At 48.0% G+C, this 72,089-nt stretch overlaps 1 protein-coding gene across 1 annotated transcript; it reads right to left on the bottom strand.

Annotated features, from left to right (window-relative positions):
• Positions 1–24,825: 24,825 nt before the first annotated feature.
• On the bottom strand, positions 24,826–61,527 carry LOC141207887 (securin-like). The gene is made up of 6 exons (XM_073664452.1): positions 61,513–61,527; positions 37,716–37,899; positions 28,875–29,044; positions 28,313–28,388; positions 26,156–26,314; positions 24,826–24,899 (listed from the first exon to the last, which is right to left on the bottom strand). The coding sequence occupies exons 1-6, from the start codon at positions 61,525–61,527 to the stop codon at positions 24,826–24,828; spliced, it is 678 nt and encodes a 225-aa protein (XP_073520553.1).
• Between the last annotated feature and the right edge of the window lie 10,562 nt (positions 61,528–72,089).

Here is a 72,089-nt window from a genome sequence, read left to right as displayed (position 1 = left end):
GGAAAACGGGACTGGATCCGATGACCTATTGTCCGGTGGGCAGATGGGCTTCAATCCGACAACCAGTTATCCCGTGGACAGATGGGCCCCGATCCGATGACCTGTTTTCCTGTGGGAAAACGGGACTGGATCCGATGACCTGTTGTCCCGTGGACAGATGGGCCCCGATTCGATGCCCTGTTTTCCGATGGGAAAACGGGTCTGGATCCGATGGCCTATTGTCCGGTGAGTAGACGGGCCCCGATCCGATGACCTGTTGTCCGGTGGGTAGATGGGCCCCGATCTGATGACCTGTTGTCCGGTGGGAAGACGGGCCCGGATCGATGACCTGCTGTCCGGTGGACAGATGGGCCCCGATCTGATGACCTGTTTTCCGGTGGGAAAACGGGACTGGATCCAATGACCTGTTGTCCGGTGGGCAGATGGGTCCCGATCCGAAGACCTGTTGTCCGGTGGGCAGACGGGCCCGGATCCGATGACCTGTTGTCCGGTGGAGAGATGGGCCCCGATCCGATTACCTGTTTTTAGGTGGGAAAACGGGACTGGATCCGATGACCTGTTGTCCAGTGTTCATATGCACCCCGATCCGGTGACCTATTGTCAGGTGGGCAAACGGGCCCGGATCCGATGACCTATTGTCCCATGGACAGATGGGCCCCGATCCGATGACCTGTTTTCCGATGGGAAAACGGGTCTGGATCCGATGGCCTATTGTCTGGCGGGTAGACGGGCCCCGATCCGATGACCTGTTGTCCGGTGGGCAGATGGGTCCCGATTCGATGACCTGTTGTCCGGTGGGAAAACGGGACTGGATCCGATGACCTGTTGTACAGTGGGCATATGCTCCCCGATCCGATGACCTATTGTCAGGTGGGCAAACGGGCCCGGATCCGATGACCTGTTGTCACGTGGACAGATGGGCCTCGATCCGATGACCTGTTTTCCGGTGAGTAAACGGGACTGGATCCGATGGCCTATTGTCCGGTGGGCAGACGGGCCCCGATCCGATAACCTGTTGTCCGGTGGACAGATGGGCCCCAATCCAATGACCTGTTGTCCGGTGGTCAGAAGGGCCCGGTTCTGATGACCTGTTGTCCGGTGGACAGATGGGCCCTGATCCGATGACCTGTTTTCAGGTAGGAAAACGGGGCTGGATCCGAAGACCTGTTGTCCAGTGGGCATATGAGCCGCCATCCGATGACCTATTGTCAGGTGGGCAAACGGGCCCGGATCCGATGACCTGTTGTCCGGTGGACAGATGAGCCCCGATCCGATGACCTGTTTTCAGATGGGAAAACGGGACTGGATCCGATGACCAATTTTGTTCGGTGGGCAGACGGGCCCCGATCCGATGACCTGTTGTCCGGTGAGCAGATGGGCCCTGATCCAATGACCTGTTGTCCGGTGGGCAGACGGGTCCTGATCCGATAACCTGTTGTCCGGTGGACAGATGGGCCCCGATCCGATGACCTGTTTTCCATTGGGAAAACGGGACTGGATCCGATGAACTGTTGTCCAGTGGGATATGCGCCCCGATCCGATGACCTAATGTCAAGTGAGCAAACGGGCCCGGATCCGATGACCTGTTGTCCCGGGGACAGATGGGCCCCAATCCGATTACCTGTTTTCCGATGGGAAAAAGGGACTGGATCCGATGGCCTATTGTCTTGCGGGCAGACGGGCCCCGATCTGATGACCTGTTGTCCGGTGGGCAGATGGTTCCCGATCCGATGACCTAATGTCAAGTGAGCAAACGGGCCCGGATCCGATGACCTGTTGTCCGGTGGACAGATGGGCCCCTATCCGATGACCTGTTTTCCGGTGGGAAAACGGGACTGGATCCGATGGCCTATTGTCCGGTGGGCAGACGGGCCCCGATCCGATGACCTGTTGTCCGATGGGCAGATGGGCCCCGATCCGATGACCTGTTGTCCGGTGGGCAGACGGGCCCGGTTTCGATGACCTGTTGTCCGGTGGACAGATGGGCCCCGATCCGATGAGCTGTTTTCTGGTGGGAAAACGGGACTGGATCAGATGACCTGTTGTCCAGTGGGCGTATGAGCCCCGATCCGATGACCTATTGTTAGTTGGGCTACCGGGCCTGGATTCGATGACCTGTTGTCCGGTGGACATATGGGCTCCGATCCGATGACTTGTTGTCCGGTTGGAAAACGGGACTGGATCCGATGACCTATTGTCCGGTGGGCAGCTGGGCTTCAATCCGACAACCTGTTGTCCGGTGGACAGATGGGCCCCGATCCGATGACCTGTTTTCCGGTGGGAAAACGGGACTGGATCCGATGACCTGTTGTACGGTGGGCAGACGGGCCCGGTTCCGATGACCTGTTGTCCGGTGGACAGATGGGCCCCGATCCGATGACCTGTTTTCAGGTGGGAAAACGGGACTGGAGCCGATGACCTGTTGTCCAGTGGGCATAAGAGCCCCGATCCGATGACCTATTGTCAGGTGGGCAAACGGGCCCGGATCCGATGACCTGTTGTCCGGTGGACATATGGGCCCCGATCCGATGACCTGTTTTCCGGTGGGAAAACGGGACTGGATCCGATGGCCTATTGTCCGGTGGGCAGACGGGCCCCGATCCGATGACCTGTTGTCCAGTGTGTAGATGGGTCCCGATCCGATGACCTGTTGTCCAGTGGGCAGACGGGCCCGGATCCGACGACCTGTTGTCCGGTGGACAGATCGGCCCCGATCCGATGACCTGTTTTCAGATGGGAAAACGTGACTTGATCCGATGACCTATTGTCCGGTGGGCAGACGGGCCCATATCCGATGACCTGTTGTCCGGTGAGCAGATGGGCCCTGATCCAATGACCTGTTGTCCGGTGGGCAGAGGGGCCCGGATCCGATAACCTGTAGTCCGGTGGATAGATGGGCCCCGATCCGATGACCTGTTGTCCGGTTGGAAAACGGGACTGGATCCGATGACCTGTGGTCCAGTGGGCATATGCGCCCCGATCCGATGACCTATTGTCAGGTGGGCAAACGGGCCCGGATCCGATGACCTGTTGTCCCGTGGACAGATGGGTTCCAATTCGATGACCTGTTTTCCCATGGGAAAACGGGACTGGATCCGATGGCCTATTGTCCGGTGGGCAGACGGGCCCCGATCCGATGACCTGTTGTCCGGTGGGCAGACGGGTCCCGATCCGATGACCTGTTGTCCGGTGGGCAGAAGGGCCCGGATCCGATGACCTGTTGTCCGGTGGGCAGATGGGCCCCAATCCGATGACCTGTTTTCCCGTGGGCAGATGGGTCCCAATCCGACAACCTGTTGTCCAGTGGACAGATAGGCCCCGATCCGACGACCTGTTGTCCGGTGGGCAGATGGGTCCCGATCCGACAACCTGTTGTCCGGTGGACAGACGGGCACCGATCCGACAACCTGTTGTCCGGTGGACAGACGGACACCGATCCGATGACCTGTTGTCCGGTGGGCAGATGGGCCCCGATCCGACAACCTGTTGTCCGGTGGACAGATGGGCCCCGATCCGATGACCTGTTTTCCGGTGGGAGAAAGGGACTGGATCCGATGACCTGTTGTTCAGTGGGCATATGCGCCCCGATCCGTTGACCTATTGTCAGGCGGGCAAACGGGCCCAGATCCGATGAACTGTTGTCCCGTGGATAGGTGAGCCCCGATCCGATGACCTGTTTTCCGCTGGGTAAACGGGACTGGATCCGGTGGCCAATTGTCCGGTGGGCAGACGGGCCCCGATCCGATGACCTGTTGTCCGGTGGGCAGATGGGCCCGGATCCGATGACCTGTTGTCCGGTGGACAGATGGGCCCCGATCCGATGAACTGTTTTCCGGTGGGAAAACGGGACTGGATCCGATGACCTGTTGTCCAGTGGGCATATGCACCCCGATGCGATGACCTATTGTCCGGTGGGCAAACGGGCCCGGATCCGATGACCTGTTGTCCGGTGGACAGATGGGCCCCGATCCGATGAACTGTTTTCCGGTGGGAAAACGGGACTGGATCCGATGGCCTATTGTCCGGTGGGCAGACGGGCCCCGATCCGATGCCCTGTTGTCCAGTGGGCAGACGGGACCGGATCCGATGACCTGTTGTCCGGTGGACAGATGGGCCCCGATCCGATGACCTGTTTTCAGGTGGGAAAACGGGACTGGATCCGATGACCTATTGTCCGGTGGGCAGACGGGCCCCGATCCGATGACCTGTTGTCCGGTGAGCAGACGGGCCCTGATCCGATGACCTGTTGTCCGGTGGGCAGACGTGCCCGGATCCGATAACCTGTTGTCTGGTGGACAGATGGGCCCCGATCTGATGACCTGTTGTCCGGTTGGAAAACGGGACTGGATCCGATGACCTATTGTCCGGTGGGCGGATGGGCTTCAATCCGACAACCTGTTGTCCGGTGGACAGATGGGCTCCGATCCGATAACCTGTTTTCCGCTGGGAAAACGGGACTGGATCCGATGACCTATTGTCCGGTGGACAGATGGGCCCCAATCCGATGAACTGTTTTCCGGTGGGAAAACGGGACTGGATTTGATGGCCTATTGTCCGGTGGACAGACGGGCCCCGATCCGATGACCTGTTGTCCGGTGGGCAGATGGGCCCTGATCCGATGACCTGTTGTCCAGTGGGCAGATGGGCCCAGATCCGATGACCTGTTTTCCTATGGGAAAACGGGACTGGATCCGATGGCCTATTGTCCGGTGAGCAGACGGGCCCCGGTCCGATGACCTGTTGTCCGGTGGGCAGACGGGCCCGGATCCGATGACCTGTTGTCCGGTGGACAGATGGGCCCCGATCTGATGACCGGTTTTCCAGTGGGAAAACGGGACTGGATCCGATGACCTGTTGTCCAGTGGGCATATGCACCCCGATCTGATGACCTATTGTCAGGTGGGCAAACGGGCCTAGATCCGATGACCTGTTGTCCGGTGGACAGATGGGCCCCAATCCGATGAACTGTTTTCCGGTGGGAAAACGGGACTGGATTTGATGGCCTATTGTCCGGTGGACAGACGGGCCCCGATCCGATGACCTGTTGTCCGGTGGGCAGATGGGCCCTGATCCGATGACCTGTTGTCCAGTGGGCAGACGGGCGCGGATCTGATGACCTGTTGTCCAGTTGACAGATGGGCCCCGATCCGATGACCTGTTGTCCGGTTGGAAAACGGGACTGGATCCGATGACCTATTGTCCGGTGGGCAGATGGGCTTCACTCCGACAACCTGTTGTCCGGTGGACAGATGGGCCCCGATCCGATGACCTGTTTTCCGGTGGGAAAAAGGGACTGGATCCGATGACCTGTTGTCCAGTGGGCATATGCGCCCCGATCCGATGACCTATTGTCAGGTGGGCAAACGGGCCCGGATCCGATGACCTATTGTCCCGTGGACAGAAGGGCCCCGATCCGATGACCTGTTTTCCTATGGGAAAACGGGACTGCATCCGATGGCCTATTGTCCGGTGGGCAGAAGGGTCCCGGTCCGATGACCTGTTGTCCGGTGGGCAGATGGGCCCCGATCCGATGACCTGTTGTCCGATGGGCAGACGGGCCCCGATCCGATGACCTGTTGTCCGGTGGGCAGATTGGCCCCGATCCGATGACCTGTTGTCCGGTGGGCAGACGGGCCCGGTTCCGATGACCTGTTGTCCGGTGGACAGTTGGGCCCCGATCCAATGACCTGTTTTTCAAGTGGGAAAACGGGACTGGATCCGATGACCTATTGTCCAGTGGACAGATAGGCCCCGATCCGATGACCTGTTGTCCGGTGGGCAGATGGGTCCCGATCAGGCAACCTGTTGTCCGGTGGACAGTTGGGCACCGATCCGATGACCTGTTGTCCGGTGGGCAGATGGGCCCCGATCCGACTACCTGTTGTCCGGTGGACAGATGGGCCCCGATCCGATGACCTGTTTTCCGGTGGGTAAACGGGACTGGAACCGATGGCCTATTGTCCGGTGGGCAGACGGGTCCCGATCCGATGACCTGTTGTCCGGTGAGCAGATGGGCCCTGATCCAATGACCTGTTGTCCGGTGGGCAGACGGGCCCGGATCCGATAACCTGTAGTCCGGTGGACAGATGGGCCCCGATAAGATGACCTGTTGTCCGGTTGGAAAACGGGACTGGATCCGATGACCTATTGTCCGGTGGGCAGATGGGCTTCAATCCGACAACCTGTTGTCCGGTGGACAGATGGGCCCCGATCCGATGACCTCTTTTCCGGTGGGAAAACGGGACAGGATCCGATGACCTGTGGTCCAGTGGGCATATGCGCCCCGATCCAATGACCTATTGTCAGGTGGGCAAACGGGCCCGGATCCGATGACCTGTTGTCCCGTGGACAGATGGGCTCCAATTCTATGATCTGTTTTCCCATGGGAAAACGGGACTGGATCCGATGGCCTATTGTCCGGTGGGCAGACGGGCCCCGATCCGATGACCTGTTGTCCGGTGGGCAGATGGGTCCCGATCCGATGACCTGTTGTCCAGTGGGCAGAAGGGCCCGGATCCGATGACCTGTTGTCCGGTGGGCAGATGGGCCCCAATCCGATGACCTGTTTTCCGGTGGGCAGATGGGTCCCAATCCAACAACCTGTTGTCCAGTGGACAGATCGGATCGGGGCCTATGACCTGTTGTCCGGTGGGCAGATGGGTCCCGATCCGACAACCTGTTGTCCGGTGGACAGACGGGCACCGATCCGATGACCTGTTGTCCGGTGGGCAGATGGGCCCCGATCCGACAACCTGTTGTCCAGTGGACAGATGGGCCCCGATCCGATGACCTGTTTTCCGGTAGGAAAACGGGACTGGATCCGATGACCTGTTGTCCAGTGGGCATATGCGCCCCGATCCGATGACCTATTGTCAGGTGGTCAAACGGATCCGATGACCTGTTGTCCCGTGGACAGATGGGCCCCAATCCGATGACCTGTTTTCTGATGGGAAAACGGGACTGGATCCGATGGCCTATTGTCCGGTGGGCAGACGGGCCCGGATTCGATGACCTGTTGTCCGGTGGACAGATGGGCCCCGATATGATGACCTGTTTTCCGGATGGAAAACGGGACTGGATCCGATGACCTGTTGACCAGTGGGCATATGCGCCCCGATCCGATGACCTATTGTCAGGTGGGCAAACGGGCCCGGATCCGATGACCTGTCAGTTTTTAATGGTATAAAAATTTAAGACGCAGAAGTAGCATTTAAACAATTCTCTATATAAAAATGTTAAATTATTGAACCCATAATATAAGCGCCACAAGAAGCATTTACCCCTTTAATGATCGTATTTTAGTTGCCATACCTCCTCCTAAACAATGAGTTAAAAAACAATCAAAATCTTTTGTGTTCTCCAAATTGTTGTCAATAAAAACATAAGTTTAACTCACACAAAATAATTCATCATATAGCTTTATCAATAAGAAAATATTTGGCCACAGAAAATGACGGGGAAACAATATTTTCAATCAACTACACGTTAATGGTGTGTCACAACAATGTCACTGTTTCAATCGTTCTAATAAAGACTTTTTTTTATACTGGATTTGGATCTTCACTTCAATTCGTTCACCTTGCTTCTACATCTGCCAGAGACTGGATCCTGTGCTTCGTTATATGGAACCCGCTGGGAATCCTTCAAGGGTGAGCTGAATATTACTCTTTGACCTATGTGGGGTCCATTATACTGTTTGGAGGGCTAGTGCGGACTATTATACAGTGTGGGGCCATTATACTGTATGTAGGCCCATTACACTGCATAGAGGGCTGTGTGGGGGGCACAGTTGGGGGATCACACTGTGTTGTGGTCACATTACTTTTCCTTGGTAGTTGAGGGGGGGGGCACAGTTTGATGACCCTACTGTACATGTGGAGGCTAAGGTGGAGGAATTCACCATGGGGGTATCATACTGTATTTGGGGGGCACTTCTGTTGGCATCATACTTTATGGTGGCAATGAGAGAGGAATTGAGGACTTCAGCAGGAGGAAAATTACTATGTAAAGGCTAGAAAATTGAGATATGCTCTTCTGTGACCCCGACATATATCATTTTTTTTTCTTTGAAGGGGGAGGCCCCAACTATAACTTCTGCTATGGGGCATCATGATTTCTACGTACTCCCCTGCCTCACGGCATCAATATATACGTGGACAGCACTGCTACAGCAATACACAGAATTAACAAAATGAAGGTGAGTGGCCCCCTAACCTATTAGCCCCCTGTGCAGCTGCACTGGTTGCACCAATGATATCCACTTAGTCTAGTAAAAACTGTCACCCCTTATCAAAGCTGAGCAACAAAAAACTCTCCTAGTTACCCATAGCAATCAGAGATTAAAAGGGTATTCCCATCTCCAAGATCCTATCCCAATATGTAGTAGGTGTAGTAATAATAATAATATTAGCAAATGCCTCCAATTAGAAATGTAGAATAGTTTTTCTGATTCACTATGTCTCTTTCCTCGTGTGCAGGCATTGCAGGACCTTAGGTATCCATGGTTACGACCACTAGCAACTAGCTAATTAACTATCGCTATATCATTGGTCGTAACCATGGATAGCTAAAGTCCTGCAATGCCTGCACATGAGGGAAGAGACATAGCGAATCAGAAAAACTATTCTACATTTCTAATCGGATGTATTTGCTAATATTATTACACCTACTCCATATTGGGAGAGGATTTTGGAGATGGGAATACCCCTTTAATAAAGCTGAGCTCTGACTGGTTGCTATGGGTAACGAGAATAGTTGTAATGCTGCTACATAATCTACATAATTTCTCACCTTTCTCATCAGTCAGGTGGATGTGACTGGGTCCTGGGTCTCCTCCTCCGCTTCCATCCTGTCAGTCTTGTCATGGCTCAGTGAAGCCTAAGAAGCGGGTTATTCTGTTCTTCTTGGCTTCTCCTGTCCCTATTCTCCAATTGATTCTTCTTGCCTTCCTTGTCGTTTGTGAGCTCCCGTGTGTCTCCTCTCACCTGCAGTGAGCGAGTGCAAAGCACCTGAGCTGCGCTCCTGTTTATGTAGCCACCTGCCATTGTGATGTCATCACTATGTCATGAAGATTCCACAAGCTGGCATCTATTGTGATGTCATTGCTATGTCATAGATTCCACATTCTGGCACCTGCCATTGTGATGTCATCGCTATGTCGCCATGCTTCCACATGCTGGTATGTGCCTCTGTGATATCACAGCTTTGGCCAATATGGCTGTAGTCCTGGGACAGCATAAGTCACATGACTGGTACAAGTTGTATGGTCCAGGACATTGCAGTCCAATTGAAGAAATCATAGCTTGATTACAATCCGGTTTTCCACACAATTTACCTCACACATATTATTTACACCAGTGCATTATTAATGGCCGTACAGAACTAGGCCTCAAAAAGGCTGGGTTTATTGAGGTCCTGACAAGGATTTATTACTGGGTTTGATATGGAGGTTGGATGTGGAACTAGGAATGTGATAGGCTGGTGGTGGAGTTATAGTGAGATTTATATAATAGGAGGGCAGCCATCTTTGGCGTGACAGTCAGCACTGGCTTCACTTTCCTCTCCTACGGACATACAGTTGAAACCAGATGTTTACATACATTATATAAAAAGACACATACGCATGTTTTTCTCAAACAGGTATAAAGCAATGCAATGGTAGTGCATTGCAATGCATTATACCAGTGATCAGACTGCTAAAAGTTAAAGTCCCATAGAGGAACTAAGAAAAAAAAAAGAATAAAAAAATATTAAAAATATTTTATTTAAAAATCACAAAATAATGAAAAAGGAATAAAAAAAATTATACCCATAAATACATATTTTTATGTAAAAACAAAAATAAACAAAAAAGTTAACATATTGCCGCGTCTGGAACAACCTCATCTATTCTGTCACAATAGTTAACAATTTCTGTTTTTGTTCATTCTACCTCCCAAAAATTGGAAAAGAAAGCAATCAAAAAATGTCATGTGTCCGAAAATGGTACCAATGAAAACGCCAACTCATCCCGCAAAAAATAAGCCCTCACATGACTGTTGGCAGAAATGTAGAAAAATTATAGTTCTCAAAAAAAAAAAGCATCTTTTAGTGTGTGACAGCTGCCAAACATGAAGCGATTGCTGTAATCACTGCCATCGCACCGACCCAGAGAGTAAAGTTGTCTAATCACTTATACCACACGAGGAACGGCGTAAAAAATAAATAAAACAAATTCTTCACCTGCTGTTGATTTGTTCATTTAGCCTCCCAAAAATCGCAGAAATGCTCGGCGCACATTTATTCTGCACTGAGCACTTACAATGGGGTTTACGTGTAAATCTCTGAAATACACGATTCAGACAGAACCCCTGGGGGGAAGATTCCCTATAATGAGGCAGATGGTGGCACTGTGGACTCTGTCTGGCCTATGATCCGGCGGTGTCCGTCTTTTTAGGCGTGCATAAAAGTGCGGTTGACAACAGTTTTGTGCACTTCTGAAAGGAAGAACAACACTGAACAGAGACCAGATGGAGTCCAGAATATCTCTGCTGCCTCATTATAGTGAATGGATCACTCGGGGTTTCATCTGAATCGTCATTTGGAGATTTAGATGGATACCCTGATGGTCCATTTTCTCCTATTATGCCTTTTGAAAATTGAAAACTTGAGGCCAAAGTAACATTTTAGAGGAAAAAATGGTAATTTTCCATTGACTCAGCCCAAAGTTATACAATTCTGAGGCTCGAGGGTTAAAAATGCACACGAGACCACTAGATGAATTCCTCAAGAGGTATAGTTTCCAAAATGGGGTTTCTGCTGTTTTGGCATGTCAGTGGCTTTTAAATGTGACATGGCATCCGCAATCTGTTCCAGCCAAAATTGGCGCTCCTTCCCTTCCAAGCTCTGCCATGCACGCAAACAGTATTTTTCCACCACACATGGGGTACTCAGGAAAAATTGCACAACAAATTGTATGGTCCATTTTCTCTTGTTAATCTTGTGAAAATGAAAAATTTGGGGCAAAAGGAACATGTTTGTTGGAAAAATGTAATTTTTCATTTACACGGATCATTATAAAATTCTGTGAAGTACCTGGAAGTACCTGTGGGTTCAAGCTGCTCACCACACCTCTAGATAAATTCTTTGAGGGGTGTAGTTTCCAAAATAGGGTCACTTGTGGGGGGGTTTCGACTGTTTAGACACATCAGGGGCTCTGCACTCGCGACATGGTGTGAATTATCTATTCCAGCCAATTTTGCACTACAAAAGTCAAATGGCGCGCCTTCTTTTCCGAGCACTGCAATGCACCCAAACAGTAGTTGTCCACCACATATGGGTTGTCGGCGTACTCATGAGAAATTACAGAAAAAATGAACGGTTTATTTTCTCCTATTACCCTTGTAAAAATGTAAAATTTGGGGATAAATGAACATTTTTTGTGGGAAAAATTAAAATGTTCATTTTTTACTTCCACGTTTCTTCAATTCCTCTGAAGCATCTGAAGGGTTAATAAACTTCTTGAATGTGGTTTTGAGCGCTTTGAGTGATGCATTTTTTAAAAAGATGTCACTTTTGGGCATTTTCTGTGTTAGAGGCCCTTTAAGGTCACATCAAACCTGATGTGGTCCCTAAAAAAAAGTTTTGTAAATTTTGTTGGAAAAACTAGAAATTGCTGATAAACTTTTAACCCTTCTAACTTCTTAAAAAAAAAAAATAAAACATGATGCAGATGTAAAGTAGATACATGGGAAATGTTATTTAGAAATTATTTTGTACAGCATGACCAACTGCTTTAAGGATATAAAAATTGAAAGTGTGAAAATTGCAAAATTTTCTAAATTTTCGTCAAAATTCCGATATTTTCACTAATAAATGCAAAAAAAACTTTGGACCTAAATTTATGACTAACATAAATTATAATGTGTCACGGAGAAACAATCTCAGAATAACTGGGATTGGTTGAAGAGTTCCAGAATTATTAAAACATAAAGTGACACTGGTCAGCAAGGTGAAAACAGGCTCAGGGGTGAATGAATTTGGTGCAACTGTATGTCACGGTCGTTATTTCCCATACATATCAATAAGTTGGCGAAGCTGGGCTGGGCTGGACTGGCACAATAACATCAAAAGTGCACAAAAATCTTATGACAGTTCAAGTATTTTTACTCTAGAAACTGTTTGAAGAATAGACCTAATAGTGCCTCAAAATAACGCTTATAGTGCCCACAGCCATATTGTTTCATTGCAGCCACATTGCCTTAAGTCATAATGCCCCATTATACCAGCCATCGATCCTATGATGTCCAATAAAAGGAAACATTTTACAAGATAATAATGCACATTTTTCTTGTTCCAGTGCTGCTCCATTCTACTCTAACAGTATTCTTCCCATTAACCCCCCACCCCCAGTACATTAAGGGCCCCATTCATTAAGCCTGGCGTTGTGTTCACAAGTCTTAATGATGGGTGAGCAGGAGTAAATGCACCTAATTCGTTAAGAGATGCATGCCACATAATGATGGAACATCTTATTGGTGTGCGGGGCTGGAGGACATTTCTGGTGTAAGGTTATGCCACAAAAGTGAATTTTTAAAGAATCTGTCGCGTGGGCTTCCACATGCCCCATCCCGCCCTTCCCCTGCTCACTTTGGCATATCTGGCCAGAATTAGCAAGGAAATTCCAAGTGTTGCAACATTTTGGAATAACTTCTAAACCAGGCTTAAGTCCTGATGAATCAGATACTAAGTGCTGATATTACAGGGGCCACCAAAGGAAACTAGGCACAGGCCTCAGGTGGCTCGTCACCACTTAGTATGCCAAGATGTGCTCTGGTGCAGTGCCATGAAGGCACGGTGACTACAGAATTTCCTAGGATTCTCTCATCAACTGGCAATGGCTCCAGCCCCTTAAACCATTACTACCTGCAGGCAGCGGTACAAAGACCTGGATTTCTCCACAATGCCACCTATTATTAAACTACATGTTAATATCTAGATCTTAGAGGAACAGAATATGACTGTAGACTCATTGATTTCCATTAATCATCCCCTTCATGTTATTTCAAAAGGAACCTCTGGTCAGCCGCTTGTTGCTGCAGCTTCCGTAGACTCCACAGCCTGCCCTGGGGACATCCTGAGAGCAGATCAGCTGCCCAAAAGCCACCAGACCCCTCAGGCTGGTTTCTGTGAAACGATCCCAGAAATATATTACAGCACATTAATTATTCTTATTTATTATAGCGCCATTTATTCCATGATGTGAAAGGGGTATACATGGCAAAAACAATTACAGATTATTCAGATTAATCTGCTGAACGCCAGTTTGACTCAAGTTTATCTCAAATAAACTGACTTTTACATTATAATCCTCTGTATCTGCGAAGTATACATTACACACACAGTGGTGATACCATGGGTGGTGCAAGCCAAAAAGGCACATTAAAGACCATCTTCACTTAGAGCCTGTTACACTGAATAAGTAACACGTTATCCAGGTTTTCTGACACTAGGAATAGGGTTTGCTACATTGTTATAATAGTCGGTACACCACCGTAGATTAGATACAACACTTACATTATGTTAGATGGTTAAGAGATGACGTTACCATACCTCCCAACTTTTGAATAACCGAAAGAGGGACACCTCATGTGGCACGCCACGGTAATTTTTGGCCCCTGGCCACACCCCAATCCACAGCCATTTACCATTATCTTTATCCCCCGGCAGGAAGAGTTGTCAGAGGGGCTCTGGCAGTGAGGGACTCAGCAGACGCTTGAGACTGCAGGGCGAAGACCCAAATCTGGGACTGGCTGCTGTGTCCGGGATGGTTGGGACTAGAGATGAGCGGATCAATTCACGGGTCTCTGGTCCAGCGTCCAGATGAGTGGTACTGGACGGCTGGACAGGAGGCCGCGAGTCTCTTATCTTCCGGTGTCCCCGGCGGCTTTTGATCACCCGGGGCAGCGCAACGTCATCTGTGCGTCCTGCTCCTCTCTAGTTGGGACCTGTGAATTATTTTTTGTTCCTTCATTCACAGTCGGAGCCGCCAGAACTTTCTCATCTTTATGTAGCTTCACTACATGACATATGACTTTTTTTGTTTCTGTAAGGGCGAGTTCACACGTTGCAGAAATACTGTGTTTTTTGTTTTCAGCAGATGTCCGCACCAAACTACGCAATAACAATCTTCTCCCCCTTATTTGATGCATTTTTGGTGCAGGTGTGAAGCCGCTTTTTTTAATGTGCTTTTAATAGTATAGAAAAACTGATTCTGCACTTAATATAGTATCTGCCTTTTTTTTTAGGCTTCACATTGTAACATACCTGGCGGCGTTCTTGCATGGTGGTCCATCTCCCACTGTGCAAGAGCGCGCACTTGATCTCCAGTCCAGAATGTCTCTCTGGCTTCCCTCCATGCTGTCTGTTTGTGTCTGTTTCTGCTGCTTAAGGGCGGCGCTCGATCACTTCCTGCTTTTTTGTACCTGCTGTGGGTCACACCCCTTGTGCGTCCTCAGCCTATTGCTGTCTGTCACCTGGTATATAGCTCAGCTGCTCCCATCTATCCCTGCCTGAGCATAGTGTTTCATTCAGTGTGTGCCTTCACTCTGAAGGTGCCAGGTCCCGTTCTTTGTCTTCTGCCTTGCGGTATCAGTTCCCGTGTCTGAACTGAGTCCTGTCTATGTCTCCTGCCTTGCGGTATCAGTTCCCGTGTCTGAACTGAGTCCTGTCTATGTCTCCTGCCTTGCGGTATCAGTTCCTGTGTCTGAACTGAGTCCTTTCTGTGTTCTCTTGTCTGCCTATCCTGGAGGCTGTATTTCCAGGCCTGTCTGAACTCGCTCCTAGCCTGTTCCTCCCGCCTTCTAGGGGCCGATTACCTAGATCTGTTCCTGTATCTTGTCTGTCCTGTCTGAACACGCTCCTTGCCTGTTCGTCCCGCCTCTCTGGGGGCCATATTCCCAGACCCGCTCCTGTATCCCGCTGCAGTGTCAGTCTCCTCCGAACACTCAGTTCCAGTCTGAACTCTTTCCTATCCTTTACCTGTTTTGCCTCTATGTCCGTTCCCTTCCTTTTTCTGCAGAGTCTGAACTCGTACCTAACTCTTGCTTGTTGTCTCTGTACTCCCGTTTGTGAGTTTGTGGTCCACTCGCTACTTCACTGCAAGTATCCTGTGGGTATCTGGCTTTGCCTTTCTCTTCCTGTCTGTTCCGTGTGAACAGTCCTGTCCCCCCTGCTCTGCCTTGCTCACCGCTCCGGCGGTTCTAGCCTGCTCTGACTCCTTTGCTCACCGCTCCGGCGGTTCTAGCCTGCTCTGACTCCTTTGCTCACCGCTCCGGCGGTTCTAGCCTGCTCTGACTCCTTTGCTCACCGCTCCGGCGGTTCTAGCCTGCTCTGACTCCTTTGCTCACCGCTCCGGCGGTTCTAGCCTGCTCTGACTCCTTTGCTCGCTGCTCCGGCAGCCTTGCTCCGCTCTTATCCTTTTGCTTGCTGCTCCGGCAGTCTTGCTCCACTCTTGCTCACCGCTCCAGGCGGCCTCGTCCTGCTTTACTCTTGCTCACTGCTCCGGCAGTCTCGCTCAGCTCTGACCCTTTGTTCACCGCTCCTGGCGGCCTTGTCCTGCTCTACTCTTGCTCACCGCTCCAGGCGGCCTTGTCCTGCCCTGTTCTCGCTCACCTCTCTGGGCGGCCTCACTCTGCTGTGTTTGTCCGCCACATCTGTGGTTCTGTTCCTGAGTCCCAGTGTACTGGGTCCTATCCCGCCCGTGTCCCTACCTGCTAGTGCCTCCCTGTCTGTACTCTAGCTGTGCTTGCCTGTACCCCTCTGCCTGTATTGTTCCTGAGTCCCAGTGTGTACTGGGTCCTATCCCGCCTGTGTTCCTACCTGCTAGTGCCTCCCTGTCTGCACTCTAGCTGTGCTTGCCTGTACCCCCCTGCCTGCATACCCGCCTGCCTGCATACCAGTCGTGCCTGCCTATACCCACCAGTCTGTGTGCCAGCCTACCAGTCTGTTCCTGTATTCCCCTGTGTGGGTCAACAGCCGTGTCCGGGGTCTGTCCTGGAGTAGCACCTGGTCCCTCTGCTCGGTTCCTCCTTGGTGCACTGGCGTCGTATGCCGTCGTGCGACCCTGGTCGGATCGGGTGAATACCTAGTTACGCCCCTCCAGGCATTCACTCTCCGCCACGGTCCAGTGGAATCACTACAATCACACGCACACGCCGCCCAGCCCGGGCGTGTGCATTACACACATAGAAGCATCTAGAGAAAAAAAAGCACCAAAACCGCAGCAGCGTCCTTGGGCGCACAGTGAGCGCCTTTTTTGGTAAAGTAGTTTTTATTAAGGATTTTTTACATAAATGGGGTAAAGAAAAAGGAGGGGATACATATTATAAATACACAGTTATACAGAAGCAAACAAGAACAAAATAAAAGCAAAATTTAAAGGGATGAAAGATATAGGCAAAATAAAGGGTTAAGGATGAGAAGGGGGAAGGAAAAATATAGTTTATTAAAGAAAATAAAGGAAAAAGAAAAAATTAAAGGGATAGAGGGAAAATGGAAAAGATTGGTATGGACAAGATAAGCAAGAGAAAGGAGTTACGATATACATATAAGATACCTTATATATAAAACATTTAAAAAGGTAGGAGGGGAAGAAAAGGTATGGGAAAAGCAAAGAAAGAAAAGGGAAAGGAAGAACACTTGCAAAAACAGGTGAAGAGACAGGAATATAGATAAATACTAACTTATAAATAACATAAAATATTATTTGTTGAATTCTAATAGCAGGCGCACGTCTCATGAAATCACATCCACTTTGCTTGAACAGTTAAACATAGCAGAATTATTGTGCAACCTGGTGGTGGGATGTACGTTACCCCAACGCGCGTTTTGCGTCGGCTTCCTCAGGGGGTACCTACATCCCGCCACCAGGTTGTATATGATTACACACTATGTATGTATTTTGTTTCCCCTGAGAATTACTTGTCATCTTTACTGGATTTATGAAATCATTCCTTTTGTCCCTCTTGATACTATAGCCGTTTCATCAGGTTATATATGTTTACATTTAGGTGATAGGTCTAATCGTATATCTGATGGTCTATATATAAAAATTACCTTTTTCTAACTTGAAGCATAGTTCATACCGTCTGATACTGATTGGCCTGCCTTTTATACCTCTGTATTTTCTCTATTTGTTGGAGCGGTTTATGCCCTGATTACTGAGTGAGGAGTGCATGAATTTGGGGCTGTTCTACCATTGGATCGCTGTCCTATAATTATTGTTTGCTGCTTGTGGGAACCTGTATACCTGTGGTGGTGTGGCACTCTGTCACTTCTCCTTTATATCAATTTTATATTGCTAATGTTTCAATAAAGAATCTGATTTTATTTGGATTAATCCTTAGACGCATCTCTCTGCTCCCCTTTCTTTCTTTCGGGTAGATCTATTCGGAAGGGCGTATTATAGTGGACGGCATCATTTGTGTTGGGATACTTACTGATCACACAGGATGACGCACTGCTGAAAATGACTTTTGTGCTGCTCAGATCATTTCGCCCCATTGAGCGTTTTGCTCCTTGCTTGGCAGCCTGTTTGCAGGATTAGTCTGCAAGATTGTGTGTGAAAAGCTTAAAAGGGTTCTCCAAGAAATGTAATAAAACATTTACAAACTATTCCTATTTCTGAATACCTTCATTTAGCAGAGGTTTGCTTTATCTACTGCACACTCAGGATTTTAAACATGGCAACTGCCAGGACACGAAGTAGGACTGACCCAGTAAAACGGTCAGGCTGACTGAACGGGGGCATGTGCGATCATAATGCCGCTGCTCTGCCCTTGGTCTTGTGCCTGACAGCCTTTCCTACTCAGAGCGCGTGTCCTCAGATCTAGGACAGGTTGTAATTGATGGTAGCCGCCATCTTGAAATCCTGAGTGCAGTAGACAAAGTAAAAAGGTATTTAGAAAAGTGTTTACTATGTAACCCCTTCATGACCTTGTGATTTTCTGCTTTTGTTTTTCCCTCCCCTTATTACAAGAGCCATAACCCTTTAATTTTTCTGTCCCCATAGTCATATGAGGGCTTTTTTTTACCCCATGTTCACTATATGGTAAAACTGACCTTGTTATATTATTCTCCAGGTCAGTATGAGTACACAGATACCAAACATGTATAGGGTTTGTTAGTTTTTCCCTCAGATTACTTGTTTTTATATTTAGATAAATAGGACATTTCTGAACGCTGATACCAAATGTGCACTTTTTCAAATGGTTTTTAATGGAGCAAAAGGAAGAGGGTTTAAACGTAGGTTTTAAAAGTATGAAAAATAGAACACATCAACTTAATAGTCTCCTTAGGGGACTTGAAGCTGGGATCGTCTGATCGCCTGTGCCATGTATAGCAGAAGTCACGATCTGCTATATACTGTACGCCGGCTACGGGCTGGTGTTCACAGGAGGATTGTAATGACTGGCATGGAGGGGGGGGGCGGGTTTGCAGACCCTCAGTTGTCATAACAAACCATCAGCACCCCATAATCACGTGACAGGGAGACCAATGATGCAATTTCTGCCAGCACGTGTTAAATCCTGCCATCAGTGATTGACAGACATTTAACCAGTTAATAGCTGCAAGTGGATAAACTGCTCCACTCATGGCTGTTAAGGCACATGATGACTGATTAGATCAGCCATCATGTGCAAGGAAAGGTGTGGACTCAGTGTGCAAGTCCACATTAACACCTTTACCCCCAAGGTTGTTTGCACATTAATGACCAGGCCACTTTAAGGTAATACCTCTAGAACGCTTCAACGGATCCCACTGATTGAAATTGTTTTTTCGTGACATCTCGTACTTCATGATACTGGTAAAATTTGATATGACTGGCTTTCTTTGTGAAAAAAAGAGAAAAAAAATCAGAAATTTGGCGAAAATTTTGCAATTTTCAAACTTTGAATTTTCATGCCCTTAAATCAGAGAGATATGTCACACAAAAGTAGTTAATAAATAACATTTCTCACATGTCTACTTTACATCAAAAATATTTTGGTTCCGAAATTGTGCTGGTTAGGAAGTTATAAGGGTTAAAAGGTGACCAGCGATTTCTCATTTTTCCAACAAAACTTACAAAACCATTTTTTTTTTTTTCGAGACCACATCACATTTGAAGTGACTTTAAGAGGCCTTTATGACAGAAAATGCCCAAAAGTGACACCATTCTAAAAAATGCACCCCTCAAGGTGCTTAACACCACATTCAAGAAGTTTATTAACCCTTCAGGTGCTTCATAGGAATTTTTGGAATATGGAACAATTAACATTTAACTTTTTTTCACAAAAATTGTACACATTTTTAATTTTTTTTTTTTTTCGCAAGGATAACAGGAAAAAAAATAGACCCCAAAATTTGTTGTGCAATTTCTCCTGAGCACGCCGATACCCCATATGTGGGGGAAAACCACTGCTTGGGCACAGAAGGGAAGGAGCGCTATTTGACTTTTTGAATGTAAAATTTGGTTGAATAATTAGTGGACGCTGTGTCGCATTTAGGTGCATCAGAGGCTTCCCAAACAGTGGAAACCGCCCACCAGTGACACCATTTTGGAAACTACACCCCTCAAGGATTTTATCAAGGGGTACAGTGAACATTTTGAACCCAGAGGTACGACACAGAATTTGATAACTGTCAGGAATTCCAACACACACAGAGGGACGACACCGGGGAGATCACGCAATATCTCACCGTGCGGTCATGCTGTCCGTATTTTGTTCGGAGTCGTGAGCACGCGATCCAGACTACTCTTTACGTTGGTATCGGTAAGCAACCAGTGAGTGTATGGCACAACACCCTGGGTTCCACAGCCTTGAATTCGTGTTTAACGCCCTCCGTACGGTCATTGTCAGCTTCAAGATAGCCCAATTATTAATTCTCTCTGCCACCACCGGCCGAGTTTGAAATATCATACAGGCCGGACGCCTGCATTTTGGTAGCGTATATGCCTTCGGGGAAGGGAACTATTACAGAACAAAAGGAACAGGACTATTAAATTTTATATTTAATCCAAAAGGGAGGCAGTGTTTAGGAAAAATATATACAAGGATGTTACAAAGGGGACATTAAAATACATATGCAGTTACATAAAATAAACAGGAGGAAAGAAGAAAACTTACACTATACGATCGCTGAGACGATTCAATATAGGTGGAGGAGGGGCTCTCCAGTTAGATTATGCTGTTATTGAAAAGGACCCGTTGCTTATAATTCTTATTCCCCCCCTGGCAATGAGTGCTCCTGTCTTCTCCGTGGATTTTCTTATACCTAAGGGGAGATCTGCCCACACGCTCCTTGTGGTGACATCATGTGGGCCGGTCTCCAGCCTGTACATTTTTATTAAAAACGCTAACTTCTGTGATAACTGATCGCTCGTTGATCGCAGAAGCTTGCAAACTACGCCATTTTTTCCCTTATGATTTTATCTTTATTTAGATATCACACATCACATAGCTGCAGTCTGCTATTCTGGTGTTTTTGCGCTACAGCTCCCTGATTTTGGTTACAGCCCTGGAAAACTACCTATACATTCCTGGGCTGATTTGGTCACTACACATATGGGTCTCGTTACTGTCGGACGTATGGAACTCATAATATTTCATATCGGAGTCGATCTGGCTATGGCTGGTGGCCGGGAATTGTTTGTGAGTGCCTTTGAACTTAACGAACCATTTCCTCTTTCCTCCAAACTCTGGCCTGGGAGAAGGTGTCAATCTATCTCAGGTCTGTGTTTTAATTACCTCCTGCGTCTTTCAGAGACAAGATGCTTGCTTCCTAACAAAGTTATAACACTCCTTGCCTGGCATCGTTTGCATTAGCTATTTCTGAGGCGTGTGCTAAGTTTTGCTGAGCAGAAGGGGAATAAGGGAGGGGGGTGAACATCTATGTCAGGCAGATATGGAAGAACATTTTCCTGATACTAATATTTTCCTGACAATAACATTAGGTCATCATGTTGAATAAGTTGTCATTAGTTTTGCGCGCAAGTGCTCGTTACTTGAGTTTGCATCGGGTACTCGGATATGCACCAAGTATCGCGGGTGCTCAAGTGAGATGCTCGAATCCACACATTTTCACTGTTAGACACCCCCCAAAAATAAACGTGTGGGGGATTGCTCGTGTATGGCAGGCAATCCCCCGTGTTTTGTTTTTTTTGGCTGTATAACAGACGCAAAACTTGCGGGGCGGAGACTCGAGCACCCATGATACTCAGTGCATACCCAAGCACCCGATGCAAACTGAAGTAGCGAGCATTTTTTTTTTTTATTCTTTTTTTTTAAATAAAGGAGGTTCACAAAACTGTGGCCGAAGGCACTTTTATGCGTGCCTAATGAAAAGACGGACACCGTGGGATCACAGGCCAGAGGGCGTCTCCATTTTCCTCCTTACAGGGAATCTTCCGCCGAGGGTTCCATCTGAAGCACGTATTTCAGAGATTTACACTGATACCCCGGCATAAGCGTTCAGAGCAGGATAAATGTGAGCCAAGCTATACTGCGATCTTTGGGAGGCTTTTTTTTTTCTGCAGAGACTAGTTTTTGCATCGCCATATTTTGAGAGCTATAACTTTTTTCCATATTTTGGCTGACAGTCATGTAAGGACTTGTTTTTTTGCTGGACAAGTTGACATTTTTATTGGTACCATTATTGGGCACATGACTTTTTATCGCTTTTGTGACCACACAGCTTCTAATCTTAATTAGCCAGACTTCTAAATTTGTTAAGCCAAGAGAAATACACTATTATCGTTGTGTTGACAATATTGACTACTCTTGGTTTGGAAACAATGTTTGTTAATATGCTGATTATCAATTGTACTAAAGTCAGCTAGTTTATTTACAAGAGGAGGGGATTTAGCTCAACCAATGAGACCTGAGCACTGTACCCTCCCTCCCCACGTGACTGATGACCTTAGCCACATATATAAATATAAAAAGGGGTTTTCTATCCTGCTGAAAAGGGAATCATGGAGAATCAGATAGACATTCTTCAGGACAGCAGATGGATAGCATGGCTCAATCCAGATTTGCATTCTACATGATTCCGGCCTAAGGGTATACGACCATGACTGGAAGGATATAGATCTGCTCCATTGACCATCAGAGAACCCATGGATACATTTGGGGGAACCAGGTTGGGACGATGAAGTCATCTAGCCCCATGGATATGTTGTTTGGAGTTGCCAGGTGGGACCCTCTGGTCACCTGGAACCCATGGAGACGTTCGGAGAAGCCAGATTGGAACCAGCCGGTCATCTGACCCCATTGAAGCTCTTGGAGAAGCCCAGGTGGGACCATCGGGTCTCCTGCCCTGTACCTCGGTGGACTGTCAGCTTCCTAAGCTTGCTGCTACCTCCTCTCTGTGGCAGCCCGCCAAAAGTGGGGAGCCACTAGTGAGGTAGCTGGCCCTGGAAGTCCTGAAGTTGCAGCTGATCTATTCTGGGCGGGCCAGCGGCCGGGTGAGACTGTGCAATGTTGTGGCATCTTGGGTGTTTGCTGGGACTGTTCTATATGTTTGGTGGTTCAATAAAGTATTGCCACACTGTTTTACCCTCACCCTGCGTTGTCTGAATAGTGTTATGCCCATGGAAGACTCAAGGTCTTCACAGCATTTAGGGGGTTAAAGTGCGGAGAGCGGTGCAGGCACTGCTCCTGGCACAGAGTGCCAGCTGTCAGAATCAGCTGACACCTGGCGGCTATCACACCCGCACAACCTGTGTGCGATCGCCATATCGTAATACCTCCCTGGTCAATAAAGCCAAGGGCACAGGAATGTATTACCATGTCAGAAAGGGGTTAAAGGCAGGGAACTTTACCTGTGATTAAAATATACTGCAAGAGAGGAAGGTGTTAAATGTGTATTCATCTACATTTCTCAGAGATCACCTTTAACGATGCTCAAGCACAATTAGCTTGTAGTGAAGTGCAGTCATCGTTCTAAATTAGAGATATACAGTGCTGGCCAAAAGTATTGGCACCCCTGCAATTCTGTCAGATAATACTCAGTTTCTTCCTGAAAATGATTGCAATCACAAATTCTTTGGTCTTATTATCTTCATTTAATTTGCTTGCAAGGAAAAAACGCAAAAGAGAATGAAGCAAAAATCAAATCATTGATCATTTCACACAAAACTCCAACAATGGGCCGGACAAAAGTATTGGCACCCTCAGCCTAATACTTGGTTGCACAACCTTTAGCCAAAATAACGGTGAACAACCGCTTCCGGTAACCATCAATGAGTTTCTTACAATGCTCTGCTGGAATTGTAGACCATTCTTCTTTGGCAAACTGCTCCAGGTCCCTGATATTTGAGGGTGCCTTCTCCAAACTGCCATTTTGAGATCTCTCCACAGGTGTTCTATGGGATTCAGGTCTGGACTCATTGCTGGCCACCTTAGAAGTCTCCAGTGCTTTCTCTCAAACCATTTTATAGTGCTTTTGGAAGTGTGTTTTGGGTCATTGTCCTGCTGGAAGACCCATGACCTTTGAGGGAGACCCAGCTTTCTCACACTGGGCCCTACATTATGCTGCAAAATTTGTTGGTAGTCTTCAGACTTCATAACGCCATGCACACGGTCAAGCAGTCCAGTGCCAGAGGCAGCAAAGCAACCCCAAAACATCAGGGAACCTCCGTCATGTTTGACTGCAGGGACCGTGTTCTTTTGTTTGAATGCCTCTTTTTTTTCCTGTACACTCTATGTTGATGCTTTTTCCCAAAAGCTCTACTTTTGTCTCATCTGACCAGAGAACATTCTTCCAAAACGTTTTAGGCTTTCTCAGGTAAGTTTTGGCAAACTCCAGCCTGGCTTTTTTATGTCTCGAGGTAAGAAGTGGGGTCTTCCTGGTTATCCTACCATACAGTCCTTTTCATTCAGACGTCGATGGATAGTACGGGTTGACACTGTTGTACCCTCGGACTGCAGGGCAGCTTGAACTTGTTTGGATGTTAGTCGAGGTTCTTTATCCATCATCCGCACAATCTTGCGTTGAAATCTCTCGTCAATTTTTCTTTTCCGTCCACATCTAGGGAGGTTAGCCACAGTGCCATGGGCTTTAAACTTCTTGATGACACTGCGCACGGAAGACACAGGAACATTCAGGTCTTTGGAGATGGACTTGTAGCCTTGAGATTGCTCATGCTTCCTCACAATTTGGTTTCTCAAGTCCTCAGACAGTTCTTTGGTCTTCTTTCTTTTCTCCATGCTCAATGTGGTACACACAAGGACACAGGACAGAGGTTGAGTCAACTTTAATCCATGTTAACTGGCTGCAAGTGTGATTTAGTTATTGCCAACACCTGTTAGGTGCCACAGGTAAGTTACAGGTGCTGTTAATTACACGAATTAGAGAAGCATCACATGATTTTTCAAAGGGTGCCAATACTTTTGTCCACCCCCTTTTTTAGGTTTGGTGTGGAATTATATCCAATTTGGCTTTAGGACAATTCTTTTTGTGTTTTTTTCATTGAAGACAAATTAAATGAAGAGAATAATACCAAAGAATTTGTGATTGCAATCATTTTCAGGAAGAAACTGAGTATTATCTGTCAGAATTGCAGGGGTGCCAATACTTTTGGCCAGCACTGTATACACGGCTCCGGAAAAGCTACATTCCTCCAACACATGGTGAATTTACACTTTAGCAGAAGTAGAGTAGAAATTCCCAACTGTAATGCCATCCTTCAATATATGTAACAAGCAATACATTCATTAAAACATTTTTTTTTATTATTTAAGAACAAGCGCACTAACAAAATGGAGGACAAATAAATAAGTGACGTTTCACTGTTTAAACTGTTCAGTCAGTCAGGGGCATCTCCACAGCGATCTCTTCCAGCATGGCAAGGAAAGATGGAAGACTGTCAGCAGCATCTGGAATACAAAGTTATTTTGACTAGTGTAGAAAACCTATTTGACCTGCTATATAGCAATTCAGTGGTGTCCAATGACCCACATTAAGCATATAACGGCAGTTAAAGATCCGGTGCCTCCACCGTTATAGGAGGTATACTTAATGAGTACCCCTGGATGTGACCCCATCAGGTATTCTCCCATCACCTCTAGCTTCAAGCGCCCTCTAACCGGCAGTATCATTTTCTCTCAAGCTTCCCACCCATCTACACATCCAGATCTGCTGTTCTTTGCAGGGTTCTTCACAAGTCACCATCTGGAGACCTGCTCTTTATGGCTGTTCGCTAGACCTGATGTAAATGCACCCAGCTGTAAGGCACACGGGGGGTCTGAGCCCCAGAATGCGGACCCCTGCTGTAGGGACTGAGGCTAGTGACACTGGATAACAGTTATATGGGGAGAGTGAGGAGAACAAGGAAGCTAATGGTCAAGTCACTCAAAACCCAGCCCACCAGTCTAGACATGGATGAGGATTGTAGCCTGTTACCAACATGGCCGAGATTACTACTTAAATGGAATCTGCCATCAGGATTTTGGGACATAATCTGAGCGACCGATTCCAGCGGTGTGACACTTATCGGACTGCTTAGTGTAGCGTTGATAAATATCAATAATTATCAGTAGGAGACCACCACTAGAGGACTAGTAAACCTGCTGCCATGTAGTCCTACAGAGCTCATCCTCATCACTGATTAGCAGCTTTGACCATGGGTACAATTAATGGTGGGGTTACACAGAGCTCAGCATTCAGAGAACTGCTAGACAGAGAAAAGTGATGTCGCTTACTGTCATTTTTATGACCACAGGAATCAGGGTCTCTGCTACCCCATCTGAGTGCAGCACAATGTAGGGGCAATCACCTGGTGACAATTTTAACCCCATCAGCTGTACTCCTTCCCCTGCTGCTAGTTATAGGCTGCAGCAGTGACAGTGCAGGGGAAAGGGAGCGAGCTGTAAACCCTGCATGGCAAAACAACGGGGCTCTGATTCATCCAGACTGGTGTTATTAAAGTATTTGCACCATAATTCTGGCGTCATATCTAACTGCTGGCAGTCACTGTTTTCACCAAATGGTTTTAGGCTTTTACAGTGCTTGGTATGAAGGTGTCAGAACTGCAGTCACCCGTATTGATGACAGTACCATGATGTGTAGTGATCTCTGCAGAGTAAGGCTGGCTTTCACCATCTTATCTGCCATTTCAATTATAATCACCTACCTGACACCCAACTAAGTGCAGGGATGTCCATGAGGGCCGGCTCTAGGCTTAGTAGAGACGCAAACCTTTTAGCATCATTCACATTAGCTATAAGACCGACACCAGCCAGGGAGAGGTGACTCAGTTTATGTTCTTCTGGGACATCAAAGGTCTCAAAATCTACAAGGCAAAAAAATATATAATATAGTTTTAGCATAGGTTGATCTTTGGAAAAGGAATAAGCAACTGGCTGCTCAAAGATACCCAGCAATCTTGCTGCAAGTCCACTCATATCTTATGGTTTAAAAGGGCTTTAATGTGGTGCTTAAGATTAGGAGGCATTCCTAGATTGTAGTAAGATACGGCACTAAAATCTCTGTAAATACTACACCAACATGTGTGCTAGTTAGAAATTCACACATTCACCAGACATGTGGACAGGACAGTTTGGAAGAAATTACAAAGAACCAATCAAGAACCGAATATAGAAAATGTATGCAGAAATAGGAAAAAACCTTTAATGAATACACGGTTAGGTAAGAGAGTGACACTAGAGACCGGCGCTCACACCAATGTACATACAATAGTTAAAATACAAAAATATAGAATAGATCTCACAGACACAGGGCAAAGTGTGTGGTATGGAATCCAATATATAATGTATCAGAGCAAAGATTATAGATCTAACCATGCAATAGCTCTGTCCAAGAGTAATTGAATAAATCTACTATATGACAAGATAAGAGTGCTTGTGCATAATCCAAATAGGGATTCCCAACACTTGGGTGGGCTCCACACAAGTCTCTGGACCACACAGGTACTAATGCTTTATTTACTACCGACCTTGATATGCACTAAGCACCTTTACATACTTCCTGTGTTGGGAATCCCTATTTGGATTATGCACAAGCACTCTTATCTTGTCATATAGTAGATTTATTCAATTACTCTTGGACAGAGCTATTGCATGGTTAGATCTATAATCTTTGCTCTGATACATTATATATTGGATTCCATACCACACACTTTGCCCTGTGTCTGTGAGATCTAGTCTATATTTTTGTATTTTAACTATTGTATGTACACTGGTGTGAGCGCCTGTCTCTATGGTGTCACTCTAAAAAACCTTTAATGAATACACGGTTAAGTAGATTTCCTATTTATGCAGAATTTGACTATTTTGTTCGGTTGTTCTTGATTGGTTCTTTGGCATTCCTAGTTTACCTATGGGCTCAATGCACCAAAATGGGTCATCTAGCATCAATGAGCTTGAACCACCTTCACTGCACACGTCAGTGTTGTGCCCTCCTCTCCCCACCCCCAAATAGCTGCAGAGTCCCACCTATATAGTGGAGCCCAAGACCACACTCTGGATCTCTGGCACTCCTGATGTCACGTGCAGGGGCCCCAGGAGCCTCCGAACACCACACTGACATCTGTCTGCTCTCCTCCACAACTGAGCAGCAGCAGAAGCCCAGCTAACAGACATTGCTGTCACTGCAAACACTCATTGGATTAACTGACACGATGTCAGCGAGTTTCTGAAGATCCGGATACTGCAGCCATGAGATCTGTGGCTGCATTAGGCAGATGGGACATTGCAGCTAATAGAGAGTAAGAGTGTAACAGAGATGGCCCTAAACTGCATTTAAAGGGAATCTGTCACCAGGTTTATTGCCACCTGATCTGAGAGCAGCACAACGTGGGGACAAAGATCCCCAATTCCAGAGACGTGTTGCTTTCTGGGCTGACTGCTGTAGTTTTGATAAGTGATCCTCCACCAGCAGGAGACTGCCACCAGAGGACTAGTAAAGCTGCTGCCATGTAGTCCAACCCTGTCCCCACAACTGATGGATAGCTCTATACACTGTGCATAGGCAGAAAGCTACCAATCAGTGGTGTGGGTGGGGTTATACAGAGCCCAGCATTCAGAGCATTTGTAGATCTGCAGCAGACACAGTTACTCTGAACTGCACCAAGTGATCCATCACTGTAATCAGGGTCTCAGCCCCTAAATCATGCTGCTCTCAGATGGGGCAGCAAAATCCTGGTGACAAATTCACTAACCCCATCCAGCTTCAGGTGCAAATATTAGAATTGATTCTGATGCTCAAAATTAAATGTAAAGGCAAGTGGCTAATGGCAGGCAATAGGTACAGCAAGGTGTGGAAGAGTTACCTGCAGGATTGTAGGGAACAAACTTCTCAATGTCGGGGTACTGCTGCTCGTCTGTCTTATCAGAAGTGTCAGAAACCTAGTGGGGAACGGGAACCAGGTCACAAGCTTCATTTATCCAGTATTTACCATTAGGTTCTCCATATATGATCTGAAAAGGAGTCAGCCAAGCCCTTGTGGCCTAGCTGTGGCCTGGCCATACACTGTTTGGCTAGCAGCCATCTCTCCCAACATACAGATGAGCTCTCATGTGTTCTGTGGGGAGGAGGGTAATCTGCTGCCTCTAAGCAATGTGTGCCTAGAGAACAAGGAGCGGGTATTTGAACTGAACATTTGTTAGGGCAGCCAGGAGACCCCCATACACGTTACACAGCTAGATTAGCCAGATATTAGCCCACTTTAATCCAACAGATAATAATGGGACTTGTAATAGTAGAAAATGCCATGTGATCTTCTTGCAGATGTTCCTGTGGCATTTTAGGATTATGTAGATACAAGTCTGTACATCAGTACAGGGCAGAACACAAGAGCGGTGTATGATCAGAGCTGCGGTAGTACATTATACCTGTATAACAGCTGGCGCAGGCTTTGGCACTTTCCGGTCTCCTTTCAGAGGCTGCCCGTTCTTCTGGGTCATTACTTGCTTGTTGATATTTCCTAGAGCTTTTCTTGATGTTTTCCCACATGATACAGAACCGTGCACTTTGCCCTGGTGGGTTTTCACAAGCGACTTTCCTTTTTTTAAAAAAAAATCAGATACCTTTTATTAAAATACTTTTTTAACATTGCACATAAACATTGAGAAATCACCCAACTGGCAATGCCCTTCAAAACCCACCCGTTCACCCTCCCCCCGCCCATTACACCCCCAAAAACCATATGGCAAAGACAAATTTAATTACAGACGGCATATTATCATATAGCTTATCTAACTGTTAAAGGATTGATAATTTGATCCATGGATACAGAGCATAATATCTAATAGTCAGTGATTAGTTAAGTAGAACCTGAGAGACCACAACATTTCAGACTCAATTGATATTTAAAATGGACATAATATGATAACCATGAAACGTGCTCCATCTACCCCAGATTTGATCAAATTTCCGTACAGCCTTCCGCTTTTTGTACACTCCCTCTTCTAATCTTAATAAAAGACGCAATCTATCCAAGAATTCCTGGAACCTGAGAGGGATCCAACCAATGTGCAGCTATAAGCTTTCTGATCTGATATAGAGTCCTCTTAACGGCTATTATTTCATCCTCGTCACATCCTATTATTTCTACATGGCCCAACACACACTTTAGGATATAAGGGTAGATTACACTCAAACACATTATTAATGTACTACACACACATTCCAGAATACCGCGACCCTCCTACACGTCCACATCATATGCATAAGATCTGCTCCTTCCTCTCCACATTTTGGACACACACTGTCATTCCTTGCTCCAATGCGCTGTAGAAATTTGGGAGTTCTATATACCCTATGCAATAAGTACAACTGTGAGAGTCTATGTGCCGCACATGTAGATAGTATCGGAACGCTCCCCACCACATCTTCCCATTCTTCCGAGGTTATAGTACCAATGTCATGCTCCCACCTCTCCTTAACATTTAAGGGTCAGTCCCACTGAAATTGCTGCATAAGTATCCTGTAGATTCTGGAAATCAATCCCTTCCCACCTCTATGGCATAATAATGTGTTAACAGTAGATGATGTTGGATTTTACTCTGCATATGTCGCGGCTGTACAAACCATGCATGCCTTATTTGGAGATAAAAGTAGAAACTAGTTTGTGGAATACAGTATTCTTCTTTCAGCTGATGGAACAATTTAAATATTTCCCCCTCTAATATTTGTGCCACATTAGTTATTCCCAATTTTTCCCATATTCCGAATCCTTTCAATTTCTGGATCTCTGGAAGGCCCGCATTATGCCACAACGGGGTAAAACCCTCTATTCCCAACAACAGTTTGATTTTCTGCCACGTTTTCCCCATAAGTGCTAGGGTCGGAAGATGCCGCCTAGCATCCCACCCCGAGATTCCCGTTTCTAGAAAGGAGGTAATTGGCAAATTGTGTTTGAGTAGACGTATCAGTTTATCTAGGTTCCCCTGAATTAACCAGAGTTGTTGAGTCTGAGAGGCTAGAAAATATATCCATGGATTAGGTGCGGCTAGTCCCCCCTGATCTTTGGGCCTTTGAAGTGTATCCAACCCCTTTTTTCCAGATCAATTCCCGAAATAGTGCTTGAAATTTATAAAATTTTCTCATGGGGACCCAGACAGGTGAATTATGAAGGATATATAATAATTGGGGCATTAACACCATTTTAATGAAGTTAGTTCGACCTACTACTGATAGGGGGAGTTTGCTCCAAGTATTGGCCTTTTGTTGAAATCTGGTAAGCAGTTCAAGTAAGTTTAAAGGAATGTAATCTCCGATAGATGTGGTCACTCTAACTCCGAGATATTTAAATTCTCGCACAATCTTCAATCAAGTATTCCCTGCCCTAGTATTCAGAGACAAACCATCCACCGGCATAAGAACTGATTTATCCCAATCAATCTGTAGGCCAGAATGATCTCCAAACTCCCTTATTAAATTCATAGCCGTCGTCAGAGATTGCTCCGTGTCGCCCAAAAACAACAGAAGGTCGTCGGCATATAGGGCTACCCGCTCCTCCAGTGTTTTATAGCGGAACCCCTGTATTTCGCTGCTGGAGCGAAGCTTAACAGCCAACGGCTCCATAGCCAGGTCGAACAGTAAGGGAGACAACGGGCAGCCCTGACGCGTGCCTCTGCCCATTTCAATGCTACCAGAAAGATTGCCATTAATTTAAATCTGAGCTACTGGATTGTTATACAGAAGCCGCGGCCAGGCCCGAAATCCAGTACCAAACCCCATCTTTCTCAAAACAGCCCATAAATACTCCCATTCGACACTATCAAAAGCCTTAGCGGCGTCAAGTGATAGCACTGCCCTACCACCCGCATTTTGGGACTGCATTTGCAGATTAAGAATTAATTGCCGTCGACTTGGCCAGTATAAACCCAGTCTGGTCTTCTGCAACCAAATGTGTGATAACCGCCACCAGTCTGGTAGCCAAGACCTTAGCTAAAATTTTTACATCTACCGAGAGTAAGGATATTGGCCTATATGATTCAGGGTTTAATGCATCCTTTCCAGGTTTTGTCAAAAGAACTATGCTAGCCTCCTTCATTGAAGTCGGCAAAGCCCCCCCCCTCCCTCGCCCCCTTAAGCCCTTCCAGTAACCTGGGAAGCAAAACCCCCCCAGCTTCCTTATAAATTTCCGCGAGGATCCCATCAGTACCAGGGGCCTTGTTATTTTGAAAATCTTTTAAAGCTTCCTGCATCTCCTCCAGTGTAATTGGTGCATCTAGTTGCTCTCTCTGGCCATCTGTCAGACATGGTATTTGCATATCATGAAGATAGAGATCTATGTCCCTTTGCGCCTTAGTCAGTTTGGAGGAGTATAATTGTCTGTAAAACTTCCATTGAATCAGTAATTACCACACCCTTAGTATCCCTGATAGGTGCAATCATAGGAGCCCCAGTCTGGGCCTTGGCTATGGTGGCCAGTAAGTGCCCTGTACTCTCTCCCTCCACATAAAATTGCTGTTTAAGAAAGAACCGTTTATGCTCCGCTTGTTTCAATATATGATCATTTAGTGTAGCCTGTGCTCGTGTCCAGTGTTCCCTATTCTCTATGCTTGGGGACCCAACATACCTCTGTTCCAATATGTCTACTTCCCTCCGCAGCTCCTGAAGACGGGCCCTGTTTTTGGATTTGATCATGGAAATTTCCTTAATCAGGATCCCCCGTAAAAATGCCTTCATGGCTTCCCATACCGTATTTAAAGGGGCAGAGCCTATGTTGTCTTTAAAGAAACGATCCAATTTACCTGCTAAGTCCATCTGTTCCCCAAATACATCCAGCCAGTAGGGGTTAAACCTCCACAGTGCCCTTCTGTTTATGGTGCCAGGATCGACCCCCAAAACAACCAATAATGGTGAATGATCAGATAACAATCTCGTGCAGTATTCTACTTTAGTAACTAGAGGGACTAGATGACTATTTCCCAGAGCCAGGTCAATTCTGGACAGAGGAATAGGATGGCGAGTAACACGAATACTGCTTAACATTTGGGAATCGAGCCCGCCACACATCTACCAAGCTAATTTCCTGCAAGACCCTTGCCAACGACGTCTCTTGAGCAGCCCCTCCCCCAACATTACCCCTATACTTATCAAGCTCAGCGTGTAGGTACATATTAAAATCACCGATGACTAACAGGGGTATGGTAGCAAATTCCGTTATCCACGGGAATAGCTGGCGCACAGTCTGTATAGAGAAAGGTGGAGGAACATACAGAGCAATTAGACAAGTTCTAAGCCCAGCCACTCTGCACACTAGACATACATACCTTCCCTCCCTGTCACAAATACTTCCTTCACATTCAAAGGGTAAATTCGGATGAATCAATCTACTAACCCCCCTAGAATAAGTACTATGTGTAGAATGATAGGCCGGCCCCCTCCAAAGCTTGCTCAGTGCCGCAGCGGCCCCCGTATCGCAATCCGTCTCCTGTAAATCTTTAGTTGTGATCTCCCATACCTCTAATATTCCAGGATACTACATTAACCTGCTTAACCATATTTTAACGATTGAAAATGAACTGTCACATGCCCCCCTCTGTACCCACTCCTGCGTCTGACCATCAACATTATAACATTGTACTAATACACAGTCTGTATTAATCAAAGTAGATTTTGTTCTTTTACCGCCATCACTCCCTCATTTAACATCCCCTCCCCCCTTAATTAAATGAATACCAACAGCCGTAACATGAAGAGCCGGATATTTAGCCTCATGCAACCTAACACGCCTTAGCACACGAGGCGCCGTGGCATAAGGTGCATCACAGACTCCCCCATTTTTCCCCCACACAGCGACTTTCCTTTAGGGAAATCTAGATCATGTGAGGACGGTTCCTGAGCCAACCATGTGGACCATCAATGGGCATGAAAGTGAAAGATTGCCAACACCAAAGCTGCAGAGGCAAAAGTCTTCCAATACACAAGGAACAGAATTATGCCCACCTGGATGTCAGGTGTACTAGTAATCCCAGCACCCAGCCCTCATGCCCAAAAGGACTACGTCATTTCTGCACTAAAAGGATTTCACGTGACAAAACCCCACTGGAGTGGCACTTTAACCCCTTACCAACATGATTTGCAGTTACATCATATGCCAGATGTGACTTCACGCCTGGAAGATGATGGCTGTGATATTTAGCCATCATCTGCCTTTAATAGCCACATGTAGGCCAGAGCTCCACCTGTTAGAGATGGACAGCAGCATTACCAGCGAACTGAGAAGGGAGTCATGCCATGTGCCCATCTGTGCCCCTGTAACACGATCATGGGATGCCATCACTGCCAGGAAGGAGTCTGCTGAAAAGACCCATTCCTGTCATGACAGATCTGTGAATGCTGGCTATATACTGCAGTATTGCTGTACGTAACAAGAAATCAGATGATTGCATGTTCAAGTCCCCTAAGGGGACAAAAAAGAAAAAGTAGAATCTGAACATTCAAATCACCCCTGCCCCTCTATGACCCATTTTAAAATAAAACATATGGGCGTTACTTCTGTAAAAGTCCAATCAAAATATAAAAATAATTTACCTGATCAGTGAACGACATAAAAACAAAAACCCTCATATGGCTGTACTGACAGAAAAATAAAGATACTGCTCTTAGAAGAGTAAGAAAGATGCAGAGACGGGAAATAACATGGTCAGGAAGGGGTTACATTCTGCCACTTCTATAGAAAATTTAACCCATTTGCCAAATAAGGCAGGGGGTTAGAGGAACACCGACCTTATATTGTAGAGATCAGGGGTGGTCTTGTAGACTTCTAGGAAGCTTAAGAAGTGGACATTCCCTTTAAGCTACATTGTGCAGACAAAGCCATGGCAGTGTAGAAGGCCGACAAGATCTCAGTGGAAAGGCTGCAGGTTTGCGTCTGCATTAGGCAAGTTATAGAGGTAGAAGTGTTGGGACCTTGTTGCTGTGCAGGTAGAATCTGGAGCCTCGGCACCGTCCTGCGTAGCCCATACTACAGGGAGGAGGAGCAGCGCCATGTGTAGTAATCTGAGCAGGATAGTCAGTGTTCAGCCAGCACTGATGGAGACTGACACCCCAACTCATTACCCAATACATGACAGGCTTAAAGACCCTCTCCCATCAGAGCTTATCCTCTTAGTACATTGTAATCAGATTATACAGCACTGTACTTACAGCTGCTCATTATACCTTTCTACTGGGCTAATTATTCTCTTTTCTCTGCTCTATGTAGAATTAGGAAGACTCTTCCCTGCAAAAATCATTCCCCTCCTGACCAAGCTGCTCTCATCCCCCTGCCAGGGACTTTTGCAGTGACTTATGACTCATACAAGGAAAACTGACCTCCTGTTTCTACATACAGCTTATAAATATTATCAAAAATGTCCAATCACATTGTAAATATAACGACATCCAAAAATGGGTGTGTGGCAATGGACACATGGACAGTGTAGAGCAGGGGTCCTCAAACTACGGCCCGCGGGCCACATGCGGCCCGCGGAGGACTTTTATCCGGCCCGCCGGGCTATGGGCAGAGGAGGGGAGAGCGGTGCCATTGCCCGCCCTTCCGCCCGCTTGCTCAGGGCCCCGGCAGGCGGATACTTACCTCTTCCCGTGCCTCCGCAGATCCGCTGTCTTCCTGCTGTGCGCTTCCTGTGACGTCTCAGGTCAGAGGGCGCGGTGAAGTCTTTACACCGCACCATCCCGAGTGCTGTCACAGGGAGCGCAGAGCGGGACGACGCCGCCGCGACGCTGGAGTCCAGACCAGACCAGAGCAGCGGCAGCAGGTGAGGAGGAGTGAGGTGAGTATTGGATTTTTTTTTTTTAATGTATGGAGGCATAGGTCATTATATGGGGGGTGACATCCTGCATGGGGAATGATATGGGGGGGTGACATCCTGCATGGGGCATTATATGGGGGGGTGACATGCTGCATGTGGCATTATATGGGGGGGTGACATGCTGCATGGGGCATTATATGGGGGGGTGACATGCTGCATGGGGCATTATATGGGGGGGTGACATGCTGCATGGGGCATTATATGGGGGGTGACATGCTGCATGGGGCATTATATGGGGGGTGACATGCTGCATGGGGCATTATATGGGGGGGTGACATGCTGTATGGGGCATTACATGGGGGGGGTGACATGCTGCATGGGGCATTACATGGGGGGTGACATGCTGCATGGGGCATTATATGGGGGGGTGACATGCTGCATGGGGCATTATATGGGGGGGGGTGACATGCTGCATGGGGCATTATATGGGGGGGTGACATGCTGCATGTGGCATTATATGGGGGGGTGACATGCTGCATGGGGCATTATATGGGGGGTGACATCCTGCATGGGGCATTATATGGGGGGTGACATCCTGCATGGGGCATTATATGGGGGGGGGGGGAATCCTGCATGGGGCATAATATGGGGGGGGGGGTTGACATGCTGCTTGGGGCATTATATGGGGGTAAAGGGACATCCTGCATGGGGCATAATATGGGGGGGGTTGACATGCTGCATGGGGCATAATATGGGGGGGTGACATGCTGCATGGGGCATTATATGGGGGGGGTGACATGCTGCATGGGGCATTATATGGGGGGGGTGACAGGCTGCATGGGGCATTATATGGGGGGGTGACAGGCTGCATGGGGCATTATATGGGGGGGGGTGACATGCTGCATGGGGCATTATATGGGGGTGGCATCCAGCATGGGGCATTATAAGGGGGAACAGCCTGCATGGGGCATTATAAGGGATGGAACAGGCTGCATATGGCATTATAAGGGGGAAACAGCCTGCCTATTGGGAACATTTACCTGCCCATTGAGGACCTATGCTGCCTATTGGGGATATTTACCTGCCTATTGGGGACATATGCTGCCTATTGGGGACATTTACCTGCCTATTGGGGACATTTACCTGCCTATTGGGGACCTATGCTGCCTATTGGGTACAGTTACCTACCTATTGAAATACCGGTTGATTTAACTTTACTTGTTCTTCATTTTAAATATTGTATTTGTTACTGTATTGTTATTTTTAACTACAAAATAAGATATGTGCAGTGTGCATAGTAATTTGTTCATAGTTTTTTTTAAAAACTATATTCCGGCCCTCCAATGGTCTGAGGGACCGTGAACTGGCCCCCTGTTTAAAAAGTTTGAGGACCCCTGGTGTAGAGGGTTATGTAAAAGAATGGGAAGCCACTAGGCGGCAGCACAACCTCACATAACAGGATTTTAGATCCAGATGGCTGTGAATCTACTAGTCATTAGGTTACCTGACTCAGGGTCCTTCTAAGAATGACATAATCATTCATAGATCCCAACAGCCAAATGTAGATGTATTGAAGTACAACAGTGAGACATAATACCTGTGTAGGATTGCATTGCCAAACCCAGGAAAAAAAAACCCAACCCAGACGTACATTTCGCCTTCTGCCTTCTAAAATTTTAAGTGCTATACAATATGATGATCGCAATATATTGAGAATAAAAACTTTGATTATTGCTTCTTTAAAGATGGGTGGGCAGAAGAAACCAAGTTCATTATGAGGTGGACCCCAAATTAACACTTGTGGGGAGGCGCAATTAATTTGTAAAAAACCAAAACACTGGAGTGGTGCTTTTTTTACTGCATTGCTGGAGTGGCGCTTTATATACAATTGCCCGGCCTCATACTCACTTGCTGCCGCCTTTGTTTTCCAGAGTTGCTCCCATCGTTGTCCGGTGAAGAGTGACCTGTTGGCTGCTCCAGTGTTTCATGGAGCTGCGGAGGTCACTTTCCCATACAAGTCTATGAGAGCCTTGTTCTGGCTTCCATAGAATTGCATTGAGATCTTGTGTCGTAGCTTCTGACTTATGGCCAGTCAGCTGCGCTCACAAGATAGTGCCATAGGAACATAACAATGCTGAAAAACAGTGAAGACGCCGGAGGGCGAGTATATGACCAGAGGCCCTACATTTAAAAGAGCCATCCCAGCGCTGAAAACCAAACAAAAAAAGCTGGAGTGGTGCTGTAAGTCCCAACTTTCCATGAGTATCAGGCGGCTCCACCATGCCCTGTTCATGCTCCACCCACTTGACAGAGCTGGCTGACCTGGCATGAAAGTGCTAAAAAAGGTCACAATTTTTAATCATTAAGTTGCATAAAAGTTTTGACTTGTCAGAGTTCTGCTAGAAATCTATTAAACCCCTTGATGAATTGGGGCCAGATCGGCCGTTACCTTTAGAAACTACTTACCGGCACCTGATAGTTGTGCGCGACCTCTGGACAACAGTGCAGCATTAACATCACCGTTCTCCTGGTCAGTGTAGATCATGGTCGCCATTATAGTCAGATTCTGCAGGCAAAATATAAGAATGAGCCACGTTTCATTGTACAACACACCAACAAGTAGTGTCCTCCTCACCAACCCCTGGACAATCTCCTCACACCACAACTCAGGAATATTAGAGGAGCCCTTCATTATGCTGGTCCTTGTCAGGAGGAATATAGCGTAAGCTCAGGAGAGGAAGCCATTCCTGGTAAGCAGGTGCCCAGAATTATAGCGATTATCCACCTACAGATGCCAGGACCAGAGAATAGAGGCCTGTACCTCCAACTACAGCAACAACCCATTACAGGGACCGGACAGATCCATAGTGCTATGAGCAGCACTGATCAGCCGCCATGTCTACACTGCAGCAATTACCCATTACAGGGTCCTGACAGATCCATAGTGCTATGAGCAGCACTGATCAGCAGCCATGTCTACACTGCAGCAATTACCCATTACAGGGTCCTGACAGATCCATAGTGCTATGAGCAGCACTGATCAGCAGCCATGTCTACACTGCAGCAATTACCCATTACAGGGTCCTGACAGATCCATAGTGCTATGAGCAGCATTGATCAGCAGCCAAGTCCACAATGTAGCAATTACCCATTACAGGGACCTGACAGATCCATAGTGCTATGAGCAGCACTGATCAGCCGCCATGTCTACACTGCAGCAATTACCCATTGCAGGGTCCTGACAGATCCATAGTGCTATGAGCAGCACTGATGAGCAGCCATGTCCACAATGCAGCAATTACCCATTACAGGGACCTGACAGATCCATAGTGCTATGAGCAGCACTGATCAGCCGCCATGTCTACACTGCAGCAATTACCCATTACAGGGTCCTGACAGATCCATAGTGCTATGAGCAGCACTGATCAGCAGCGATGTCTACACTGCAGCAATTACCCATTACAGGGTCCTGACAGATCCATAGTGCTATGAGCAGCACTGATGAGCAGCCATGTCCACAATGCAGCAATTACCCATTACAGGGACCTGACAGATCCATAGTGCTATGAGCAGCACTGATCAGCCGCCATGTCTACACTGCAGCAATTACCCATTACAGGGTCCTGACAGATCGATAGTGCTATGAGCAGCACTGATCAGCAGCCATGTCTACACTGCAGCAATTACCCATTACAGGGTCCTGACAGATCCATAGTGCTATGAGCAGCACTGATCAGCAGCCATGTCTACACTGCAGCAATTACCCATTACAGGGTCCTGACAGATCCATAGTGCTATGAGCAGCACTGATCAGCAGCCATGTCTACACTGCAGCAGTTACCCATTACAGGGTCCTGAAAGATCCATAGTGATATGAGCAGCACTGATCAGCAGCCATGTCTACACTGCAGCAATTACCCATTACAGGGTCCTGACAGATCCATAGTGCTATGAGCAGCACTGATCAGCAGCCATGTCTACACTGCAGCAATTACCTATTACAGGGTCCTGACAGATCCATAGTGCTATGAGCAGCACTGATCAGCAGCCATGTCTACACTGCAGCAATTACCCATTACAGGATCCTGACAGATCCATAGTGCTATGAGCAGCACTGATCAGCAGCCATATCTACACTGCAGCAATTACCCATTACAGGGACCTGAAAGATCCATAGTGCTATGAGCAGCACTGATCAGCAGACAGGTCTACACTGCAGCAATTACCCATTACAGGGTCCTGACAGATCCATAGTGCTATGAGCAGCATTGATCAGCAGCCTTGTCTACACTGTAGCAATTACTCATTACAGGTACCTGACAGATCCATAGTGCTATGAGCAGCACTGATCAGCAGCTATGTCTACACTGCAGCAAATACCCATTACAGGGTCCTGACATAGTGCTATGAGCAGCACTGATCAGCCATGTCTACACTGCAGCAATTACCCATTACAGGGTCCTGACAGATCCATAGTGCTATGAGCAGCACTGATCAGCAGCCATGTCTACACTGCAGCAATTACCCATTTCAGGGTCCTGACAGATCCATAGTGCTATGAGCAGCACTGATCAGCAGCCATGTCTACACTGCAGCAATTACCCATTACAGGATTCTGACAGATCCATAGTGCTATGAGCAGCACTGATCAGCAGCCATATCTACACTGCAGCAATTACCCATTACAGGGACCTGAAAGATCCATAGTGCTATGAGCAGCACTGATCAGCAGCCATGTCTACACTGCAGCAATTACCCATTACAGGGACCTGACAGATCCATAGTGCTATGAGCAGCACTGATCAGCCGCCATGTCTACACTGCAGCAATTACCCATTAAAGGGTCCTGACAGATCCATAGTGCTATGAGCAGCACTGATCAGCCGCCATGTCTACACTGCAGCAATTACCCATTACAGGGTCCTGACAGATGCATAGTGCTATGAGCAGCACTGATCAGCAGCCATGTCTACACTGCAGCAATTACCCATTACAGGGACCTGACAGATCCATAGTGCTATGAGCAGCACTGATCAGCAGCCATGTGTGCACTGCAGCAATTACCCATTACAGGGACCTGAGAGATCCATAGTGCTATGAGCAGCACTGATCAGCAGCCATGTCTACACTGCAGCAATTACCCATTACAGGGACCTGACAGATCCATAGTGCTATGAGCAGTACTGTTCAGCCGCCATGTCTACACTGCAGCAATTACCCATTACAGGGTCCTGACAGATCCATAGAGCAATGAGCAGCACTGATCAGCAGCCATGTCTACACGGCAGCAATTACCCATTACAGGGACCTGACAGATCCATAGTGCTATGAGCAGCACTGATCAGCCGCCATGTCTACACTGCAGCAATTACCCATTAAAGGGTCCTGACAGATCCATAGTGCTATGAGCAGCACTGATCAGCCGCCATGTCTACACTGCAGCAATTACCCATTACAGGGTCCTGACAGATGCATAGTGCTATGAGCAGCACTGATCAGCAGCCATGTCTACACTGCAGCAATTACCCATTACAGGGACCTGAGAGATCCATAGTGCTATGAGCAGCACTGATCAGCAGCCATGTCTACACTGCAGCAATTACCCATTACAGGGACCTGACAGATCCATAGTGCTATGAGCAGTACTGTTCAGCCGCCATGTCTACACTGCAGCAATTACCCATTACAGGGTCCTGACATCCATAGTGCTATGAGCAGCACTGATCAGTAGCCATGTCTACACTGCAGCAATTACCCATTACAGGGTCCTGACAGATCCATAGTGCTATGAGCAGCAGTGATCAGCAGCCATGTCTACACTGCAGCAATTACCCAATACAGGGTCCTGACATCCATAGTGCTATGAGCAGCACTGATCAGCCGCCATGTCTACACTGCAGCAATTACCCATTACAGGGTCCTGACAGATCCATAGTGCTATGAGCAGCACTGATCAGCAGCCATTTCTACACTGCAGCAATTACCCATTACAGGGACCTGACATCAGCTCCTGCACAGGCCAGCGATATCAGCTCGCTGCTCACATGAAACAAAGCTATGCGCGGTGCTGTTGTATGCGCTGCTCACAGTAGGGCAGAGCAGAGTGCGCCAGTGCGGTGCCGTGAAGCTACTGCGCAGGCGCGAGCTCTCGGTTCACTATGTGGATGACACGTCACATCTTTCATAGGAGGAGGATGCTTTTAGGAGCGGAGAGAGGGACAGACACCGCAGCGAGGACACCCATCAGACCGGACCACCCTCATTTACATACAGAGCTGATCAAGTGGTATTATTTGAGGTATATAGGGGGGAGTCAGGAGCTGACATGTTTGTGAGATGCAGCACAGGAGCAGTAAAGGTGGTGGCATTTGTTCATAGACTCACACTGGTGACAGGTTCCCTTTAACAGCTGGAATCCCACAGATGTAAATGGTACGGGCTGATGCAGCAAAGCTTTCACCAGAAATCTGACAAAAGCTGCAAAGTTTAAGCCCAACTCAGTTGAGCCATCATGTCAGTTTCTCCCAGGGTCAACAAAATGGGCAGAGGTGGCGCAGGGGCATGGCGGCCGCTGCTTATCATACAGGACAAGCAGAGACGTTCACTACAAGTATTACGCCAACATGGGGTGGATTAGGATTATGGGCACAGGTGTACAACATCATCCGACACTCCTGATTCATGAAGTGGTTTGCCTGACGAGCTAGGACTCCAGGACAGCCGCTCATCAAGACCAGCACCAACAACACTGGTCTTCATTAGTGATGGGTGAGCACTAAAATGCTCGGGTCGAGCACATTGGAATACTCGGGTGCTCGACCCAAGCAACGAGCCCAATGTAAGTGGGAAACTCGAGGATTTTTCAGGCGGCTCCCCCCGGCGGTCTGCAGAGGGCCTAAAAATTGCCCAAATCAATGGGAAATGTGCTCAAATGACATGGGAACAACATGGGGAAGACCCCTGGAAGCATCTCTGACTCCCAGGTCACTGCTGTCAACAATGTTGTCAGAGGTATTACGCCACTTTTACGGACTCACAATAAAACATACAAAAACGAAACCATAATGGGTTTTCCTGGGAAATATGTTAAGGAACATCCTTTCCAGGGTAATGACTTGTATATAAGGCAAAATAAATAACCAAAAACAAAAATACTCCTCCACACCTTGGGCTATGTTCAAACTTAGCGTTTTTGCATTGCTTTCACCCGTGACAAATGCATTCACCGGGAAATGTCATTTTAACATTTTACAACCTTATCTGGCCATGTGGTGTAGGACACATCAGACACATCCTGTTTTATTTATGATGGAGGGACTCTGAAAGCCGCAAACCTATTTTTAGGGCCATCATGCGGCCTTTACTATTCTTAGAGAGCCATCAGCTGGCTAGGCTTTGTTGTTCCCATTACTAAAGAGTGGGTCTCCTATACTGTTATTGCGTATGCAGTGAGTGGCTGGGCTGCCAAAAATTGGGAGGCACTCCAATGCCCCTTGGAAGAGACGTGGAGGAGGGCCTCATTAAAAAAAAAAAGGTTCCCATTAGAAAGGAGCGGGTCTCCTATACTTGTAATGCCCATGCACTAAGTGTATAGGCTGACAAACATTTACCCCTGGGGGGTATACATGAACATACGGCATAAAAAAAAAAAAAATTTTTAACGGCATCATAAACACCCTTTAAAAAAATTATGTGGGTGTTGCATCACGGAGCACGGTCACACTGGTGATATGGTGGTGGAGGATGAGGAGAAGGAGGAGGACAAGAGCAAATAGCCAAAATCAGGAAGCATATACCCATGTGTGGGTGTGAAAAGGTGCATGGGAATACACCTCCCAAGAAAAGACACTGGCTTTCAGTTTATGTTACACTGCTATCATTCGGTGGTGTTGAGAAGTCTGGCCCAATCCAGTCCTTGTTCATTTTTATAACAGTCAGCCTGTCAGCATTTTCAGTTGACAGGCGGATGCGCTTATCAGTTATAATTCCACCAGCGACACTAAAAACCCGCTCTGACAAAATGCTAGCGGCAGGGCAGGTCAGGACCTCCGAGGCGTAGAGAGCCAGTTCACTCCACGTATCCAGCTTTGATACCCAATAATTATAAGGCACACAGGAATTACAGAGGATGTTGGTACGGTCGGCAAGGTACTCCCTCAGCATCTTCCCAAACTTTGCAGTCCTTTGGAGATTACCCCGAGCCTCAGGACCTGTGCGATGGGAGAGGCTGAGAAAATTCTCCCAGAACCAGAAATTTTGAGAACGCGAGGGTCATGGGAAAGGCAACGTAACAAACTCAGCCATGTGTGCCAGACTGCTAACAGGCAAGACTTCCGTGTCCTCACCAAGAGGAATGACCATGCTCTCCTCCTTCTCCTCTCTGTCCTCAGGTCATCCACGCTGAACAGACGGTATGACAGTAGTGCAGGTAGTACCATCTATAGCGCATGAACCTAGCTCCTGTCATTCCTCCTCCTCATTGTCACCCAATCCAAGTTGGGATGAGATGAGGCTGGGCTGTGTGTAATCACCCTGTATGGTTCCTTGCTCCATCTCATCGTGCTCCGCCTGCAATGCACCCTCTTTTATTGTGAGCAGAGAGCGTTTCAGAAGACAGAGAAGCGGGATGGTGACGCTAATTATGGCATCATCGCCACTCACCATCTTGGTTGAGTCCTCAAAGTTTTGGAGGATATGTCTGACATCCATGTCCACTCCTGAGGTCTTATGTGTGGAGTCTGAACTGAATACCGACGGCTTTGTTGATGCTGGTAGTCAACAACTGCTCTCTTCTGCTCACAAATCCTTCCCAACATCTGCAGTGTAGAGTTCCAACACATGGGGACATCACATACCAGTCTGAGCCGGAAGCTGCAAATGCTGCTGAAACACAAGGGTGGCGGAAGCTGTAGGCGATTTTCTAAAATGGGCACACAGGCGGCGTACTTTAAGAAGCAGATCCGGCAGCTCCGGGTAGGATTTGAGAAACCGCTGAACCACGAGGTTAAGCACAGGGGCCAGGAATGGTACATATGTGAGCTCGCCTCGCCTCAGAGCCGCCACCATGTTCCGGCCATTGTCACACACGACCATGCCTGGCTTTAGGTTCGGCGGTGTGAGCCACACATCTGCCTGCTCTTTCAGAGCTGTTCACAACTCTTCAGCATTGTGCGCTTTGTCACATAAGCATATTAGCTTCAGCACAGCCTGTTGCCGCTTGGCCGAGGCAGTGCTTCCAGCTTGTGACTGATGTGGTCATTTCGGAGATGGAGGAGCTGTAGACTGTGGGGGCAACCCTGATTGACCTAGGGTCCGCAATCCTTAACCCAGTGTGCCGTGATTGAGATGTACCGTCCCTGCCCACAAGCACTTGTCCACGTGTCCGTGGTTAGGTGGACTTTCCCAGTAACTGCGTTGTTGAAGGCACGGCTAATGTTTTGGGACACGTGCTTGTGTAATGCGGCACACGGGGAGAAATAGTGGGTGCAGGGGACCGAGTACCGAGAGACGGCGGCCGCCGCCATCAGGTTGCGGAATGCTTCCACCTCCATGAGCCTAAAAGGCAACATTTCAAGTGTAAGCAGTCGTGAAATGTGGGAATTTAGTAGTGTGGCCTGTGGGGCGTTGGCTGCGTATTTGCGCTTGCGTTCCAAGGTCTGGGGTATGGACAACTGGACGCTGCGCTGGGACAAGGACGTGCTTCCTGATGCTGCTAGTTGATAGAGTGTGCAACGACTGGTGCAGGGAAGGAGGCATCTTCGCATGCATTATGGACAGGGGATTGGCTTGCATGCACAACAGCGGAAGAAGCAGTGGTGCCACCTGCAGACACTGTTCCTGGACCCTGGGGTTTGGCCCACAAAGTCGGGTGCTTTGCTGCCAAGTGCCTGATCATGCTGGTGGTGGTCAGGCTGCTAGTTTTGTCACCACTGCTGATGCTGGCCTGGCAGGTGGTGCAAATGGCCTTTTTGGGGTTATCAGCAGAGTCTTTAAAAAACAACCAGACTCGGGAAGACCTAACAGTTGCACTGGCAACTTCCTTTGTGTTGGTGTTACGGGGAACTGTTGCCTGCCTTCTGTCTGCGGCCACCACACTGCTTTTTCTTGCCTGTTGGGGTGTTCTGCCTCCCTCCCCGTGTGCTGCTCTCTTCTCTCTGCATCTCCTCCTGCCAGGTTGGGTCAGGTACTATATCATCCACCACCTCGTCTTCCACTTCTGCACCCTGGTCCTCCTGACTATCTGGCAATTGTGTCTCATTATCGTCCACCCCTTGTGACAGTTTCCCACCGTCGCCTTCGTGTGACCGTGGCTGCTCAAATATTTGGGCATCGCTACATGCGATCTCCTCTTGCCCCACTTCAAGTGGACCGGGCGAGAGGCCCGAATCTATAAATTGAAAAGTGAACAACTCTTCAGAGTGTCCAAGTGTGGGATCAGTTGTCTCCGGGCACGCGGCATGGTGGGAGGAAGGAGGTTCAGGGTGAGGAATATGCGGTCCAGACTCACTTGCCACTGAGACTTGACCATTTGGAAGACAGGGTGGTGGTGGCTAAGTGACTGGAAGCATTATCTGCTATCCAACCAATGACCTTTTCACACTGCTCTGCGTTCAATAGTGGTGTTCTGCAGTCCCCTATTAATTGGGAGAGGAAGGTGGAGCGAGAAGATGTGGGTGTTTGTTGCGGCACAATTTCAGCTTGCCCACGGCCTTGGCCTCTGCATGCACCATCACCATCACATCCAGTTGCCCCTTCTCTTGCCCATTTTAGCAAACTGGTGTCAATTGCAACAAAATTTTAATGGAGGCCAGAAATGGCAATATTTTCAGAGCAATTATATGTGATCCGTGTGACGGACAAACAGTTTTAAATAGCTGGACTTTTAGCGCTGTAATATGAAAAGGACCTGGCTGTATTCTGCAGTGCCAACAAGCAAATGGCGCAGATAAATGGTGTTCTCTGACTTGCTTTTTAAGCAAATAATGAGGATTAAGATCCAAAAAAAAATTATTCCTGGCCCCTGAGACCTGGGGCTATGTCTAGAATTGTCTAACAGCAGCAGACAGAACTGGAATGGAGCCTCTTGTGCTATTTGCACTGCAGTCTGCTATATACCCTGCCTGACTGATATCTCTGCAGATGGATTAGTCCTCAGAAGGACTGTTTGTTGAGATGGATATGTGTAACATACTTCTGTTCTCCCTACACTACCTAATAAACAAGCAAATCTCTCCCTAGCTCAGCAGCACCTCTCCCTACACTGTCTGATTCCGGAGTGACTGACGAGCGCAGCGGCCCCAGGTCTGATATAGACCTGATGACTCTGTGCGGCCAGCCAATCACTGTAATGCCACAACCAACATGGCTGCGGCATTACAATGAGTGGCAGGCAATCCCTGCATGTTCATTAGCTCGGTAAAGAGCAACAAACATGCAGGGAGGGGACTCGAGCTCCCGCCGAGCAACCCCGGAAATACTCAGCGAGCACCACCGAGCATGCTCGCTCATCACTAGTCTTCATGCATCAGGTCCATGTATTTAGCAGTACATGATTCATCTGCACTACCACAGACTGTAGAGACAAGGAGAAGAGGAAACCCTAGAGAATTAGTAGGGAGGTTTCCCCTCTAACTACAGAAGCCGGGCGAAGAGCGGCTCATCATTCAGCCCCATGCTATACCTGCATCCACCACCAGAGGGAGCCTAGGGAACAGACTTGGGTTATAGAGCCCATATATGAAATCCTATGCACAGGGCTCCCCCTACTGGTGGCTAGCAGCAATGCAAGACTAGAGTAAGCCACAGGAGCGCCAACATCGCGACATTACAGCTCCCAGCACGACAGTACCATCAGGACATAGGCGGGCATGCTGGGAGTTGTAGTTTCACGGCAGCGCTTGTCATGTAACGGAGGTAATAAGACGCCATACCACAAACCGCCCTCCACCAGCAGCGTAACAGGCAGGGAAGCCGGGAACGTATTCACAGACGGTTACTAGACACAGCCTGACAGCCGCTCCTGAGAGCGGACCGGGCACCGATAAAGAGCATGGCCGGGAAGCCGGAACCGCCGATACAGAACGCGGCTGTCATCAGCGCGTCCTGATTGGTCGCTGCCCCGGCACCTCTGTAATCTGATTGGATAATGGACGGGCCGCTCTTATTGGCTGGAGACACGTTACCTACTCGCCTGTAATAGCGCTATAATAGTCCTGTTATCACTGTACAGGGGAGGAGCTTGGCTGCGCTTTATAGGGGTTCGGGGGGTCATAGGATTTCATCCCTGGTGGGTCTCATCTGTTTTATCTTATGTAACGTAAATCTGTAGGCTCCAAGATACATAAAAGCACGGGGTTTCCTGTGTCCCTGCTGGGCTCTTGTGGTTATTCTCAGCTGGGGATACCCGTGTTACATTGTGGGGTCCAGCACAGAGTCTCGCAGTGTCTGCCAGTAAGGCTGTGTTCACACTGCGCCTCTCACAGGCTTATTCCGCCACAGAAAGCCCCTGAGGAAGCCGGAGGCCGCTGCCAGGAATAGACGGAGTCTCTGTACTCCCTCGCGGGTCCCATGGCGGCTCAGACACGTCTCTTATCAAACCGCAGAGAAGTGTCCGCTCCGTCCTCCCCTCCTCTCCGTCCTCAGCTCCGTCCTCTGTTTCGTCCTCCCCTCAGCTCCGTCCTCCGTTTCGTCCTCTCCTCCGCTCCGTCCTCAGCTCCTCTATCCTCCACTCCGTCCTCCCCTCCGCTCCGTCCTCCGCTCCTCTGTCCTCCGCTCCGCCCTCCCCTCCATCCTCCGCTCCGTCCTCTGCTCGTCCTTAGCTCTGCTCCGTCCTCCGCTCCGTCCTCCGCTCAGTCCTCTGCTCTTCCTCAGCTCCGCTCCATCCTCCGCTCGTCCTCCGCTCTGTGCTCCGCTCCTCTGTCCTCCGCTCTGTCCTCCGCTCCTCTGTCCTCCGCTCCGTCCTCAGCTCCGTCCTCCGTTTCGTCCTCCCCTCCTCTCCGTCCTCAGCTCCTCTATCCTCCGCTCCGTCCTCCCCTCCGTCCTCCTTTCCTCTGTCCTCCGCTCCAGCCTCCCCTCCGTCCTCTGCTCCGTTCTCTGCTCGTCCTCCGCTCTGTCCTCTGCTCCGTCCTCCGCTCTTCTGTCCTCCGCTCTGTCCTCTGCTCCGTCCGCGGCTCCGTCCTCTGCTCGTCCTCCGCTCTGTCCTCCGCTCTTCCGTCCTCCGCTCCTCTGTCCTCCGCTCCTCTGTCCTCTGCTCCGTCCTCCGCTCTGTCCTCCACTCCTCTGTCCTCCACACCTCCGTCCTCTGCTCCGTCCTCTGCTCGTCCTCCGCTCCTCCGTCCTCCTCTCTGTCCTCCGCTCCTCTGTCCTCCGCTCCGTCCTCTGCTCGTCCTCCGCTCTGTCCTCCTCTCCTCCATCCTCCTCTCTGTCCTCCTCTCCTCCATCCTCCTCTCTGTCCTCTGCTCCTCTGTCCTCCGCTCCTCTGTCCTCCGCTCCGTCCTCTGCTCCTCTGTCCTCCGCTCCGTCCTCTGCTCCTCTGTCGTCCGCTCCGTCCTCTGCTCCGTCCTCTGCTCGTCCTCCGCTCTGTCCTCCGCTCCTCCATCCTCCGTTCTGTCCTCCGCTCCGTCCTCCGCTCCGTCCTCCGCTCCTCTGTCCTCCGCTCCTCTGTCCTCCGCTCCTCTGTCCTCCGCTCCGTCCTCTGCTCCGTCCTCTGCTCGTCCTCCGCTCTGTCCTCCGCTCTGTCCTCCGCTCCTCCGTCCTCCGCTCCGTCCTCCGCTCCTCTGTCCTCCGCTCCGTCCTCTGCTCCGTCCTCTGCTCCGTCCTCTGCTCGTCCTCCGCTCTGTCCTCCGCTCCTCCGTCCTCCGCTCCGTCCTCCGCTCCTCTGTCCTCCGCTCCGTCCTCTGCTCCTCTGTCCTCCGCTCCGTCCTCCGCTCCGTCCTCTGCTCCGTCCTCTGCTCCGTCCTCGGCTCTGTCCTCCGCTCCTCCGTCCTCCGCTCCGTCCTCTGCTCCTCTGTCCTCCGCTCAGTCCTCTGCTCCGTCCTCTGCTCGTCCTCCGCTCTGTCCTCCGCTCCTCCGTCCTCCGCTCTGTCCTCCGCTCCTCCGTCCTCCGCTCTGTCCTCCGCTCCTCCGTCCTCCGCTCCGTCCTCTGCTCCTCTGTCCTCCGCTCAGTCCTCTGCTCCGTCCTCTGCTCGTCCTCCGCTCTGTCCTCCGCTCCTCCGTCTTCCGCTCTGTCCTCCGCTCCTCTGTCCTCCGCTCCGGCCTATACGGGACAAGGCAGGAGAAGGAGCAGAAGATGTTGGGGGGGTCTGGGCTTTTCCATTTGTTAATAAACCACAAGTGTCTCTTCATTATTTAGTGGAACGAGACCGAAAAACCACAATAAAGAAAACGCCACAAAAACCGTGAGAAAGGCTGTGTGACCACTATGCGTTTTTTAAGCATTTCCACAGCGGCAATTCCGCTGCAGAAACGCTTAAAAAAAACGCTTGGTAGAAGGTCTGCCATGTTCCCCAATGATGATCCGCATGTGCTGTGCACATGTTGTGGAAATTTTCGCTGTGGATTATCATTGCGGAAAAATCCGCAGCACAACCAATTATTTTGCGGAATCGAGGCGTTTTCGCCGCCATTGACTTGCATGGAATCCGCATCACTGCATCTGCACATGCGGATATCATGCGGTTCAATGCGCGGATGGTACCAGGGTTTGGAGAAGAGGAGACTCTCCTCCGGAATTGGGTACCATAGTATCTGTAAAAAAAAGAATAAAATCAAAAATATACATTATACTTACCTTCTGATGGCCCCCCGGTGTCCTTGTCCTGGCTTGCCGGCAGCTTGTGGTGGACTAAAAGGACCTGCGGTGACATCATTTAGTCATGTGACGGGTCACTCAACCTCTGACGTCGGCGGTCGCGTGACCCGTCACATGAGTAAATGACGTCATGGCAGGTCCTTTTAGTCCACCGCGAGCTGCCGGCAAGCCAGGACAAGGACACCGGGGGCCATCAGAAGGTAAGTATAATATTTATTTTTTACCATTCTTTAGGGTCACACTATATAAATCCATGTCGGTTGCATGGATTTATATAGTGTGACCAAGTTGTCAAGCACTTTCTAAGTGATGCTAAAATCGCTTGGAAAGCGCTTGTCAACCCGCATGCGGAAATGCATGTGAAGAACGTTTCATATCCGCATCTCCCTGGCAGGAAAATGCATGTACAATCCGCATGTACAATCCGCATGTACAATCCGCATGTACAATCCGCATGTACAATCCGCATGCGGTTTTTCTGCCAAGGAGATGCAGAAACGCTCAGGAAAAAATCCGGAGCATTTCTGCATCGTGGGCACATAGCCAAAAACTATAAAAAAAAGTCCTGGATAAACACTAAAGGGAAAATGCTCAGGAGACGACAGAAAAACACCCAAAAGAAGATTCAGGTAACGTCAGAGAGTCTAAGGAACGTGGTGTGAACATAGACCTGAGGCCGGAGACACTGAGGATTATACTGGGCTCTTCCAGCTAAACTCACTGCAGCAAAATCCACATAAACCTGCACTTCAGCTCTGCTTGTATACAGCTTATATATATCCTGTATACAGCTTGTATGTATCCTGTATACAGCTTGTGTATATCCTGTATACAGCATGTATGTATCCTGTATACAGCTTGTGTGTATCCTGTATACAGCTTGTGTGTATCCTGTATACAGCTTGTATGTATCCTGTATACAGCTTGTGTGTATCCTGTATACAGCTTGTATGTATCCTGTATACAGCTTGTGTGTATCCTGTATACAGCTTGTGTGTATCCTGTATACAGCTTGTATGTATCCTGTATACAGCTTGTGTGTATCCTGTATACAGCTTGTGTATATCCTGTATACAGCTTGTTTGTATCCTGTATACAGCTTGTGTGTATCCTGTATACAGCTTGTATGTATCCTGTATGCAGCTTGTGTGTATCCTGTATATAGCTTGTATGTATCCTGTATACAGCTTGTATGTGTCTTGTATGTATCCTGTATACAGCTTGTGTGTATCCTGTATACAGCTTGTATGTATCCTGTATACAGCTTGTATGTATCCTGTATGCAGCTTGTGTGTATCCTGTATACAGCTTGTATGTGTCTTGTATGTATCCTGTATACAGCTTTTGTGTATCCTGTATACAACTTGTGTGTATCCTGTATACAGCTTGTGTTTATCCTGTATACAGCTTGTATATATCCTGTATACAGCTTGTATATATCCTGTATACAGCTTGTGTGTATCCTGTATATAGCTTGTGTGTGTCCTGTATATAGCTTGTATGTATCCTGTATACAGCTTGTGTGTATCCTGTATACAGCTTGTATGTATCCTGTATACAGCTTGTGTGTATCCTGTATACAGCTTGTATGTATCCTGTATACAGCTTGTGTGTATCCTGTATACAGCTTGTGTGTATCCTGTATACAGCTTGTATGTATCCTGTATACAGCTTGTGTGTATCCTGTATACAGCTTGTATGTATCCTGTATACAGCTTGTGTGTATCCTGTATACAGCTTATGTGTATCCTGTATACAGCTTGTATGTGTCTTGTGTGTATCCTGTATACAGCTTGTATGCAGCTTATATGTGAATTGTAGGCAGATTCTGTGCCTCTTATATGTATCTTGTGTGCATCTTGTATGCTGCTTGTATGTAATGTCGTGGGAGCCCTTCCAAGAAGAGCTAATTTGGATTGAGATAACAAATTCTCTCTAAATCGGTCTGCCATTTTTGGTTCAAATTAGAGAAATAGAATCAATACGAAGCATCGGAGATAAGAGAATAACTCACAGCCAGTGTCTGAGTGCACAATTCTTGTCTGAGTCTCAGAAGCCCAGTCACATATATTTATTACAACAGAGATATGAAAAGGGGAATGTCTTTACAGGCTTTACATCACCTAATGCTGCAGATATTTTAATTGGGGAAAGAAAGCATTTTAATTGGAAATAACAAAATCGTAAATTATGGAAACATATGCAGTTGTCCTTGAAACTAAAATTAGCTCTATCCAATTAACTATACTTAAAAAAAACAGAGGAAAGTGTAACAGAAACACAGCTCTACTGTTATGATCTGCAACGTGAGCTGGGGAAAGCTGTCCCTACAGTAAGACTAAGCTGAATCCCTACGATGTAGCGGGCTGCCTGTTCCTAGCGAACAGACCCGCCTTAGTCCTCGGCTAGTCTGATCGAAGACCTATAGCATTAGGGGAGGGGTCCCTAAAAGAACTAAGTACTGGGACAAAAATTGGACACCTCCTAAACAGAGAAGTTGTTGCAGAACACAAAAGACAAACTGACAAAAAGGTACTAAAGGTCCCAGAAGGACCAAGCGAACTGACAGAGAAAGGCACCGAAGTACCTGGCTAGAGAAACAGTCAAACACTGAAGTCCAGCACAGCCAAAAGGGCGGAGCTGGAATATAAAGGCAGATCGTCATGTCACTGCAAAACACAAGATGGAAAAAACAAACAGGAGGGTTCTAACAGTACCCCCTATTTTATGAGAATCCTCCGGATCCTCCAGGTCCAGGCCTATCCGGAAAACTCCTGTGGAAAGCTCTGACTAGCCTAGGGGCAGAGACATCATCCGCCCTTACCCAGAAGTTATCATCGGGACCGAAACCTTTCCATGAGACAAGATACTGCAATCTCCCTCTATGCCATCTAGAATTCAAGATATGAGAAATTTCATATTCACCGTCTTCCACCACAGGTTTCCGGAACTGTGACAGTGGCATCCCTATCTGATACATCAGCCTTTTTCAACAAGGAAACATCAAACACAGGATTAATCTTCCAGGAAGTAGGGATATCCAACCTAACAGCAGACGGGTTAGCAACCTGAAGCACTTTAAATGGCCCCTCAAACTTAGGACCCAATTTTTTAGAGGGAATCCTCAACCGCAGGTTCTTTGAGGACAACCAAACCATGTCACCCACAGTAAACAAAACCTCCTTACGTTTCCTGTCAAAATACTTCTTGGACTTCTTGTTAGCCTCTTGAAGGTTGCAATGTACATTAGTCCAAACTCTCTCCAAATCACCAGAAAAATTCTCCCCCTCCGGCACCGCCGACCCCAATTTGGAGAACGAACCAAAAGACGGATGTCTCCCAGTACAACAAAAAAAAGGAGAACTCCCAGCAGAGGAGGATGTATGATTGTTAAGAGCAAATTCTGCGAGAGGCAGAAACTCAGACCACGCCTATTGATTGTCCGCCACAAAACAACGCAAAAACTGTTCAACATTCTGGTTCTTTCTTTCAGTCTGTCCATTAGACTCAGGATGATACCCAGATGAAAATGACAAATGGACTCCCAACCTGTCACAAAAAGCACGCCAAAAGCGAGCCACAAACTGAGGCCCTCTATCAGAAACAATATCGGTGGGAACGCCATGGAGCTTGACAATCTCCTTAACAAACGCCTTAGCGAGTGTCTTGGCGCAGGGCAACTTAATGAATGGAACCAAATGACACATCTTACTAAAATGGTCCACGACCACCCAGATGACAGTAAAACCCTCAGACACAGGAAGATCAGTAATGAAATCGATTGTGAGATGCGTCCAAGGCGCACTAGGAACCTCCAGAGGGCAAAGCAACCCCGCAGCAGGGGTATGTGAAGCCTTTGACCTGGCACACACAGTTCATTGACGCACCCACTTGATGACTTCCTTCTGCCATCCAGGCCACCAAAAACTGTGACTGATAAGTCTCTTAGTCTCCGAAATTCCTGGATGACCTGCCAACCGAGACTCATGACACTCCACAAACAAATCTCTCCTAAAGGCTTTAGGCACGAACAATCTCCCATGGGGAGTGTTAGATGGAGCATCATCTTGAGCTTTCAGAATCCCATTCTCCAAAACGGAGTCCAATGCCGCCACCACAACTCCTTTCTGTAAAATGCTCTCCTGCTCCTCGGCACCAACCATAGGAGAAAAACTGCGAGATAAAGCATCGGCTTTAACATTCTTAGTACCAGGGATATAGGAACCAGAAAAATGAAACAGAGAAAAAAAAAAAGCCCACCTAGCTTGACGGGCATTCAAGCGCTTGGCAGCATCCAGATAGATCAAATTCTTATGAACTGTGAAAACCTGAATAGCGCCTTCCAAAAAATGACGCCAATGTTCAAACGCGAGTTTAATAGCCAGCAACTCATAATTCAGTTCAGTTTCCGAAAATTTTTTCGAAAAGAAGGCACATGGATGTACTCCATCCTTGTTCTCCTGAGACAAAACTGCTCCGACCCCCACCGATGAAGCATCGACCTCGACCAAAAAAGGCTTGGTCTCATCAGGATGCATAAGGATAGGGGCAGAACTGAACCTCTCTTTGAGATACTCAAACGCTTCAATGGCCTCAGTAGTCCACTGGACCGTATTCGCACCTTTCCTGGTGAGATCGGTCAGAGGCTTAACAATTATAGAAAAATTCTTAATGAATTTCCTGTAATAATTGGCAAAACCCAAAAATCTCTGTATAGATTTCAAACCAATAGGCCTAGGCCATTCCTGCACAGCCTGAACCTTCACCGGGTCCATCTCAAAGCCCTCGCTGGAGACAATGTAGCCCAAAAAACTAATTCTCTGCATAGCGAACTCACATTTCTCCAGCTTAGCAAAGAGTGAATTATCACTCAACAACTGCAAAACTTCACGTACACTCTGCCAATGGGACTCTAGATTTGGTGAATAAATCAAAATGTCATCCAAATACACAACCACATTCTTACCAATCAAAGGTCTCAGGATGTCATTAATAAGGTTCTGAAAAAATGAAGGTGCATTGGTAAGATCAAAAGGCATCACCAGATTCTCAAAATGACCTACCGGAGTGTTAAAAGCAGTTTTCCATTCATCACCCTCCTTCACTCGTAACAAATTGTATGCCCCCCGGAGATCAATTTTAGAGAACCACTTGGCCCCCACCAACTGGTTAAACAAGTCAGGAATTAACGACAATGGGTAGGAATTGCGTACGGTAATCTTATTAATTTCACGAAAATCCAGACATGGACGTAAACTCCCGTCCTTTTTTTAACAAAGAAAAATCCAACTGCCAGAGGCGACTTAGAAGGTCTAATGTGACCAGCAGCCAGGCTAGTCTATGTACTCCTCCAAGGCCTTTCTTTCAGGAATAGTCAGATTAAATAAGCGACTCTTGGGAAGAGTAGCTCCAGGAACAAACTCAATGGCGCATTCATAATCCCTATGGGGAGGTAAAACTTGCGACTCCTCCTCTGAAAACACCCTCCAAAAATCCTGAATAGGTACAGGTAATTCCCCTTTTTCCACAGCCGCAATGCGACCATTACAACATCTATCATAGTACTTCGGACTCCCAAGACTTAATAACATTAGTAGACCAGTCCAGTAAAGGATTGTGTAGTTTTAACCAAGGCAAAGCTAAAACGACCGGAGAGGGTAAATTATCTAATACAACCAAGTCCAAATTTTCTTGGTGAACTCCATTGATAGTGAGGGGAAATGCAGCAACCTTGTGAGTAATACATTTCAAGGGAGTGTTATCAATTGCAATCACAGAAATAGGTGATGACAAAGGTTTGGATTCCAATTTAAGGTTTTCCAAAAACCCTTTATCAATCACATTAAGTGTTGAACCACAATCCACAAATACCTGAAATTCAATCAAATTTTCCTGCAAAGTAGTACTCCCTGAAAGAAATACTCCTGCGGAGCGTAAACAAGCAATACGGGTGTAACTGACCTTTTTTTTTTCTTTACTTAAACAAAGCTTATAATCCTTAATCAAATGGTCAGCTTTATCACAATAAAGACACAATCCCTCCGCGAACCTCCGGTCTCTTTCCTGAGAGCGGAGTGACATCGTCCCAACCTCCATCGTTTCTCCGCCGTCAGAGCAGATTTTCTGGGGACTAGGACCTGACGTTACAGGAGTTTTTACCTCATTAACCCTGGACCTCAGTCTCCTGTCCACACGAACAGCTAATTGCATGGCATCCTGCAGAGTCTCAGGTGCAGGGAATGCAATTAGCAGATCCTTAACCCTTTCACTCAGACCAGCAAGAAATAAACATTTCAGCGCAGGATCATTCCATCTGACTTCTAAAGCCCATCTCCTGAAGTGTGTGCAATAATTTTCAACATCACCTGACCCCTGATTCAAACGCCTGAGTTCTGCTTCAGCAGATGAGATTCTATCAGGATCGTCATATAAAAGACCCATAGCAGAAAAAACATTTTCAACAGACCTTAAACATGGATCATTAGGTTGGAGAGAAAAGGCCCACCCCCCCCAAGTGACATAATAAAAGCAATGCGCTGTGATTCATTCCCAGAGGAGCTTGGTCTCAAACAAAAAGATAACAAGCATTTTTAAAGGAAAAAAAAAATCTTGCTGTTTACCATAAAAAAACATCAGGCAGGCCTACCTTCGGTTCCACAAAATGCGCTCCAGGACAGCTACTCACGTGTTGCTGTAGCTCGGTCACCTCCAGAGACAATCCCTGCAAGCGTTGAGCCAAATCCTGGACAGAAACCATACTGATCCCCAAATTTCTTTCTTTTTAGTTTTTTGGGCTGGACTTACTGTTATGATCTGCAACATGAACTAAGGAAAGATAGGGGAAAGCTGTCCCTACAGTAAGACTAAGCTGAATGCCTACGATGTAGCGGGCTGCCTGTTCTTAGCGAACAGACCCGCCTTAGTCCTCGGCTAGTCTGATCGAAGACCTATAGCATTAGGGGAGGGGTCCCTAAAAGAACTAAGTACTGGGACAAAAATGGGACACCTCCTAAACAGAGAAGTTGTTGCAGAACACAAAAGACAAACTGACTAAAAGGTACTAAAGGTCCCAGAAGGACCAAGCGAACTGACAGAGAAAGGCACCGAAGTACCTGGCTAGAGAAACAGTCAAACACTGAAGTCCAGCACAGCAAAAAGGGCGAAGCTGGAATATAAAGGCAGATGGTCACGTGACTGCAAAACACAAGATGGAAAAAACAAACAGGAGGGTTCTAACATCTACACCCTGTGTTATCACTTTTATGAGTAAAACTTATAAATCTAATATTAAGAATATTAAGTTATTTAGATATATAGGTAGATTTAATTGTCTAAAATAATAATCAACGCAAAGTATAAATATTTACCACAATTCCTCCCTTTTTATGATTTACAGACAATTTATCCGTCAGCTACTTCCCCATGCTATGGGAGCATGGAGGGGACAAATCCCATTCACTGACAGATACCTTGTCCGCAAATCTCATCATAACAAATACACCAGTTCTAGCAGTTACATACACTAGTAATACCAACATTCATGTAAAGAAAGGGTAAATGAATATACTTTTATTCCCTATCCCCATTTCCACTATATGAGGTCTACCATTCGGTTGAATTGTCTGCAACTCTTGTATATAGGGAATGTTTGTGGACAGCATTTATACCTAGGTCACCATGCAGAAGTCTGAAGATTGCAGGCGTAAGGCGTGCTAAGGTGCAGGTTCCTTCTGCACCTGGGAGAAGCCATTTAGAGGCTGGGTGACCACATACTAGATATAAATCCTTGGCAATATGCAGGGTATGATGTCAGTGAGTCTCCCAAGACAACGTATATAAGTCAAAAGTCCTTGCATCAGAGGTTTCCTCCGTCGTAACTGGCAGTATCAAGTGTCTCTTTGTAGAAACAGCTATAGTTGAAAGCCTCATATGGGGTTAGGGGCACTGCGAGATATGGCATAGTATCAGAGGATATTGGGCTGTGGGTGCATATCCAGCAGTTCTTAGGACAGTCTTTAGAAACTATGTCTCGCAGCAGGACTTGGTGATACTTATCAGTTTGTTGTCCCAGTCCTCTCCTAGTACGTCATTGAGAGTTAGGGTTAGGGATGCAATTGCCATCAGAATGGTCGAAAGGGGCAGGGTCAGCTCTTCGGCCGGGAATCAGGACCTTTTCCAGTTGCTGGTGTTGATCTTTGCCTTGGAGCTTGACAGAAATAGCAGTGGTCAGTACTTAAAACGACTCACTGTATCTGGGTCCACTGGTCTCTTCATATGTCTCTTGACCACGACCCAGTCTCCTGGTACCAATGTGTGTGTGCCGCTTATACAGTTGGGGTCTGGAGGAAAGAACACGGTTAAAAGTAACAGTCAGATATTTGTGCAACTCCAAGACATATTCAGTGAGGGAACCATAGGAGGCTGCAGTTGCTGCGGGAAATACAACCGTCTTAGGGACGCCACCAAACAGTATTTCATCGGAGACAGCTTCTGTCTATACCTTGGGGCGGTCCTCACTGAATATAATGCAATGGGCAAGCAATCTACCCAGGACAAGTGTGTTTCCTGCATGCAATTCTGGATTTTTATCTTCAGGGCACTATTAAGGTGTTCCACATTCCCACTACTTTGTGAGTGATAGGGAACATGGAAAACCTGTTCGATCCCCAGAGTGGCCATGATCTGTTCCATCAGTTCTCTAGTGAAGTGTGTCTCTGTCACTCTCTATAGTTTGGCCACCCCATATCTGCAAACCACCTCATTTATCAATTTTCCTTTTTTCTTTTTTGTGTTAACTTTGGTCACGGCCCAAGCTTCAGCCAACCAAGGGAAGAGATTGGTGCATACCAGGACTTATTCATAAGTACCCACCTTAGGTAGCTGTATGTAGTCCTCCTGTAGTCTCTGAAATGGGTAATCTGGTTTTGGCGTTCATTTTGTGGGACCTTTGAATAGATCTACCGGGGTTATATTTTGCACAAACGAGACACACTTGGTAGCCGCATTCGGAAACCCTGGGGCGCACCGGTTTTGTAGCACCACTGCACACATAACACCATTTGAGTTGTGCACCGGAGGAATGTGCTAGGGCAGCCATCATGGGGAACACGCAGCGTGGGAGGCAAATCCTGGTGTTTACCTGCCATACCACTGACTCTGACCGTACAGCACCCGCTTTGGCCCATGCGTTCTGTTCGTGTTGGGGAGCCTGGGTCTGGAAGACCTGCAGCAGTTCACGATCAACGGCCACTGAGGCCGGTGCGGTGACAGTCTCCTCTGTGAAAAGGTAGCTTACCGCACTCTCGGTCACTGCGTCCCCTAGCGGGGCCGTGTCTGCTATGGCCAGTATTTCAGTCAGAGGTAGTTGTGCTGCTTCCTTAGCCGCCTGGTCGGCCAAGGCATTCCCTACAGCAAGGGGCGTTTGTTCCCGTGTGTGCGCCGGTAGCTGCCCTTCGGGTAATGGTGAGTGCTGTGGGTAGCTGCTCTACTGCCTCATAGGATTGCTAGCAGAGGTCAGAAAATTACGACTCCGCCAAATGGCGCCAAAATCATGTGCGACCCTTTAAAACATATCTGAAGTCTGAAAATACATAAATCTCTTTACCTTTTCCCAGATTACACGTTGCAGCGCGCGCCTTCAGCTCAGCCTCTGGCGCAGAGCAGCTGGAGAAGAGTGGTTCATGCATTACTGCCTTACCATTGTGGACTACTGCATGCCCGGTGATGAACCGTCCTTGTTCACTGTCCCGAGCTCTGGAACCATCTACAAAATACTCAGCAGAGGGGTTAGTGAGGGATACTAACAAGCCCTATGTCTCTGTGTTACACACACGCCGTTAGGTTCAGATAGGGCGAGACGGGTTTCAAAGCCCTATGTCTCTGTGTTACACACACGCCGTTAGGTTCAGATAGGGCGAGACTGGTTTCGTGAATTTGTTGGAATCCTGGGGAGATCGTTACTTTGGGCGACCAGAGGCTGCAGCTTCTCTCAGACACACGATAGATTCAGTTGCTGACCAGACACATCTGACAAGAGTCTTTTTCAACAGTTTAACAGTGGAATTTAATCTGAAGCACGGCCAGTACAATTCAGGAATATTACAACAACAATCTTCATTACAGTACAATTTAATAAAGCAGGCACAGTATCATCAGTCTCTTCAGTAGCATAATTCAGCACAGATTAGATCTCTTAGCAGCACACTTCTGTGCATACATAACCACAGTCTTTTCCTTCACAAGGACTCAAAAGTACACAGCATCCTTTATCCTGCATGGAGATGGAGGGAGGGTTTGATGAGGGACATTATCCTTGTGACATGATTCCTTTCAGTCTTATCTTTCTGCCCGATAATACTCTGCACTGTTAGTTCATGGCGTCTATCTGACCTGTGTTTAGCTTCCCTCCTGACCTGAATTCTATTTACTTGCCTTCCGTGAGATACAGATTACACACCACCTTTCTCTTCCACTCCAGCCAGAAAGTAAACAACTTCCCCACAATCCCCCTGGGGCACTGCTAAACACTCCCTGTCTCTTGTGACTCTGTTAACCCCTGTAGTTGCTGAATGCTTCTGGAGCACAACACTTACTGTCTCCTGTGCTTGTGTTACTTCTAATAGTTGCTGGATGCTTTTAAAGCAACAGCACTACTTCTGCATATCACACTCTTCCCTCCTTTTTGAATGTCGTCCTCGACATTAGTCTTAATTGGTCAATCTGACTAATTCTGAGACAGTGATGAAAGTTGAATAACTTTATATACAAATTGGCATTGTCCAATTGGTATAACATTCATAAACATTGATAACAACCTATTCTTATGACCTTTTTCTTGTAGGATGCCTGTAAGAAATAAACAATTAATACAATTAAAACAATCAGCATCTCTTCAGCTGGAGCTTTTCAAACGTCTTCAACCAGCTCTCTCTAACTAGGCTTTAACAGTTCTTTGTTTCTACAAAGTCTTTTAAGGCTATGTGCCCACGTTGCATTTATGAAGCAGAAAATTTCTGCTGCATAAATGCAAGTCCTCTCCCGGAAAAACGCATGCGGAATTCCGCACGCGTTTATCACGCATTTTTCGCGCGTTTATCACGCGTTTTCCACATGCGGAATTGCCTTGCGTTTTTTATGCATTGGACAAAGGCAATTCCGCTTGCGGAAACGCAAAATTAAATGACATGCTGCGGATTTTTGAACGCGGCATAAACGCTGCGGAAAAATCCGCAGCATGTGCATAGAACTTGCGGAATCCCATTGGGGACCATGGGGTGCGGATATACATGCGTTTTTCAAGCGTTTACGCTGCAGAAATTCCGCAGCATATACGCTTGAAAAATGCTACGTGGGCACACAGCCTAAGGAAAATCAAAGCATGAAAACAAGTCTTTCCACTACTACAGTATCTTCCATACTGCTTCTCGGTGGTGAATACCACTCAAGTGGGCTTACCTGGTCCGCCGCCATAGATACTTGTTTCTAGTTGACAGTCCTTGGCACTTGACTTGGTTCACCAAGTGTCTCATACGTCAGCATCACGGGCCTCCTCACTTCTCGAGTGGACATCCTCCTTGTGAGTTGTTCCTCAGACACCCGGGGTTCTTAGGTCACAGGAATTTCTTCCTCCGCACTCCTTTCCCATGCTTCCTCAGATGCTCTTGGACCTGCCTATGTAAGTTCCTGTACTTCTCCTAAATCGCTTGTTTCCGCACGATCTGGTAATTCCACTCCTCATGAGTGTCGATCGTTCTCTTCAGGGGCCGATGTTCGATCATCAGATCTGAATTGGACTTCATCTGTACTCCTTGGAACGAACTCTGGAACCTCAGGACTTAATTCACTTTCCTGAGGATGGTACATCCCTCTCCTTGCCGGTCCGAGAAATACAACGGTGTGTTCTTCTCCATCGAAACTTTCAAGGTCACTATCCACCTCCGGAGCTTCAGTCTGTGGTGGTCCCTTAGTTGATCGCGGACCATGTCAGTCTACTTCTGGGAAGTCTTGTTGTGGTGGGAGATAATCACAGGGTAATAGTAAATTCCAGTGGACTATTCTATTTTTCTTTTCTCCCGTTTCCAATCGGATTTCATACACTGAGCTGTCATCAGCTTTCCTCCTTACGACCACATACACCTTGTCTTCCCAGTACGAACGAAGTTTTTCTGGACCACCTTTCTCACGTACGCTCTTGACTAGCACCCGGCTTCCCGGTGCCAATTCTGCTCCATAACATTTTTGATCATAGTACTCCTTACTCCTGCTCTGTCCTTGCGTAACCACTTTGGACGCTATGTTGTATGCCTCTGCCATCCGTTCCTTCCATTTCCGAACGTACTCCGGATATGTTCTGTAAGTCTCTTACACCCGAGTTTCGAACATGATGTCGATTGGCAGTCTTGGCGATCGTCCATACAATATGAAAAAGGGTGAGTAACCCGTTGCATCGCTCTTTGTACAGTTATAGGCATGTACCACTTTTGACAGAGAACTCTTCCAGTTTTTCTTCTCATCAGCTGCTAAAGTGCGCAACATCGACAATAATGTCCGGTTAAAACATTCCACTTGTCCATTACCCTCTGGGTGATAGGGCGTTGTGTGGGATCTCTGAATTCTACAGTACTTTCCTAGCTTGTCAAAGAGCTGGTTCTCAAATTCTCTTCCTTGGTCGTGGTATAACCTCGTAAGGAACCCAAACCTCAAGACAAAATCATTGAAGATCTTCTCTGCCGCTGTTCGACCCGATTTATTGGTGGTGGCATATGCTTGAGCAAATCGAGTGAAATGTTCCATCACCACCAAGATGTATTCGTAACCACCCTTGCACATCTCGAGATGTAGAAAGTCTATTGAGACCATCTCAAACAGGTATGTAGTTTGGATGTTGCCCATAGGTGCCCGGGTTGATGTGTTGGGACGTTTATCTTTCAGACACCAACACTCCCTGGTCACGTACGTCTCAATATCTCTCTGCATGTACGGCCAGAAGAAATGTTCACGGATCAAATTTGTTGTCCTTTCCACTCCCAGGTGTCCCATGTTTTCATGGAGCTCTTTGAAGACCAACCTACGGAATACTCTGGGTAGTACCAACTGCCGGTTTTGTCCTCCTTTACGATACAGGATACCATCTTCACTGAGGTAGAGCTTCGTCCATTCTGTAATTAAAACAGATACTGCTGGTGACTCATTGTCGCTTTCCTGTTTACTTGCAAATCGATTTTGATCCACATAAAGTAGTATTCTACCAATTATCTGATCTTCCCGTTGTGCTCTACGGATTTTCCCTTTTGGTAGTTGTTGAATAGACAAGGGGTGATCTTGTTCTCTCGCTTTTATGGTGGTCAACGGACACCACAATGGTGTATCTTCCTCCTGATAAGCTTGTATAGTAGTGCTCTGAATTGCTTCTGTCATGGTTCCACTCCTCACTGTGTGTGGGACGCAGCTGCTCACAGCTCAGCCGTCCAATCTTGTACAGGGGCGTGCTGGAGCTGTCAGTACTGTGATTGACAGCTCGACCGTCAAATGTGGTACAGGGGCATGCAATAGCTCAGTGTGGTGATTGACAGCTTGGCTGTCCAATCTTAGACTGGGAAGCACTGGCTATCTTCAGGTGTTCATTATCCCAGGTTAATGTCTAGCTACTTAACTGAGCTGTTTGTCACAGATCTCTGCCAGACGTACATTCAGCTAGTGTGTGGTTTGTTCTCTGTGCCTTGTTCTGTTTATTGATCTTCTACTGCCTGACCTTGGACCTTGTTCTGACCATCCGTCTGTTTAACCCCTTCTGCTCTGATCTGCTGTCCTCGTGGAATTCTGACCAATGGTATGTTACCTGACTAAGCCTTTGCCTCTTCCCTCTGTTTATGACGTACTGTCCTGGCTTTGACTCCGGTCTCCTTGACTATCGCGTCTCACGGCCTGGCCGTGAAAAGTGACTCAGCGTCACATTATGTCTGGCCCATACGTTTTTCTTTTTCGCCAGTATGGAGACTGTCCACACTTTCTGTGATCAGGTGGCGAATCTGAAGCAGATGACTCAGGATCTGGCTAAGGAATGCCAGAGTCTGGAGTTATCACAATGTCAGTTGCAGGGTCAGATAACTAATTTAATGAAGACCTCCCATAGCCCTCCACTGTCGGCAGTGGCTGTGACGTCAGTATCCTCTGATGTACAGTTGGTCTCTCCCGAACCTGTAATAGCCCTCCCTGATAAATTTTCTGGAGAGAAAGGCCAGTTTAGACTTTTTAGAGAGAGCTGTAGGTTATTTTTTACCCTGCTCCCCCGATCATCAGGGGAGGAGTTCCAGCGGTTGGGAATAATCATGTCCGTACTGTGAGGGGGCCCTCAGACCTGGGCATTTTCCTTGTCCCCACAAGCCCAGAACGGTTTTCTGTTGACGCCTTCTTTGACATTTTAGGACTAATATATGACGAACCCGACAGGATCCAGGTCGCTGAGGCTAAGATCACGAACCTGGCACAAGGGGGTCGCACAGCTGAGGACTACTGTACTGAGTTACGGCAGTGGTCCACTGCAGTTCTGTGGAATGATGCAGCTCTCAGGTGCCTGTTCCACAAAGGCCTTTCCGAAACCCTTAAGGACGGCCTGGTCCTGCATGATGCCCATTGTTCTCTGGCGGAGGCCATGACCCAGGCCATACTAATGGACCATAGAATCCGTGAGAGGCGGGATGAAGAGCAGGCTGCCCATTATTCTTCCCCGGAGCAGGTCCATTTACCGGAGGTGGAGCCATCAGAGATTAGAGTCGCCACTCTTCGTGTGGTAGAGAAAAAACATGGACAAGATCTTGGACGCTGTACTCTGTACTGTGGTCTCTCTGGACATTTTGTCAAGAATTGCCCTACTCCTCCTCAGGCTGGCAAACCAGCAGGAGAACGTTTGAGTCTGGGTGATGGAAAAGGAGGTCACCCAGACTCCCAGGTACCTTTTTCTTTCTCTACTAAAGTACTGATAAATACTGTGTTATCCTTCGAGAACCAGGTGTTATCAACATTGGCGTTCATTGACTATGGGTCTGCTGCTAACTTTATTGATTCGGGACTGGTTCGGAAGTTAGGGTTAGGGACAGTTAGTTTAGAAAGACCCATGCAAATCTTCGCCCTTGACAAGACACCATTATCCCGGAATTTGGTCAAGAAGGCAACGGTGGATTTCACGCTTCAAGTAGGCGCTCTCCACTCTGAATGCATCTCATGTTTTGTATTGGATAATTTGCCTGCTGGGTTGGTACTGGGGCTTCCATGGCTGCAGATTCACAATCCTGTGATTGATTGGTGTCAGAGGGAGATTGTTAAATGGAGCTCCAATTGTTGCAAGAAATGTCTAAAAACTGTACAAATATGTTCCGCCAGTCTGAAGGGTCTGCCGGGGTACCTGAAGTACTTCGGAGATGTGTTCTCGGAGAAAGAGGCGGAGATACTACCTCCCCATCGTCCTTATGATTGTGCTATTGATCTTATTCCTAGTGCCAAATTGCCTAAAGCTCGCCTTTACAATTTGTCTGGGCCTGAACGGACCGCCATGAAAGAATATTATATTGAAAGATTACGGAAGGGTCATATCTGTCCTTCCTCCTCTCTGGTAGCTGCCGGATTTTTCTTCGTAAAAAAGAAAGGTGGGGTCTCCGTCCTTGCCTCGATTTCTGAGAACTAAAGAAAATCACGGTTAAAAATACTTACCCACTTACACTCATTCTCGACCTATATAATCATCTTCTAGGGGCCAGGGTGATTTCTAAACTTGATCTTAGAGGGGCTTACAATTCGATACGCGTCCGGGAGGGTGATGAGTGGAAAACGGCTGTTACGGATCCGGGTGGTGGAACCTCTGTGCTTTGATGCAAGGAGGGACCAGAGGGGCGTAACTAAGTGCCTACTCGAACCGACCCAGGTCACACGGCGGCTTAGTCAACTCCCTGAACCAAGGAGAGACTGGGCAGGTGAACCAGATGACACTCTGGGACCGACCTTGTGTGAGAGCAGGTGACTCCCACGGGTCAGATGACAGGAGCTGACCGGTACAGCGGATGAGCACGGCAGGTAGCAGGCGGGTACGGAAGATAGCCAGACAGGTACTCTGGGCAAATGAGCAGGTGGGTAAGGCAGATAGCCAGACAGGTACTCCGGGTTAATGAGCAGGCGGGTACAGCAGGTAACTTGGCAGGTGCTCCGGGTAGGCAGGCGGGCATGGCAGGTAATCTGGCAGGTGCTCCAGGTAGGCAGGCTGGCGGGCATGGCAGGTAACTGGCAGACTAGCGGGCACAGCTGATAGACAGACTGGCGGGCAGGACTGTAGACAGACTGGCGGGCAGGACTGTTAGACAAACTGGCTGGCAGGACTGTTAGACAGGCTGGCGGGCAGGGAACCTGAGGGCCGAGGAGAGTGTTAGCACACAATCAACAACCTTGCACAGGCACCTCCATTTTGGAGGAGGTGCTTAATATAGGGGCAGTCCTCGGGCCATTGGCCAGGGACTCTTTAGAATGCCGTACGGCCCCTTTAAAAGGGAGCGCGCGTGCGCACCCTAAGCACACGGCCTGGGAAGCTGCGTGCAGTGCGCGCCTTAGCAGTGGGAGAACAGGAAGACACTGGGACCGCGACGGCGAGGGGAACGGCGTCTCTGCCCGGCAGGAGGCAGATACGCCGGTGCTACGACAGCGTTTCTAACGTCGTAGGGTCTGTTTGAAAACCTTGTCATACCATTTGGGTTGTCCAATGCATCTGCTATGTTTCAAAATCTTATGAATGATATTTTCTCTGTTTGCATTGGAAGATATGTTATGATTTACCTGGATGATATTCTAATTTTCTGTCCAGACTTGGATTCTCATCAGGAACATGTCCGGGTTGTGTTACAAAGGTTAAGGGACAACTCCTTGTTTGCTAAATCAGAGAAATATGTTTTTTCTGTTCAGGAAATTTCATTCTTGGGGTTCATCTTGTCAACAGAAAGGTTTAAGATGGACCCTGGGGAGGTACAGGCCATAATTGACTGGGTTCAGCCTCGTGATCTTAAGGCTTTGCAACGAGTTCTGGAATTCGCCAACTATTATAGGAAATGTATCAAGGGTTTCTCTCAGATTGCTAAACCTCTTACTGACCTGACATGTAAGGGGACTAATCTCAAGGTATGCTCACTGAGTGCTATCAGGGGTTTTGAAAATTTACAAGAGTGTTTCATGTCTGCCCCCATTCTGATCCAACCAGATCTCCAAGAACCATTCATTGTAGAGGTGGATGCTTCGGAGGTCGGAGTACTGGTGGTTTTGTCGCAGGGGCCTAAAACTCTGACTAACTTGCGTCCATGTGCTTTTTTGTCTAAGAAATTTTCGCCGGCGGAAAGAAATTATGATGTTGGGAATCGTGAGTTACTTGCTATAAAATTAGCCTTTGAGGAATGGAGGCATTTTTTTGAGGTAGCGGTTCATCCAGTTACTGTGGTCACTGATCACAAGAATCTAGCCTATATTGAGTCAGCTAAAAGGTTAACTCCCAGACAGGCCAGATGGTCCTTGTTTTCCTCAAGGTTTAATTTTTCGATTACATTCAGACCGGGGTCTAAGAATGTGAAAGCTGACATATTGTCTCGTAGCTTCGATCCAGTTTCTCCTCCAGAACCTCCATCCTCCATTAATTATTCCTCAGGGTATTGTGGTTTCTATGGTAACCTCAAAATTGGAGGAGGAGATCCGTAATGCCCAGTCATTAGCTCCTCCTGCTACTCCAGGGTCTAAATTATTTGTGCCTTTGTATCTAAAATTACATGTGTTACAGGAATTTTATGATTCCGTTTTCAGTGGTCATCCTGGGGTTACTGCTACACGGAAAGCCATTGCCAGACTTTTTGGTGGCTGTCCATGCATAATGATATCAAAGTTTTGTATCTGCTTGTGAGGTCTGCGCACGCTCTAAAGTCAGTCAAAGCCGGCCGGGGAATTGGCTCAATTGCCAATTCCAGAAAGACCATGGACTCATTTGTCCATGGATTTCATCACAGATTTGCCTCTGTCTGATGGGAAAACTGCTATCTGGGCGGTAGTGTAGCATCGGCGTCTCTGCCTCCTGCCCGGCAGAGACGCCGTCACCTTTGCCGCCGCGGTCCTGCTCCGGTGTCTTCTGGCCTCCCTGCAGCTGCTGCTGGTGCACGCAGCCTCCCTGGCTCTGTGCTTAGGGCGTGCGTGCGCGCTCCCTCCCTCTTAAAGGGGCCGCGCGCGCCTTCCTAAAAAGTCCCCGGCCAATGGCCGGAGGACTTCCCCTATATAAGGCACCTCCTCCAATTTGGAGGTGCCCGTGCAAGGTTGTAGCTTTGTGTTTGATACTCTGCTTCAGCCCTCAAGTCCCGCTGCTAGCCTGACTACAAGTTCAGCCCGCCAGCCAGACTACAAGTCCAGCCCGCCAGCCTGACTACAAGTCCAGCCCGCCAGCCTGACTACAAGTCCAGTCCGCCAACCTGACTTTAAGTCCAGTCCGTCTGCTTGTCTACTCTCCAGCCCGACAGTCTGTCTACAGTCCAGTCCGCCAGTCTGTCTATGGGCTCTGTCCGCCTGCTTACCTGGAAGCACCTGCCCGTTACCTGCCGTGCCTACCAGCCAGCCTACCTGGAGGCTCCTGCCTGTTACCTGCCGTGCCTGCCAGCTCGCTTACCTAGAAGCACCTGCCTTTTACCTGCCTTGCCTACCAGCCAGCCTACCTGGAGGCTCCTGCCTGTTACCTGCTGTGCCTGCCAGCTCGCTTACCTAGAAGCACCTGCCTGTTACCTGCCGTGCCTACCAGCCCGCTTACCTAGAAGCACCTACCTGTTACCAGCCGAGCCTACCGGCCCGCCTACCTGGAGACTGCTGCTTGTTACCTGCCGTGCCTGCCAGTCCGTCTGCCCGGGTCACCCGTAAGCCTGCCAGCCGTGCTCATCTGCTGTACCGATCAGTCCCTGCCTTCTGACCCGTGAGAGTCACCTGCTCTCATTCAAGGTCGGTCCCCAGAGTAGCACCTGGTCCCTCTGCTCGGTCCTTCCCTGGTCACGGAGTCAATTGAGCCGCCGTACGGCCTTGGTCGGTCCGAGTTGATACCTAGTTACACCCCTCTGGTCCCTCCTTGCACTGCAGCACAGAGGTTCCACCACCCGGATCCGTAACAGTTTGCACGGGCCATGGAACCCGGTGGCCCCCAGGCCCCTTCACTTGCTGACCTGTACCAGGAGGTTTCTCGTCAGAGATCCCAACAGGAAACCATCCTGACCTACCTGCGGTCTGTCAACACTCGCCTGGACACGCTGCCTGTCCCACCTGTGTCCGCCTCAAGTCGAGCGTCACCCACTCTGGCAGCGCCGCAACCTACCAATACCACGGCATCCAGCTTAGGACCCCGGCTTTCTGCGCCTCCTCATTTTGGAGGTGACCCCGTCCTATGTCGGGGCTTTCTGAACCAGTGCACACTGCACTTTGAACTTCTGCCACATCAGTTTCCCTCCGACCGGGCCAAGGTGGCGTTCATCATGTCTCACCTCACCAGGGAAGCATTGGCATGGCTAAACCCTCTATGGGAGAGAGGGGATTCCCTGGTGTCCGATCTTCCGGCCTTCCTCACTACCTTCCGGAAGGTCTTCGATGAACCCGGACAAAGGATCTCTACTGCCTCCTCATTGCTACCTCTCCGCCAAGGGAGTCTCACCGTGGCACAGTATGCCATATGGTTCCATACCCTCGCTTCTGAGCTTGCCTGGGACAACGAGGCCCTGGTGTCCACCTTCTGGGAGGGCTGTTCCGGTCGGATTAAGGACGAGTTAGCCGGCCGGGACGTTCCTACCACCCTGGATGACCTGGTGTCGCTAGAAACCCGAATTGATCGCCGTTTCCTAGAACATGCTAAGGAGACTACCCGGGAGAGAAGATTTCCTCGTCTTGCTCCTGCTTTCCAGAAACCGGTCTCTCAATCAACAGCTCCCCGGGCACGCTCGCCCAAACCTATGCAGATCGACCAGACCAAGGTGGTCAAATCTCGCCAAGAGACACGCCGAGCCGGGGGGAGCTGTTTCTACTGTGGTAGTAAGGAGCACCTGATCCGTTCCTGCCCGGTGAAGCCGGGAAACTCCAGTGTCTAGGACCACTCGAAGAGGTCGTCCTAGGCAAAAGTAAATCCTCTCCATTTTTGACTTTATCCGTCTCTATCTCCTGTGGAGAGAACCACTTCTTCGAAACCGCACATCTGGATTCCGGAGCCGCTGGGAATATCGTATCCCAGTCCCTTGTAGAGAAGTATCAGATTCCTACCAAACCTCTGGCCGAACCATTGGCAGTCACTTCCGTGGATGGAAGACTCCTTCCGGTGACCATCTTGCTCATCACTGAGCCTGTAACCCTGCAGGTGGGAATGCTGCACTCAGAGAGGATTTCCTTCCATGTGCTTTCCGGACTCTCTCACCCCCTTTTGCTAGGTCTACCCTGGCTACAGAAACATGAACCCGTTCTGAATTGGCAATCCGGTGAGGTGCTCCAATGGGGGCAGGATTGCCATGAGATCTGTCTGATTCCGGTTTGCCCGGCTCGACCCCAGTTGACTCCGACTAATTTACCTGGTCTTCCGGCACCCTACTGGTCCTATGCTGATGTCTTCGACAAGAAGGAGGTAGAGACTCTGCCACCCCATAGGCCATATGATTGCCCTATCGACCTGATACCCGGTGCCACTCCACCCCATGGGTGTATCTACCTGTTGTCGTTGGCCGAAACTCGGGCCATGTCGGAGTACATCGAAGAAAATCTGGCTAGGGGTTTCATCCGGAAATCTTCCTCCCCGGCTGGAGCCGGATTCTTCTTCGTTAAAAAGAAAGACAGTTCACTACGTCCATTTATCGATTATAGAGGACTCAACCAAATCACTGTCAAAAACAAATACCCCCTGCCGCTCATCTCTGAGCTGTTCGACCGCCTTAAAGGCGCGAAGATCTTCACCAAGCTCGATCTTCATGGGGCGTATAACCTGGTCCGGATCCACCAAGGAGACGAGTGGAAGACGGAAGTCTATACCCGGGACGGTCACTATGAATACGGTGTGATGCCCTTCGGTCTCTGTAATGCTCCCGCCGTCTTCCAAGAATTAGTTAATGACATCTTCCGTGACCTCTTATATTCTTGCGTGGTGGTGTACCTGGACGATATCTTGGTCTTCTCTCCGGATCTTCCCTCACATCGTCAGGTCCTGCTTAGGCTCAGGCAGAATCACCTATATGCAAAATTTGAGAAGTGCCTCTTCGAGCAGTCCTCTCTTCCGTTCCTGGGCTATATTATCTCTAAGACAGGTCTACGGATGGACCCCCAGGAGGTCTCTGCCATCTTAAAGTGGCCCCGTCCGGAGGGGTTGAAGGCGATTCAGCGATTCCTAGGTTTCGCCAACTACTACCATCACTTCATCCCACATTTCTCTTCCCTGACTGCTCCCATCTCTGCGCTCACCCGAAAGGGAGCAAATCCTAAAGAATGGCCGTCCGAAGCGGAGGAGGCCTTCCTCTTCTTAAAACAAGCCTTCTCTTCTGCCCCTGTGCTGCACCGTCCGGATAGCAACTCCGGATAGCAACAAACAGTTCTTTCTGGAGGTTGATGCTTCCTCTTCCGGAGTCAGAGCGGTGCTCACCCAGAAATCTCCATCCGGGAGAATGGTAACCTGCGGCTTCTTCTCCAAGCTCTTCTCCTCGTCTGAGCGCAACTACTCCATAGAAGACCGAGAACTGCTAGCCATCAAATTGGCGCTGGAGGAGTGGCGTTACCTGCTCGAGGGGACTCTGCACCCGGTGGTCATCTATACTGACCACAAAAACTTGGCTTATCTTCAGAATGCCCAAAGACTCAATTCTCGTCAGGCCCAGTGGTCTTTGTTCTTCGCCCGCTTTAACTTTACCCTACATTACCGCCCGGCGGACAAGAAGGTTAAAGCAGATGCCTTGTCCCGATCCTGTCTGTCTTCCGATCAAGAGGAGGAGCCTATGCATATCATCGATCCTCCAAAGTGATGA

Source organism: Phyllobates terribilis, unplaced genomic scaffold (genome assembly GCF_046119375.1).
Source record: "Phyllobates terribilis strain yellow unplaced genomic scaffold, ASM4611937v1 Scaffold_162__1_contigs__length_4246735, whole genome shotgun sequence".
NCBI classification, from domain to species: Eukaryota; Metazoa; Chordata; class Amphibia; order Anura; family Dendrobatidae; genus Phyllobates; species Phyllobates terribilis.
The sequence above is the reverse complement of the archived record's forward strand: the minus strand, read 5'-3'. Positions and strand labels throughout refer to the sequence as shown.

Bases quoted from the DNA above. Each gene is read 5' to 3' on its own strand.
- LOC141207887 (XM_073664452.1), bottom strand. The intron at 28,389-28,874 runs GTATAATGTACT...GTTCCCCACTAG, and splicing joins CTGCGCCAGCTGTTATACAG to GTTTCTGACACTTCTGATAA. The intron at 24,900-26,155 runs GTAGGTGATTAT...TTTGTATTCCAG, and splicing joins TGCACTTAGTTGGGTGTCAG to ATGCTGCTGACAGTCTTCCA.